General features: G+C 33.4%; 6 protein-coding genes and 1 long non-coding RNA gene across 9 annotated transcripts in view; 6 read left to right on the top strand and 1 right to left on the bottom strand.

Annotated features, from left to right (window-relative positions):
- The first annotated feature begins 13,269 nt into the window (after positions 1-13,269).
- On the top strand, positions 13,270-14,513 carry LOC140956101 (uncharacterized). Its single transcript, XR_012171124.1, has 3 exons — positions 13,270-13,379; positions 13,560-14,101; positions 14,196-14,513. It is a non-coding gene; the product is annotated as an uncharacterized lncRNA (long non-coding RNA).
- A 101-nt stretch (positions 14,514-14,614) lies between these two features.
- On the top strand, positions 14,615-16,599 carry LOC140956180 (uncharacterized). The gene is made up of 3 exons (XM_073412768.1): positions 14,615-14,746; positions 14,992-15,587; positions 15,807-16,599. Exons 2-3 carry the CDS (start codon positions 15,327-15,329, stop codon positions 16,455-16,457), a joined length of 912 nt encoding a protein of 303 aa, XP_073268869.1. The 5' UTR covers positions 14,615-14,746; positions 14,992-15,326; the 3' UTR covers positions 16,458-16,599.
- An 11,870-nt stretch (positions 16,600-28,469) lies between these two features.
- On the top strand, positions 28,470-33,670 carry LOC118054792 (uncharacterized). Its single transcript, XM_035066498.2, has 6 exons — positions 28,470-28,993; positions 30,301-30,820; positions 30,916-31,065; positions 31,189-31,362; positions 31,774-32,333; positions 32,699-33,670. Exons 1-6 carry the CDS (start codon positions 28,670-28,672, stop codon positions 33,329-33,331), a joined length of 2,361 nt encoding a protein of 786 aa, XP_034922389.1. The 5' UTR covers positions 28,470-28,669; the 3' UTR covers positions 33,332-33,670.
- A 3,589-nt stretch (positions 33,671-37,259) lies between these two features.
- Positions 37,260-41,180, bottom strand: LOC118054791 (uncharacterized protein ycf23). Its single transcript, XM_035066497.2, has 9 exons — positions 40,879-41,180; positions 40,495-40,560; positions 40,254-40,328; positions 39,546-39,608; positions 39,329-39,388; positions 38,939-39,028; positions 38,749-38,856; positions 38,083-38,205; positions 37,260-37,843 (listed from the first exon to the last, which is right to left on the bottom strand). Exons 1-9 carry the CDS (start codon positions 41,074-41,076, stop codon positions 37,712-37,714), a joined length of 915 nt encoding a protein of 304 aa, XP_034922388.1. The 5' UTR covers positions 41,077-41,180; the 3' UTR covers positions 37,260-37,711.
- Positions 41,181-48,399: 7,219 nt separating this feature from the next.
- On the top strand, positions 48,400-53,750 carry LOC118054790 (la-related protein 6A). The gene is made up of 11 exons (XM_035066495.2): positions 48,400-48,706; positions 48,901-48,982; positions 49,859-49,953; positions 50,062-50,133; positions 50,221-50,300; positions 50,393-50,477; positions 51,400-51,447; positions 51,539-51,604; positions 51,669-51,806; positions 52,277-52,370; positions 53,281-53,750. The coding sequence occupies exons 1-11, from the start codon at positions 48,518-48,520 to the stop codon at positions 53,415-53,417; spliced, it is 1,086 nt and encodes a 361-aa protein (XP_034922386.1). The 5' UTR covers positions 48,400-48,517; the 3' UTR covers positions 53,418-53,750.
- Positions 53,751-54,487: 737 nt separating this feature from the next.
- On the top strand, positions 54,488-60,635 carry LOC118054789 (phospho-N-acetylmuramoyl-pentapeptide-transferase homolog). 2 transcript variants are annotated; one of them, XM_035066494.2, is made up of 8 exons: positions 54,488-54,827; positions 54,977-55,045; positions 55,152-55,372; positions 56,066-56,516; positions 56,598-56,662; positions 57,420-57,613; positions 58,779-58,987; positions 60,022-60,244. In XM_035066494.2, the coding sequence occupies exons 1-8, from the start codon at positions 54,720-54,722 to the stop codon at positions 60,034-60,036; spliced, it is 1,332 nt and encodes a 443-aa protein (XP_034922385.1). In that variant the 5' UTR covers positions 54,488-54,719; the 3' UTR covers positions 60,037-60,244. The 2 variants fall into 2 exon arrangements, with proteins under 2 accessions (XP_034922385.1, XP_034922384.1); XM_035066493.2 differs by having other exon boundaries at positions 54,492-54,827; positions 60,102-60,635.
- An 8,026-nt stretch (positions 60,636-68,661) lies between these two features.
- The window catches only part of LOC118054787 (small ribosomal subunit protein uS11z), a 3,981-nt gene continuing 1,058 nt past the window's right edge, over positions 68,662-71,584 (top strand). For both annotated transcript variants that reach the window (XR_004688553.2, XM_035066492.2), the window contains exons 1-5: positions 68,662-68,856; positions 69,414-69,533; positions 69,625-69,670; positions 69,951-70,036; positions 70,995-71,124. Coding sequence is in view for 1 of the 2 variants with exons in the window: in XM_035066492.2 (XP_034922383.1) it covers positions 68,854-68,856; positions 69,414-69,533; positions 69,625-69,670; positions 69,951-70,036; positions 70,995-71,124 (385 nt within the window). In the remaining variant the exon portion in view is untranslated. The remainder of the gene's footprint in view (positions 68,857-69,413; positions 69,534-69,624; positions 69,671-69,950; positions 70,037-70,994; positions 71,125-71,584) is intronic.

The raw sequence follows: 71,584 nt of genomic DNA, 5'->3' as shown, positions 1-71,584 counted from the left end.
ACTTACATGTATATATGTGTATGCACACACACATATAAATTGAACTCTATATTTTGTTGCAGGCCCTCCTGTTAAACGTTACCACGAGGTAAAATCACAGGTAGAAGCTTGGTTCGAGGAAAGAAAGAGGTCGAGAGATCTTGAGAGCGGTCAAGGGAGGAACTCTGAAGATCTGGGGAGCGGCTCGGAGAAGAATCAAAGAGGCGGCAAACTCCAATATTTACGGGTCCCTGAAGGTATTTGGCACAATTGAGGCTCGTTCTTTTGGTTTCAAGCTGGGCCTGCACTTAAACTTCAGGAGGAGTTGCAATGGTTTGAGGTGAGACCTTTTCTTCCCTTTTTCTTTACCTCCTGATAAAAATTATTCATGGACTTGGTACAGGATTATCCATCTTGTGTATTAGAGCACCAAACCTATTAAAACATTTGTTTCAATCAAATTATCCAATCCAGTTAAGGTCATAGAAAATCCGTTAAACTGTAAAAAATCGATTTTAATGCTAACGAAACGTAAACGTGTCAACTAATTATATAAGACATATCAGGCTGATCTAGTTCTCCTTGTCACCCGAACCAATTACTTAAATATTATTAAAAATTATACGCAATTAAATAATACGTTGTTTAATTTACAAACTCTATTTATATAGCAATCATATTTATCTCCCGCTTACTCCAGCAAGTGCAAAAGGTAATTCCTTCTCATTATGTCACGCTTCGGAACAAAGAAGGCAAGACTGCAGACGAGCTCTTCAAAGAGAGTCACCTGGACCAACTGAAAAATGCACAAACATGGATAAAGGAAACGACCCAGTCTTGTTCCACAGTAGCTGCACTTGTTGCTACTGTTGTCTTTGCTGCTGTCTATACTGTGCCCGGAGGTTCTGATAAGAATGGCACGCCCAACTTCATCAACTCTCCCTATTTTCTGGTTTTCACTGTCTCGGATGTTCTTTCCTTAGCAAGCTCCTTGACTTCGCTTGTGGTATTTCTGTCTTTGTTGACCTCTCCATTTGAGCTACAAGAATTTCACATCTCTCTTCCTTGGAAACTTGTTGGCTTCACCTTCCTCTTCTTTGCTCTGATAACGACCATGCTATCTTTTGGGGCCACAATCTTGATACTCATGCAGTCAGAGAAAAAGTTGACAACACTACTCCTTTCCATTGCTGCATTCCTTCCGGTCTTAGTATTTGGAATAACGCAATTCCGTCTGTACGTCTCATTTATGGGCTCTACATACAACATTCTCAGGATAACCGGGAAAGCTCTGCCACGGTTTCTTGTCCCTTGCCTACCATGGCAGAAAAAGCTCCGTCGTGTTGATTAATATGGGAGATTTAACTGACATAGAGGTTATTCCATTTTCTTGATGGTTTGAACCTCTACCATAGATCATTAGATATTGTGTTTTATTGCATGTATGGTTGTGATTCAGTTTCGTGATATTGAAGTGGTTGTGCTGTTTTCAATGACGGCCTTGAAGCCAGTACGTATTATATATAGTTTGTCACAGGGTGGTGTTTGAATGGTATGATTACAGGCCTTCAAGCTTGCTTCAATCAGTTACATGCTAATAAAATTGGATGTAAATTATAAATGTTTAATGTGTGGTCAGTTCTGAAGTGCAGGAATAGTGGAGGCCTATTTTGTAAATTATAAATAGTAGAGGCCTATTTTGTAAATTATAAATATTTAGTGTGTGTTTGAATTAGAAAAAGAATTTTTCTTGTTTTGTAAACATAGCTCCCAATCACCCCCCCAAAAAAAAAAAAACTAGACTCAATAAGCAAATCTAGCCGCCAGCTGCCTTTTCTTCTTTCCTTCGGATCAGCACCAAACCGTAAAAACCCAAACCAACAACCCTCTCCATCATCTTCCCTAACGCGCAAGCACCGAGAGACCCACTCTCACTGATACAAAGCTTCGTCCCTCTCTTTAGACCAAAATAATTAACCCACCTCCCACTTCTACACCTCCAGTAACACCATCACCAACAACCCCACCCTCCAAGTCACCACCAAAAGCCTTCACCTCAGCCAGCCATAACAACCATTACACACCACTATTACACTTCACTTCCTCCATTCTTCCACGCCTCTCTCTCTCTCTCTCTCTCTCTCTCTCTCTCTTCAATCCACCCCAAAAGGAAAAAAATAAAAAATACAATACAAGAATCTAGGGAGATCAGGGCTGAAAGTGAGCCAGCTCTCATAAGGAGCTTGGGTAAGTTTTGGGAACCAGCTAAATGTCAAAGAAGCGAGATCACTGTTGCAATGTTGCAGAGACCATGGTGTCAATTTCTTTGATAACGCAGAGGCTAATGGAAGAGCCGAAGAAATCATGGGTCAAGCCATCTGTGTTTAGTAAGATCTTTTGGGGAGGTCCCGGTCCTAATGATAAAGGCTTGTCTAGGAAACATATTCTTGAGGGTACGAAGGTTTCTCTTAAGAGATTGGATATGGACTATGTTGATGTCATCTCTTGTCATCGCCCACTCCTATTGAAGAGACAGTGAGGGCAATGAATCACGTGATTGATAAAGGGTGGGCATTTTACTGGGGGACTAGTGAATGGTGAGCTCAACAAATCACTGAAGCTTGGGGCATTGAGGAGAAGTCGGACTTGATGGGACGAATTGGTGGTGGCGTACGGTACCCACGCGCCGCCATTATTTCAGCACTTTCAGAAGTTTTGAGCGTTGTTCCTTGGTTTTCAGTAATTTTTCTAGATTAATTTATGAATTTCAGAAGGTTTATTTTATAAATTATAAATGTTTAATGTGTGCGTGTTTGAATTAGAATTAGAATTTTTAGTGTTTTGTGGTGGTGACCTACCTTCTGTAAAGATAGCAGAATTACATAAAAGTAAAGCAGAGAAGTAGAGATAATTTCTAAAAAGTGAAGAGAGAAAAATTCTGTATAACAATACCAACAACATTTTAACCGCTTGATTCTTTAATCTCTAGACATGTGGCAAGACTAGGTCTTTGATATCTTTACACCTTTGCACTCTTCAGTTTGGCTAAAAGATGCTCCCCCCAAGGTTCAATTGTTTCTTTGGCTGCTTGTTCAAGATAAAGCATGCACTCATGATTTCTTTTTTCAGCGTGATTTGCTTTAACTTCAGCAAGCTCGAGGTTTGTTCTATAAAAGAAGTATTGAAACTTGAAGCCATCTTTTCATTCAATGTGTTTTTGCTTGGAAGTTATGGTTGAAATTTCTATCTTGGTGGGGTATTAGTGGCTGCTCCCCAAAAATTGTTGATGGTATGTGTTACCGATGGTCAACAATGGTGCAAGGCAAATTTCGGAAACATTCAGGGCAACTTTTAATGATGTAATCTTTAATGATGCCACTCCAGATCTTCAGGGTTGCTTCTACTTGATTCTTCACAGGCTTTCCTTATGGTTGAAGATTGATAGAACCACTTTTTCTTACACCGGGAATGAATCTAGGGATCAGCTCTGATGGGATCAAATTCTGGAATAACAGAATAAGTCACAGCTGACTTTTACCATTTTTCCCTTTGTTTGGTCTCACCGCAAGAATTCACAGTTTTACCGACAACAATATTCTGTCGGTGTGTGATTAGGAGTTCGTTGGTAAATTATTTACCGACTACATTACCGATAGAATACGTCCGTCGGCTTACTTTTTGTCGGTGATTCCACATTTCGTCGCTATATTGGTCGGAAAAACAAAAAAAACATTTACCGACGGTTTTACAGACGGAATTTGCGCGCTAAAAACAAAAGTTTCCCGCTTGAAAAATACCGACGGATTTTAATCCGTCGGTGGTATCACAAGTCACCGACGGTTACTTTCCGTCAGTAAATTGATCGGTGAATTATTGAAATACCGACCAAATATCCGTCCGTGAATTCGTCGGTATATCTGTTGGTGAGTCATAAAAATACCGACCGAAATTATCCGTCTGCAAATTTATCGGTGATGGTCTCGGCTACTGTCTAATGCCGACGGATTAATTTTGTCGGTAAATCCCTCTGTAATTTTTTTTAAGTATTTTTTTTAAATTATTTTGAATACATAATATAAAAATGATATAAATTAATGGTAATAAAAACCAATTATGCAAATAAAATTTATATTAAGCATCAAAAACAAAAAATGAAAGATAAATAATATTCATTACAAAATGAATGTGTGCCAAAAAAACATTAAATGAAATTTTAAATGTAAATAATGTTTATTAAAAATTAATATAAAGGAGGAGGAGGAGGCTGGCTGTTATGCGGCCAAAAAGGATTTGGTGCACATGTTCCACCTTGTGCCATGTTCATGACCATTTGACGAAGCTCTTTGTAGGCGACTATTTGTCGTTCAAACTCCGCTCTGTGTTGTTCAGACTCCGCTCTTTGTCGTTCGGACGCCACTCTTTATTGTTCTACGAGATGTGTGTACGCCTCTGATAGGTGGTCGTACTTTTCGGTGAGCAGAGTCGTGTGTTGCTGCAAGGCCACGAATTCCTTAGATTGGGAGCTCGATACTGATTGGGAGCTCTCGACGGTTGAAGCACTACGGGCCGACTGCAAGTTGTCAGCCGTAGTGTTGGAGAGCCCGTAAACCCGATTTTTATCGGGTCCACCTGACGATCTAGCCTCCATCCATAAATCCGGATCGAATTCCGGATGGGTCAAAGGATCGTCCCCGTATCTCTCCCTCAACCGATTATTATAGGTATCCTGAAAATAAAAAAAGTAATCATCATATTCAATTCAATAAACATAATAATAACTTACAAAATAAAATTGTTGAACAAACATACCACAAAATGTTGAGCACGGCTGTCAACGAACTGTTGCACCCCCTTTTGGCGGTCTTGACTCCGCACGTGCGTCTCCACAAACAGCTCCATAGGGCTCGGCTCACGTCCAAGAGATATATTTCATTTAAATTAATCTTACCATCCGTTTCGCATATGCAGCAAACAAAACGGAGCCATCGATGTGCATTGTGACCGAGCCATGAATTGGTCGATTCCGGTTGCTAGCACCGGACTGTGAGCTTCGTGTGAACCGCTCAGACGTCACGTGTTGAAGATAGTACAACCATATATCCTCCAGAATGTATATCGGTTTGAAATCCCTCCAAACTGCAACATCGTTCCAGCCTTAGAACCCCCTATCCTTCGCATTTTTTTTGCCTTTTTTTGGGCTTTGTACCAAAAATCACGCAACCTACTTCACGCAAGCAAAAATTACATTTCGAAACATAAATTTTTTTGTAAAAAAAAAAGTTGTATTGTTTTCAATATTACCTAGTTGCTGCGTGATTTTCCCACACCCTCCTCACAACAGTGTTATGTTCCTCATTCCAGCAGAATCGATTCTGTGTATAAAAAATAATTTTTTAAAATGTTAATAATTTATTTACACTTATATTAAGAATTTATTAGAAATAAGCTGAAAATTATATATTAACACGAAATTGAAATCCGAAAAACCATGCATTGATTTGAGGCATCTATTTAGGATGACTGAATATCTGACTCCATTGAAACAATGGAATCTCCATTGATGATTTAAACGCTGATGATATTACTCGGGCAGCCTCAATGTTTGTGAACCTAAAAAGTAATGAAATTAATTAAATAGCAACTTCATAAATTATGTTTTTAATTTGTTTTTTTTTTAAAACAAAAAAAAACTAAAACCTTAAAAAACTTACATTGAAAGATCATCCTTCCATTGTGCCTCGTACTTGCGGGTAAATTGATTCTGTTATGAAGGCACGCTGCTTCTGCGATGTGAAACAGCGCTGGAAGAGGCAGCATCAGTTGACGGCGCAAGTGGTGTAGGTGCCTCTTCTTGAGAGGCACCTAAGGAAATATCTTCCTCGCTACTAGACGAACTTGATGCGATCAGACGTGAAGCTCTGGTTTTCATTTTGTGCATCTAACCAATTTTATATAAATAATTATATAATTAAATTCAAATGTTAAAAAAAATTTGGCAGCACCTCCCCTATACTAAGATACTACCCAAATCCACAAACCTGCAAATATTAACAATAGTCACAACCAATTGACCTAATCTATACTAATTATTCCAACATATTCAATTACTAATCCTAAGGTAAATTCAACATTAACAATTACAATTCAACAAATTATTCAATAATTATGCTAATACAACAAAACAATAAATTCAAAATAAATAGAAACAATTAAACACAAATCATGCAATAATAGAGTAAAATTAATGATTCTTCCAACATATTCAATTACTAATTCTATGGTAAATTAAACATTAACAAATATTAATTCAACAAATTATTAAATAATTATGCCAATACAACAATAAAATATATTCAATAAATTTAAAAAAGAATTATAAACTAACAATTAAAAACAATGAAAATAATTAAACACAAATCATGGAATAATAGAGTAAAATTACTAATTATTCCAACATATGCAATTACTAATTCTAAGGTAAATTCAACATTAACAACAAATATTCAATAAATTAACTAATAACAATTATGCCAATACAACAATAAAAAATATTCAATAAATTTTTAAAAAAAACTATAGACTTTAGGGAAGAAATATACATATTTTAATAATGTGTTGAAACAAAAAATTTATCTACATTACAAAAAAAATCAACAAAACAAAAAACTTAAAAAACATAAAAATAATTTTAAATAAAATAAAATAAAATAGAAAAAAACACACCCTTTAATGTGATGAAGATTCACAACCAAGCTTGCTAGAGATTCAACAAAGCTTGAAGATTTGAGAGGAAAAAAATCGAAACCTTGAAGAATATTGAGTGAGAAACGGAGGAGAAGAAAAAATGAACTAAAGGGGCGGACTCAAGAACTTATAGTCCAGTTTTACCGATGGAAATATAAAATTATTATTATTTAAATTAAATCCATCAGTAATGTTTAAATTTCACACCGAATTTTTTAATTACCCTCCATATTTTTCGCGGTTCGTCGATGATTCCGTCAGTAAGCTGACATGGTCAGAGGTGCATTCAATTCACACCCTTTGGAATTCGCACATTTCGTCGGTATTTTTGTCAGTAAAATTTGGCCACCGACAAATTACCAACGGACGTATTCCATCGGTATTAACGTCGATAACTCCGTCGATATGGCCGTCAGTGATTGTGGCATTTTGTTGTAATTATTTTCGAACTCTCTGTGAGATGCAGACGGACGACGATTCGTCGGTATGGATGTCGGTGAATGTTCAATGTACAAGAGATGTTGTGTTTGTATTTTCTATTTATCTTCCTGCAAAAAAATCAATGTTAAATTGTCCATCGCACATAACAATAGCAACAGTGCTTAAACAATAAATATATATTTCGTGTTACAAAATATATCATCCATAATGTAAATTACATAAAGAAAAGGGTTTTACACAGGGCTTCATTTTGATAGTTAGTCAGAATTATCTTCTTCTTCGTCATCAATTCAATAGTCATCACCTTCATCACAATCTTCAATATGGATATCATCTTCTTCATCGACATTTCCTTGTCCGCTAGAGCTCAAAACAACGTTCAACTCCTCTACGTCAACATCAACAAGAATATCATCGAAAACACGAAAATTTGAATTTTCTTCCAATTCAATCAAAGGAGCAACTCGATATGGTTCAACCAACTCACTAACTTGAAAGACTTCATCCCACACACTTGTGTCTTCGTTCTCATCTTGAACAACCTCGACACGACCTCGTGGTTTCGTTTTTAAAATGGACAACCAATCAACTCTTGATCGATCCATTCTAAATGAAGGGGTGTATGTGTAATAAACTTGTTCACATTGCTTTGCGAAAACATAGACATCGTTTATGTTGCGGAGTCTAGCTTTTGAGTTGATTTCGACTAAACCATGGTGCGTATCAACTCTGATTCCTCTGTCCGTCATGTCATACCAATAGCATTTGAATAAAAAACACTTTATTATGCTCGCTATGATATTATAGTTTGACGACCTCTTCTAATCTACCATAGTAGTCAACTTCTAACTCACTACTTGTGGATCCTTTAACACAAACACCGCAGTTGTATGTCTTTCTTCCTTGCCCGTATTCTTCAGTATGGAAAACATATCCATTGACAAAATACCCGTTGTAGCACTTAACTTTTCTTTCAGGCCTAAGGCTTAGTGAAGACAATGACTTAGACGCACTCCTTCCCATTTGATAAACCTTGTATACATGTAATGTACATCAATAAACGGTAAATGAACGAGAATCTCGTAATGACATGCATACGTACAGTAATTTTGCAAGTTAGAATGAGTTTGTGATAGTGTTTACATGTGTTCTGAACCATGTGGCAAATTGTTCATGTTGTAATTGAAAGATCTGGAAGTCGGTTAGCTGCGAGTTATTGGAGAGCAAATATTGTCGATGTTGCCTGCAAGTGATAATGAGTGTATGATTTCACAATATATAATTAGCAATATATTACTGACAAAGTTTAATTTGTATTACACTTATATAAACTTACTGAATAAATGGTTTCAGCTCATCACAATTAAATAGAACATAGTTGTGTGCTTGTTTGAATTCTATTTCCGACAAATATCTTCCTCTTACGGCATTTTTAGGTGTGGGTCGTCCAGTATTGGAGAATATTGACAAGTTTCCACTGGACGACACTTCACTACCATCATCATGCCATGGAACGCAATTGATTCTTGTTCTCAAATAAGGTTCGAAATAGTACAAGATAAATGTTAAGATCTCTTCAACAATATAGACCTCAGATATTGAAGCCTCTACATGCGCCTTATTCTTAACCTTTTTCTTGAGATTAAACAAGTACCTGCATTGAATTACAATTCAAGTATTTCTAATTAAGAAAAACATATAAAATACTTTTAGATATGAATTCCATTGCAACTGTAATATCTAACCATTTGAATGGGTACATCCATCTATACTGGACCGGTCCTCCAGCTTTTACCTCGAACGGTAGATGTATAGGGAGATGCTTCATTGAGTCAAAAAATAAAGGAGGGAATATTATCTCAAGTTTGCATAGTGTCTCAATGATATTCGTTTGAAGCCTCTTAATGTGCTCAACATTCAACTTGCTAGAGCATATATCTCTGAAGAAATGATTGATCTCCGTTAGTGCATCCCATATTCCCTTTGGCAACAAATCACGAAAAGCTAATGGGATGAGTGTTTGCATAAACACGTGGCAATCATGACTCTTCATTCCATACAATCTGCAGTCCTCTATGTTAACAAGCCTTGATATGTTTGATGCATGTCCATCCGGAAAACGCAGACTCTTAAGCTATTTGTAGACTAGCAGTTGTGCGTTTTTCTCTAACACGAAGCTTGCCTTTGGTTTTGTGACCCGTGACTCCTGATAAACCAACTCCATATTTTTACGATTACAGTATAAAGCTATATCCATTCTAGCCTTGATGTTGTCCTTTGTCTTCCCCTTCACATCTATGACGGTGTTGAAAATATTCTCAAACACGTTCTTTTCGATGTGCATGACGTCAAGGTTATGGCGGAGAAGATTGTCTTCAATAAAGAAGCTCCCAAAAGATACTCGCTTTACCCAATTATGGGTCAAACCAAAATCAAGAAACTTTTGCTTACCTAATTGAAAGCCAAACACAATGTCATCGTACTCTGATACAACATGATGCAATTCTTCACTAGAAAGACGCGGGATGCACATCTTTTCAACTCTCGCCAATAAAGAAAATCTTTTCTGTTCTTTCTGAACCTGTGATTAAGTGGTAAGAAGCGACGATAATAGTAAAAAAAAGAAGCTTTACCTTCGTTTGCTAGCGTGAATGCCTTGTTGTTTTCCATGCAGTATGGACATGCGAGTTTCCCATGTGTGCTCCAACCAGAAAGCATTTTATAAGCTGGAAAATCATTGATAGTCCACATCAAAACCACCCTCATAAGAAAATTTTGTTTCCTCGATATATCATAAGTCAGAGCTCCGAAGGACCACAACTGTGCCAGCTCATCAATCAATGGTCAAAGACAAACATCTATATTCCGCCCCGGGCTGCTTGGACCGGGTATGATAGTAGATAAAAACATGAACTCCAGCCTCATACACATTCCCGGTGGCAAGTTATAAACTATGAGTATGACCGGCCAACAAGAATAGGGAGCAGCAAATGACCCAAATGGGTTGAATCCGTCTATACACAACCCAAGACGGACATTCCTTGATTCAACTGAAAAGTCAGGATGCACACTGTTAAAGCGTTTCCATGCTTCGCCGTCAGAAGGATGCACCATCACACCATCAACCACATCATGTGTTTGGTGCCATGTCATGTGCTCAGCAGTCCTTGGTGACATGAATAACCTCTGCAGTCTAGGTGTGATTGGGAAATATCTAAGTTTTTATACGCCACAAGAGTCTTTCCCTTGCCAGTTCTGGGTTTGTAACGAGAATGCCCGCATGTCATGCACTTGGTCATCTCAGCATTTTCAAGGTAGTATAACATGCAGAAGTTAGGGCACATGTCAATTTTCTGGTATCCTAAAACGAGGGGTTTCATCATGGACTTCGCAACATAGAAGTTCTCTTTCAGCCTGTTCCTTTCAGGTAAAATGCTTCTTGCCCAATCAATAATTTTGTCATACCCGGCCTCACTCAATTCGTGATCTGACTTGATGGTGAACACCTGTCCTACGACCGATAATTTACTATGGTTTGTGCAGCCATCCCATAATGGTTCGTCAGATTTTTTCAACAAATAAAAAAACCTAGCTGCCTCTGCATTAGATTCTTCTTCTACGATTGGACATTGACTGACATTACCTTGATTCATTCTCATTGCATCCATAACCATATTTCTGTAAGGATTAGTGTTGTCATTTGTCGCTTCATGCACGTTGCTAGCACTAGAAGTTGACCCAACCACCATTTCTCCCATTCTCCTATTACTAACAAATACCTCTCCATGTGCATACCAACACTGGTAATCCTCTATAAACCATTTGTGTAGAAGATGCATCATTACAACATCTGGATGCAGATACTTTTTATTTTTACATTTCCTGTATGGACACCTAATACCGCCTCCAGTAAAATTTATGGGAATAGATGTTGCGAAATTAATAAAACCCTGAACCCCATTACAATAATCCATCCTCCGCAATCCTTGGGGTGAATCTAGAGACATCCATGACTTCTATCGAACCTCTATAAAATTATGATGACATCATATATTAATTAACTAAGTTAGGTAAATAAACTTGCAAAAATATTACATTACCTAGAGATTATCCAACAAACCAATCACTCTGCAAGTTCTCATAAATATTAAATATTCATTATCATTTATCAACGTTCATACAAATTAATATATATAAATTAACAGAAATTACCACTCTGCAATACCATCGATAAAACTTAAAAAGGACCCATTAAGCAAATTATTAATTATTTCAAAACAGAACATGTAATTTGGTAATTCCAAAAAGTTTTAACAATTTACAAACAAATACAATCTTAAAAGATCTAAAACAAACCATAACATATATAAAATTATACATTCATATACTACAAGTTTGTTTGAGAAATAACAATCAAACACGTACATCTACTAACAAAAATACATTTACTAAAAAAATAATAAAATTGACATTTAAATGTTAAAATTTAAACAGATAGAATTACTTACAAAAATTGATAAAATACATCGGTAAATCAGAACACGGATGTTGTGACCACAAAACTTCAAGAAATACAACTTGTTGTGCTGAGATGAGGAAGAATTTTGTTTGGGTGTGAGGGGGGGCTGGTTATTTGCAGATGGGGAGAGTTAGGATTAGGAAGAAGAAGGAGAAATGGGGGAGGAGAGGGTCGTCAGAGGGGTCATACATTAACTTTTTCCGACGGATTCACCAACGGCATTCATCCGTCGGCTATTCTGACAAGAAAATAGACACATCACCGTACGGACCAGCTTTTCAAATCCCTCGGTGATTCCGTCGGTATTGTTGACGGTGAACCGGTCACGTCAGCCGTACGGGTCTGCCATTTCAAATTCATCGGTGAGTCCGTCGGTATTTTTGATGGTGAACCGGTCCAATCACCCGTACGGGTCACCCGTTTTGAATCCGTCGATGATTCTGTCGGAAATATCACCCGCCAAAACCTCCACATCAGCGACCCACCCTTTTTTTCTTTATTTCAAACTTTCCGTCCATAATTCGGTCGGTAATTTCAACCTTAAATTACCGATATAAATATTCCATCGGTGATTCCGTTGCTATAAAGCGAATTTTTGGTAGTCTCTGTTCCCTTTCTTTCGTTGCAGTAGCCGTTCTTTTATGGCTTCTTTTGTTCTTCTTTCTGTTGTTGTCTTTTTCCGACTTCTTTGGCTATCTTCCCAAAAGTTAATAAAATCTCGACTATTATCTAAAAAAAACCGGGAGGATATACTATAATAGCTAGTGCCAGCAAGTTGATCGTGATCTAGCAAAAGAAAAAACATACTCGAGATTTTATTGACACGTAAAAACAATGTTACAATGAGTTTATCTGAACACATTTTGTGACTATACATTTGGACTAATGTGTATTAATTTGGACATAACTTAACACATGAGAGAACTAAGGCAGTGGACCTGCCGTTTTATTCTAATATGTCTCTTTTACAAGGACAAGGACAAGGACTTGACAAATAGTTGATGCTCTCCAGCATTTAACTTTTACAAAGACCTTTTATTCTATGTATAGAAGAATCTACATAACTTTATTTTATTCTTATAAAAGTAATAAATAAGAATTCACCTTTATTATATATTCTTATAATAGTTTCATTTTTATATATTCTAAAAAGAATCAACTCAACCCAAAAGTTTAAGCTGTTAAATTAAGTGCTAAAATATTATTTATATTATTTCTCTAACATATCCTCTCAAGTGAAGGCTCGTGGGCTTGAAATTTGCACAGACCTATATTACCTTGTATTTTATTTTTTATCAAATAAATAAAGATGGTGAGATTCAAACTCATAACTACTTGGTTATCAAAACTTTGATATCATGTCAAAAAATCAATTCAATCTAAAAACTTAAACTGTTAGATGAGGTAATAAGATATGATTTATATTATTCTCTAACATATACTAAGATATAATTTATATTATTCTCTAACATATATTAAACAAGCAAAACACATATATTAATTTAAATTTATTTTTAACGAGGAATAGTACTGTAAAAGATTGTATATATAGGGTTCTCAAACGGCTTAATTATGAAAAACTGCGAGCTAAGTTGTTTCTTTGTAGTCATCTCTCTGAAAACAAGTTTTCTTGTTGACATTGATTTTACCAAGAGCTAGTTATTGCAGCATTCCCAATCATTTCCATTGCTAAAAGGTATGTAAGAGCATGATATACTTACAGTTATCTTTGAGTGTTTTCTTCCGAATCTTGTTTCCCATTATATTAATGATCGGTATTATGAGTAAATTCAAACCTGCTTAGGATTTCGCGTAACAATTTAATTAGCTTTGAGTTGAGATTGCTCATTAACAATAGTTACTTGCATAATTTCAGGTAGAGAGCAATTATGGGTTCTGAGGCAATACTGAAGGCACCCTATAGAGCAGCGATGAATGGAAAATGGGATGGCATGATTGACTACTATCAGAAACATTCCGAATATTTGCACTCTCCACTTACGGCCTCTAAGGATACTGCACTTCATATAGCTGTGTGCAGCAAACAAGAGCAACCACTTAAAGATTTACTTGAAATCATGACGAAAAGCGAATTACCTCTAACTGAGACCGAATTTCTCAAGAAAAAAAACAAATTTGGAAATACGGTTCTTCACGAAGCAACCATCTATGGCAATAATAAGGCTGTAAAACTCTTGGTAGAACGTTGTCCCGAGCTGCTTTCGGATCCAAATGAGTTCGGTGAAACCCCATTGTTTACAGCTGCCGGATTTGCAGAGACAGAAATAGTGGAGTTTTTAATCAGATCCAAACCAGAACAATGCGTGGATAATAATGGCCGCCTATTATCAATTCACATCAAGCGATCGGTAGATGGCCTGTCCATCCTTAGCGCTGCTATCATAGGGCAAAACTTTGGTAACAATTCCTCTCTATATTGAATTTTCAAATTTAAAAGTATGCATATATAAGATATTGTATAATTTTTGTCTTCCTAATTTCATAAATGCAGAAACAGCTTTACTGTTGCTAGAACTGGTTAAATCGCTCGCCAGCTTGAAGGACAGAAATCAAATTTCTACTCTTCAACTTCTAGCCGAAATGCCAGCTGCTTTTGAGAGTGAATTTCCCATGGGCATATTTGAAAGACTAATCTACTGTTGTATGCCTACTCCAACCACATTATTAGACCTTACAATATTGCCTACATATTCTTGTTTGAATACCATGGACACACACACATATATATACATGTATGTATATAATTTGAACTCTAAATTATGTTGCAGGCCTTCCTCTGCTCGTTTACCTAATGTAAATTAGGCTATTATCTTTGTAGCTTTTTTCTTAATAAAAACTTTTGATTATTACGAAAAAAAAAATGTTTGCAGGCCTTCCTGTTTCCACGTCACCGCGAGTAAAATCAAAGGAAAAAGTCGGAGCCGTGCGGGAAGGGGGTGGGAGATCTTGAGAGCGGTCTGGGGAGGAACTCAGGAGATCTGGGGAGTGTCTCGAAGAGGAATCAAAGAGGCGGCATACTCAAATATTTAAAGGTCCCTAAAGGTATTGGACACAAATGTGGCTCACTTTTATAGATGCATTTCTTCTTTTAAGTATTTTGGTGTTGTTTTGTTTTATATATGATAATTACTTTAGCTTATCTCTATTTTTTCACCTTTTTCTATCATTGACTTTTTTTTTTTTGTTCATCCTTCTACTGTCATCATTAACATTTCTTTCCATTTCATAAAAATGGCTAGCTCTCATCCATTTTTAATTTCATTCCCTTTCGCATGAGCATGATGTAGGATGTTGGCTAGAAGGAATCTGGAACCAGAAAAAAAAGCATGTATTTGCTTTGAGATTCGCCGAAAGCCTAGTAAAGAAAGATGACTCATATGAGTTAGAGGGCGAGGAAGGACGAGATGGAAAACAAACCGTTCTGCTCTCATCACAAATCATAACAGGAGACCTAAATAAAGAAGAAGAAGGGCAAACTTCTAAAATCACTAGCGAAGCAAAAGAGATAAAAAATGTCCAATGTCCAACAGCGCAAACTTCTTTAATAAAGTCATCATTAACTATTAAGGTGGAGAGCCCATTGTTTACTGCAACTAGAAGGGGAATAGAAAAGATTGTAGAGATGATAACAAAACTACATCCTCATTCTATTGAGAAGCTCAATAAGGAGGGTCAGAGCATTTTGGATATGGCCGTCATGTATCGCCAGAAAAAGATCTTCGATTTTCTGAAGCAACAGAAAATTCCATTGACTAGAATGCGTCGAGTTGTTGATAGTAAGGGCAACACATTGTTGCATCATGTTGCAGAGAAAAGGAAAAACAGTGGAGTAACCAAGCCTGGGCCTGCACTACAACTTCAGGAGGAGTTGCAATGGTTTGAGGTGAGCCCTTTTCATCCCTTTGTCTTTACTTGATACAAGTTATAAGAGCACCAATCCTATTAAAACATTTGTTTCAACTAAATAATCCAATCCAAGACTACTTAGGGCAAAATTTAAATATTATTCACAATTAAAAATTATCTGCTCTAGTAATAGCATTTCTGTAGTTCGTAGTTTTATTTAGCAATAACAATCATATTTATCTCCCAATTATTGCAGCAAGTGCAAAAGGTAATTCCTTCTAACTATGTCCCGCTTCTGAACGACGAGGGAAAGACTGCAAGAGAGTGCTTCGAAATAGCGAACGAGAAGCAACTGGAAAAGGCACAAATATGGATCAAGGAAACATCTCAGTCTTGTTCCACTGTAGCTGCACTTGTTGCAACTGTTGTCTTTGCTGCTGCCTATACTGTGCCCGGAGGTTCTGATGAAACTGGCAAGCCCAACTTCATCAACTCTCCCTATTTTGTGATTTTCACTGTCTCCGATGTTGTCTCCTTAGCAAGCTCTTTGACTTCCCTAGTGGTGTTTCTCTCTTTGTTGACCTCTCCGATTGAGCTACAAGATTTTCACATCTCTCTTCCTCGAAAACTTATTGTTGGCTTCACCTTCCTCTTCTTTTCTGTGATAACGACCATGCTATCCTTTGGGGCAACAATTTTGATACTCATTCAATCAGAGAGGAAGTTGACAACATTACTCCTTTCCATTGCTTCATTCCTTCCTGTCTTAGTATTTGGAATAATGCAATTCCGTCTGTACGTCTCATTTATGGGCTCTACATTAAACATTCTCAAGATAGCCTGGAAAGCTCATTCATCGTCTCTTGTCCCTTGCGTATGGGGAAAAAAGCTCCGTCGAGAAGATTGACACGGGATATATAACTGGCATGGATGTTCTTCCTCTTTCTTGTTTGTTTGAATCTCTACCATTGATCATTATATATTGAGTGTAATAGCATGTATCGTTGTTATCCAGTTTCGTGATATTTATGTGGTTTTGCTCCCTTCAATGATGGCCTTGAAGCCAGAATGTAATGTATATAGTGTGTCATGGGGTGGTATTTGACTAATATGATGCTAGCTTCAATCGGTTAAATGTTTGAAAATCTTTTTAACATAATAATAAACATGAAAGGGAAAACAAAAAACAATAAAAAAAATAGAACGGATATAACTTTGTTTTGTTACCGTAAAAATATAGAGATTGTGCATGATAGGCTACAAGTCACAAAGCCCAAAATCAATTTTGCTTTAAACAAGAATACACAATTATTTTTCTAGCAATAACTAAAAAGCATGTATTTTTCTAATAGATATGCTTCGAACATATCTAGATCAGTTAATTTGAAAAATTACAGATTGTATGAAATAAAAAGTCATGATTGTCATGTGTTTATGTAAAAAAAATCATTTCACTTGCATACAAGGATTTATTGCAAAAATATATATATTTATGAAATGCACTCATGGAAATCAATCACTTTTTTAAAGATATATGCTTTAGTGAGTTGCATGTCCAACACATAGAAAAACTTGAAATGAATATCGTCCAAAAAATCCATAAATTTGAGATGATTTTCCCTCTATTTTTTTGTGATTCAATGGAATATCTACCCATACATTTTCTATTTGAGGCAAATGTTAGAGGTCATGTTCATTATACATGGATATTTCCATTAGAGAGGTTAGTAATCACATATGCATCCTACATAAATTTCTATTGTCTTTTATTTTAAAAAAATTTAAAACATCCATTTATTCAATTTTTATTTAATTCAATGCATATACTTGTTCAGCCTAAAAAAAAAAGTATAAAACAAGGTGTATATTGAAACTTCAATATACGAGGCTTATATTGTTGAAAAGATCTCAGCATTTGCCTAATATCTCTCAACACGAACTAAAAAAAAATAAAAGTTTTGAGCAGTCAAATAAATATATGCCATAATTATATGGGGATCTACCACTAAAATATTATATAGATAGCATAATAGATATATTTATAGACCAGTAAGACATAGCTAGTTTCAAAAGAAAGTTTGGTTGCACTAGACAAAAGAAAAATAACATTAAAAGATTATAAATTTTTATCCGATTATAGGAGGCCTAACTTGCTATAACTAATTGAACTTTAAAAGACTCTAGAATTAGACCCGAAAGATGTTGTTTAAGTCTATTTTGTTATTTTTCCTTGATTTTTCTAGATTTTATGTTTTTTATAAAGTTTTTTGATAGTTTTTTTCTTTTTATTTAGGGATTATAATTTTCTTTTCTTACTAAGGTCGGTCTCATGTTTATTTAAAGACTTGTAATGCATAACTCATTAGCCTTTATATATTTTTATGAATAAAACTATGACTTAGAGTTCTAGTGGGATACCTCTATTTTGATCAATCTCTTTCTTTCTTGCTTTTTATTTTCTTATTAGAGTTTCTGTCTACATCAGTAGCATTTGGAGCAGCAATACTCCTTTATCCCAATTGGCATCTTAATTTGCACTCTATTATTTCACTCTTTATTCATTGCTGACAGGAAATTACAAGTGCTTGCTCGAGAATATTCCTCTCGCTAAACTCTATATTCCTGAAACTCTTCTGATTAAGTTTGGCTGCTTTATAATGCATCATTATCTTGTTATTCAAGCTGTGTCATCCATCACACAGCATAAAGTTGCATGCTGTGTGAATTTGTTTAAGAGGCCAAAGAATCCATCAAAGGTGGAATGAATTCAAACCGTACACGTATTATCAAGTCAATAATATTTTTACACTGCTCAACAGTTACTACTAATGATGTTGAATTTTTCTGCGTTTGAGCATGCATATATCTCCGTGGTACCACAGCTCTATGCTATAAAGCCTGATACGTGCTGGCCCTATTCTGAAGAACAAAAGGGTTGCATATCGTATAGAATTTAGTTAAATCAAGATGTAAAGCTAAGCGTGGAATGCACCATTTCAGTAATGAAATTAAAGAAAAAATTTGTAAAGCAAAGATTATTCCTAATTAGATGTAAAGTATGACGTGCAAAACGTGCTGCTTTTGGATGGGATTGCACTAATGAAAAAAAAAGATTGACAAAGATACTGCTAAAATTCCATCAAAGGCTTCCATATATATATATATATATATATATATATATATATATATATATATATATATAAAAGTATTCGATTAAGGGATAAAGCAGGTTTCTATCATCAAAGTGATGTTTCACAAAGACAATTACTCTTTGAAAAGTATGACCCAGCATTTACATTTATTGTGATAAAAAGCTATGTACTTTGTGTATTGGCCGATATAGACGAGATTATGTGTAGAAAATTTTTGGTTCTAAACCTGGCTTGGCAAGCTTTTATGAAAATGAAAGCAATTGATGTTAAATTCATGAATTTTATCTTAGGGTTTATGGTAGAAATTTGGGAGAAATATAAATTTATTGTGAATTGAACCGATTGAGTTAGATTAACTTGTCATGGGTGCTAAATTAGGAAGAAATAATGAAGAAAAGCATGGTGTCTATAAAGGTCATTGAATCGAACAAAAGGAAACCAATTTGCATGTAATGAAATTGTGTTTATTCAAGTGAAATTATGATAAATTAATGTATGTGTAAGAAAAATGAGTACATAAGGTGTTTTACATGAGAGAATTTGAAGAAAATTCATATCCTCTCTTGTTTTGTATAGTTCGACAAAATAAGAGTGTCGATACACGACGTCGGGCGACGGCTCCTTTTTTTTTGTTTATTTAACAAAAAAAAAATTTATTGGTTGGGAGAAATTAATTAGTTTTTATTGGAGTCGCCATCTAGTAATATGAGGGAACTAGAAATCCCAAATTAAACACTGGTCCCAGAGATTCGAGTACTGGGTTAGTTATGATTAAGGGAAGGTAGACACCACCCTTAAAACATCCTTTCAAAAGAAAAGTTACCCTTACTTGTGTGTTTTTTATTTGATTTAAATGCTATTATATTTCGAGCTTATTTGCAATTTTGTTTTTTTTAAATAGTTAACATCGGTCCCTAAAAATAGAAGACACGTTAAAAATGACATCAGTCCCTAAAAATAGAAGACTCGTCTAAAATATCGACATTTAACCCTAAAAAGGAGATTTACGTCTAAGTTATCAAAACAAAAAAAATAGACAAAATCCATATTTGGTATTAATCCTTGACATCGGTCCTTTTCTGTAAAAAGAGACGTGTCGACAAACAACGTTCGTAGGAGATGCGTTAAAAAAATGACATTAGTTCCTAAAAATAGAAAACTCGTCTAAAATATTGACGTTTAACCATAAAAATGAGAATTACGTCGGGGTTACCAAAAAATTATGGACATAATCCATATTTGTTATTTAAACTTTTGACATCAATCCTTTTCTGTAAAAAAGAGACGTGTCGACAAATAATATTCATTATAAAATTAAATTATTTTGATATCGTTGAGAAATGAGTATAATCATATTCGAGAATTGAGCTTTGGACCCACGAACGATAACATGATAAGATGGGTGTTGGACCCGCGTCGTTATTTCTTTTATACTTTTTTTTTGTTTGTTTGTTTTTTACAACATGCAAGAAAATTTAAAAATATTTACATATAAAAAAAAAGTTAGGAATCTCAAAAAATTTACTTGAGTGCCTCTGTATAGGTAAAAGACTGAAATACCCTCGGCTTTTCTCTAAAATTATGAAAATGCCACTGGCGACGCATGTGGCTCACGCGCGGTTACTGTTGGCTCATGCCATCAATTTTGTAAACGAATATTATTTGTCGACACCAAAGGTCGATCCCGGTAGATCTGAGTTCGAGGATTCTGATGGTGGTGGTCTTGACGGCCGTTGATGGCTGATGAGGGAAAATCACCGACTTAAGGCTTTGGTAGATGGCGACGATCACGGCTTTTTTCCGGCCAGATGAGGCGGAGAAAACGATGAAAACCACCGGGGTTTTTCCTTATAGCAGGGGAGAAACCTTTTTGTGGTGGTGCGGAGGCTGGAGACGGCCGGAAAGTGGAGATCGGATGAGAGAGAGGGCGTCGCCGGCAAGAGGAGAGAGAGAGTCCGAGATTACATTACGGTATGAACGCGTACATGGTACACCGGTACCACTAAACATTGTGCGCCGTTGTATCTCGGATGAAACGATCGGATGGTTGTGATTGGCTAGATCTAAGGTTAATCGGGCGATCTGGATGAGCGAAGCTTTGATCTAGTGTGCCGCGGTGCACCGAAACTCGGTACATCAGATGACGTGGCGCAACGGGATCAAATCTTGGATTATTTCAATGGCTTAGATGAGTCGGGATATATTTGGTATTTTTCAAATTGTTTTTTTAAAAAAAACAACATCCTACTCTTGTGAAGGAAAACTAAAAAAATATGCACATTATAACAATTCTTTCTCTTCTTCTCTCTTCTTTTTTTCTTTTTCTTTTTTTGTCCATTGCTCTCTGCTCTCGTGGCTATTTATAGCCAATGAGTAGCAAATTTAATTTTGAAGAAATAATTTGCACAGCTGCAACTAACATTACCTAACCTTACCTAATATAATAAATTTATGAATTATTAATTTTGTTTTATTATATATAATAATAAATATTTATATGGGTAAAACTAAAAAATTTAAATCAGTATTAGAAAAAGCCCGTTTCAACCGCTAACACAAAAAAACATTTGATGGGTATCAACCCGGTGAACCGGGTTTTGACTTTTGACCCAAAACAGCCTGAAAATTCATTTTTTACCCCGGTCGACATGGTTTGACCCATATTAACCCGGTGGACTCGGTTTTGACCGAAAATGATGGTTTTGACCCGAAAAGTCATGAAAACTCAATTCTTACCCTGGTCGACATGGTTTGACCCGTATTGACCCGGTGAAATCAGTTTTTGTGAAAAATGACGGTTTTGACCGAAAATGACAGTTTTGACCCGAAACGTCATGAAAACTTATTTTTTACCCTGGTCGACATGGTTTGACCCGTATTGACCCGGTGAAATCGGTTTTTATGGAAAATGACGGTTTTGACCCGAAACGTCATGAAAACTCATTTTTATTCTGATCAACATGGTTTGACCCGTATTGACCCGATGAAATCGGTTTTTGGTCGGAAATGACGGTTTTGACCCGAAACAGCCCGAAACTCATTTTTATTCTGATCGACATGGTTTGACCCGTATTGACCCGGTGAACTTGATTTTGGTTAGAAATGACGATTTTGACCCGAAACAGCTCGAAACTCATTTTTTACCCTAGTCGACATGGTTTGACCCGGTGGACTTGGTTTTGATGGAAAGATGCAGTTGACTCGAGAAAAATATTTTTTTGAATTTTAAATTTTTTTCTTAATTTATTTTTATTTTTATAAATAATAATAGAAATAAAATAACATTCAAGAAAATCTTGGTGAATCCAAAATTGGATTACAACAGTTACCCCCTCTTTACAATGCTTACGATGCAAAGGCATTGAAAAATTCATTTTCTTTTGACTTTGCATAGTAAGTTTTGTAAAGAAAAACGATGGCGGTGTTGAAAAAATACACAGATTTTTCAGTTGGTCTAATTCTTATGAGCAACCTGCCCAAGTGAAAAACATGAAAGTATTTTCAATATTGATTTTGTGAAATACATGAAAGTGATTTCAACAATGGTTTAGTGAACCGACCCGTCTGTGAAATACATGAAAGTGATTTCAACGTTGGTTTTATTTTCCAGGTGACTACCCCGATGATAAAATGCGAGAAAACTCGCAAGTGGTCTAATTGTTCCAGGCGACCTGCCCGATAATAAACTGCGAGGAAACTCGCAAGTGGTCTAATTGTTCTAGGCGACTTGCCCAATGATAAAATGTGAAGAAACTCGCAAATGGTCTAATTGTTCCAAGCGACCTGCCCGATAAAAAAATGCGAGGAAACTTGCAAGTGGCTAATTGTTCCAGGCAACCTACCCGATAGTGAAGAAGAAAGCAAAGAATTTTGCGAGTGGTCTAATTGTTCCAGGCGACCTGCCCGATGATAAAATGCTTGAAAGTGAATGAGCTTCAGGGTTGATGAAAACTTCTAAAGGAAGTCATACCTGTATGGTTGAGATTTGATTTGTAAATCGATCTCAAAGATGATGTAAGCTTCTCACGAAAGTCTTATATATACAGCTGAGATCTGATTTGCAAATCAATCTCAAAGACGACGCTCAAGAAAGTCTTATATGTATAGTTGAGATCTGATTTGCAAATCAATCTCAAAGACGATGCTCAAGAAAGTCTTATATCTAGGCGACCTGCCCGATGATAAAATGCTTGAAAGTGAATGAGCTTCAGGGTTGATGATAACTTCTAAAGGAAGTCATACCTGTATGGTTGAGATTTGATTTGTAAATCGATCTCAAAGATGATGTAAGCTTCTCACGAAAGTCTTATATATACAGCTGAGATCTGATTTGCAAATCAATCTCAAAGACGATGCTCAAGAAAGTCTTATATGTACGGCTGAGATCTGAGCTTCTATTCAAAATGATGGCAGGAGCAAATTCCCTATAAATCACGCAGTATTTGGCAAAAGACATCATCAACTTCTCGCATTTTCAATACTCTCAAAGTTCTTAACTTTTGAAGTTTTAACCATGTCTTCCTCTTCTTCCAATGCTAATCCAAACCTTGTTCCTGAGGCAGAGCCTGTAGTTTGGCGTACTACTTTTGAAGTGAATGGTCATCCAGTTACAATAGAGGATACTGTAATGGACAACGAAGATACTGCTGTAGCCGTGGCTAGAGACATGATCCTTCCTCGTGATGAAATAATGTTGGCAGCCAGGACCGATATTGAAGCAGTGAATCAGTCACTTGCTCTCAGTATCAGAGCTACTTCGTCTTTGGTGAACGTTGCGGAGCGTCTTCATGCCAGAAGACTTGAGTTGAATACTCAAATTCCTGAGCTCCATCGTCGGATTGAGAATTTAAGGAAAAGACTCTGTGACGAGAGACATCACAGAAACGACTTGGAGAGGAGAAACGAAGAGCTCATGTATTTAATAAACATGTTTCCTTAATTTATAATAATTTACATCATCATATTTTCATCCAGTTTTGGATATGTTGTAATTATTGAGTGATATGATGAATAGTTAGGATTCTTGTTGCGGACCATTTTCCTGAAACTCTATCTTCTTCATTCTTTAATTCTTTTCTGACTAAGTTTGGCTGCGTTATAATGCATCATTATCTTGTTATTCAAGCTGTGTCATCCATCACACAGCTTAAAGTTGCATGCTGTGTGAATTTGTTTAAGAGGGCAGAGAATCCATCAAAGGTGGAATGAAATTCAAACCGTACACGTATTATCAAGTCAATAATCTTTTTACTTCTGCTCAACAGTTACTACTAATGATGTTGAATTTTACAATCCAAAATAGCAACCCATCATACATGGAAACTATAACTGGATGCAAATCAGGGACAAATCAACCTTCATAATCAAGAAATCCTGTAACTATAGAAACAAATACAACTATGGAAAGTCAATAATTGCTCCTTTTTTATTATATAGTTACATCCTGCACAAATTAATTGTATTGTGCTCACGTTTTATTCCTTTATACCAACAAGAGAATTAATTCACCACCATCCTCTGCTGCATTGTTCTTCCTCTGTCATCTTTTTTTCTCTGATGCTACTAGATATAGACAGATGGTGGGTTCCCTCATCAAAATTTAATTTCATTCCCTTTCTCTGATGCTCTTTAAGACTCACACTATGCTCTTACTATTCAAGGGTTCTCGGAATCAATGTTACTTTCATTTTAACAAATCATTTATTTATTGCACTTAAATATAATTTTAAACCTTATCTTGATCTCTTACTCATTAAAATTCTGATATAATGTTAAAAAATTATTTTAACCCCCAAGATTTAAACTCTTAAAGAGATCCAAGAAATAGTATTATATTAGATCTCTATCAACATAAAATAACAAAGAATATATATATATTAGCTTTTGATCTCATGTTTCACGACAGGGTAGCTACCCTTTAGCTAGCCTCATAGCTGATTGGTGATCATTTCTATTGCACTCTATAGTCTAAGCAGAAGGAAATGATGTCCCTTTGGCTTGTTAGAAATAAAATTAAAGGACAATTTGTCATGAACCACAATTTTATTTTCTATGCTTCTTTAAAGTTTTAATGTGATAATTGTTCTTATGTATGAGAACAATTAAAGTAGGATTATTGCAAAAGGAAAAGGAACACAAAGAATAATTTACTTTCTTCTTTTTTGCTTTGTTTATTTTAGAAGCACGAAGGTAAATCTTGATTTCAAGCTGCAATGTTATGTTTTAACAAATGGAATACATTTTTCATACTGAACTAAGAAAAAACAATTTACATGAATGTAATCTAATTATATTTATTTCTGTAATGATCAATTAATCAAGTTTTTAATGTATAAAAATACAAAGTAATAATATATACTTCTGAAATCAGGTTAATTCAACTATTAATGTTGAAGAAAATATCTAAGAAGGAGCTCATATATCAGCAAGAATTCAATGAAAAGGAAAAATGTATTTTAAATGATCAATACCGAGTATTATTTAATTATTTAAAAATAAACAAAAAGGTAAGATGGGTGAAGATAGTATGGAATGCTAGACAGTTGGTTTATTTTTATTTTTATTTTTAAAAAAAAATCACCTAACAAATTAAACCATTCAAATTTTTAAATTAAAATAGTTTTTTGATATATATATATATATATGTTAGCTTTTGATCTCATGTTTCACGACAGGGTAGTTACCCTTTAGCTAGCCTCGTAGCTGGTTGGTGATCATTTCTATTGCACTCTATAGTCTAAGCAGAAGGAAATGATGTCCCTTTGGCTTGTTAGAAATAGAATTAAAGGACAATTTGTCATGAACCACAATTTTATATTCTATGCTTCTTTAAAGTTTTAGTGTGAAAATTGTTCTTACAAGAACAATTAAAGTAGGATTATTGCAAAAGGAAAAGGGAACACAAAGTATAATTTACTTTCTTTTTTGCTTTGTTTATTTTAGAAGCACGAAGGTAAATCTTTTAACAAATGGAATACATTTTTTACACTGAACTAAGAAAAAACAATTTACATGAATGTAATCTAATTATATTTATTTCTGTAATAATCAATTAATCAAGTTCTTAATGTATAAAAATACAAAGTAACAATATATACTTCTGAAATTGGGTTAATTCAATTATTAATGTTAAAGAAAATATCTAAGAAGGAGTTCATATATCAGCAAGAATTCAATGAAAAGGAAAAATGTATTTTAAATTATCAATACCGAGTATTATTTAATTATTTAAAAATAAACAAAAAGGTAAGATTGGTGAAGATAGTATGGAATGCTAGACAGTTGGTTTATTTTTATTTTATTTTATTTTATTGAAAATCACCCTAACAAATTAAACAATTCAAATTTTTAAATTAAAATAGTTTTTTGATATAGTATATATTAACCAAGTAGTAAGAAAACTAAATCTTATAAAATCATATTATTCTTAGAGCCTCTTACATGTTAGTGAACATATTTTATATTAAAAAATACAAAGATATAAACAAATATAAAAGATGTTGAATGGATTACATATTATAAAGCTTACAAATTGTTTGAAATCCTTGAAATTGAATTAAATTTCAAGGGTTAAATTATTTTTATATTTAGTATATTTATTTTTATTAACATCCTCTTACATGTTAGTATATATTTAGAGTATTATTTAATTATTTAAAAATAAATAAAAAGGTAAGATGGGTGAAGATAGTATGGAATGCTAGACAGTTGGTTTATTTTTATTTTTATTTTTAAAAAAAATCACCTAACAAATTAAACCATTCAAATTTTTAAATTAAAATAGTTTTTTGATATATATATTAGCTTTTGATCTCATGTTTCACGACGGGGTAGTTACCCTTTGGCTAGCCTCGTAGCTGGTTGGTGATCATTTCTATTGCACTCTTTAGTCTAAGCAGAAGGAAATGATGTCCCTTTAGCTTGTTAGAAATAGAATTAAAGGACAATTTGTCATGAACCACAATTTTATATTCTATGCTTCTTTAAAGTTTTAGTGTGATAATTGTTCTTATTTATGAGAACAATTAAAGTAGGATTATTGCAAAAGGAAAAGGGAACACAAAGAATAATTTACTTTCTTTTTTGCTTTGTTTATTTTAGAAGCACGAAGGTAAATCTTGATTTCAAGCTGCAATGTTATGTTTTAACAAATGGAATACATTTTTTATACTGAACTAAGAAAAAACAATTGATATGAATCTAATCTAATTATATTTATTTATGTAATGATCAATTAATCAAGTTCTTAATGTATAAAAATACAAAGTAATAATATATACTTCTGAAATCAGGTTAATTCAACTATTAATGTTGAAGAAAATATCTAAGAAGGAGCTCATATATCAGCAAGAATTCAATGAAAAGGAAAAGTGTATTTTAAATGATCAATACCGAGTATTATTTAATTACTTAAAAATAAACAAAATGGTTAGATGGGTGAAGATAGTATGGAATGCTAGACAGTTGGTTTTTTTTTTTTTTGAAAAATCACCTAACAAATTAAACAATTCAAATTTTTAAATTAAAATAGTTTTTTGATATAGTATATATTAACCAAGTAGTAAGAAAACTAAATCATATTAGTCTTAGAGCCTCTTATATGTTAGTGAATATATTTTATATTAAAAAATACAAAGATATAAACAAATATAAAAGATGTTGAATGGATTACATATTATAAAGCTTACAAATTGTTTGAAATCCTTGAAATTGAATTAAATTTCAAGGGTTAAATTATTTTTTTGTATTTAGAATTTTTTTAGGTTCTCTCAGTAATTCCGAATACAAAATATTATTCTAAAAAACACCACTCTTGATGCAATTCATGTTCCTTCTTGCTAACATGCATTTTCTATCTACCTTATCTAACATATTAATTCCATGATTTTCATCTGAATTCAACTTTAGGACATGTAGTTGCTCAAACAATAATAAATGGGATTCTTAGTTGTTTTCATTGTAAAAACAAAAAGGTTTCACATCTTTTTTTTTTATTATTTACATGGGTGTCCGGGCTAACTTGCGCGCACCACGACTAATCCCACAGCCCACTAAATATCCTGCAAACCCAGTGAGCATGTAAGACGTCGTGGGAATGACAAGCATGCACAGTGAGATTTGAACCCTAGTGCAGAGAAAGAGAACAAACCCCTTCCACCACTAGGCCAAGACCTCTTTATTTTATTGGAGAATAATCATATCTTTATTTTATTCTTATAAAAGAAATAAATAAGACTAGTTCACCTTTATTATATATTCTTATAATAGTTTCACTCTATAAACTAAACAAGAAAAACACGGATACTAGTTTACTTTTATTTTTATCAAGGAATAGTTCTTTATTGGGTTCTCAAACGGCTTAATTAAGAAAAACTGCAAGCTAGTTTGTTTCTTTGTAGTCATCTCTTGGAAACAAGTTTTCTTGTTGATTTTAATTTTACCAAGAGCTGGCTATAGCAGCATTCCAATCATTTTGTTAAAATTATGAATACACCTAAAGAAGATTATAGAGATCAATTCAAGAAAACACTGCAAACTATAATTTAGTGCTAAGTTAAGTTAGGAAAGGTATATAGAAATCAAACAAACACCAGGAATATTCTAGAAATGAAAGAATGCTTGTCACAATTCAAAGAACTTTGGAATATTCTAGTGTATTAGCTAAGATTTCAGCAAGTTCTATGGCTGGAAAGATTGTTCCATTTAGACTGGTTAAGAACGCTATAAATAGCCATGCAACCATCACTTGTAAGGTAAACTGAAAACTATGCTAAGCTTAAAACCTTTGTCCTAAAACTCTCCTCCTTGTGTAATATTTCCTATCAACCATTTCCAAATTACAACAAAAAACCTTAACTATCAAACCACTTTCATTTCAACCCCTAATAACTAAAACCTCCTGAATTACCACCATCCTCTAACAGTGGTATCAAAGCCCAATTGATCGTAAGTGGGCATTAGAGTCTATATGGCCACCGCAAATTCATCACAATCTATCTCTATGCCACTTCCCATTTTTTATGGTAGCGACTATGATTTGTGGGAAAAAAAAATGATGACACTCTTCAAGTCTCAAAATCTTACGGGCATTGTTAAGAAGGGACCTAACAAGCCAACAAATATCTCTATTCTAGAAGAAGCACAACAAAAGGAGTTAGAGGTGAAGGATGCTAGTGCCCTATATTTGATTCAACAGTCACTAGCGATTACAATTTTTCCTAGGATTAGTGAAGCTTCAACAGCAAAGCAAGCGTGGGATAAGTTAAAGGAGGAGTTTGGCGGCGATTCTAAGGTACGCACCATTAGACTCCAAATACCACGAAGAGAGTTGGAAAATATTAAAATGAAATATTCTGAGACCGTTAAGGATTATCATGGAAGAGTTAAAGTAGTGGTAAATCAAACGAGATCTGTAGGAGAAAATGTTACTGATCAAAGGATTGTTGAAAACTTTCTAGTTAGTCTTACAAGAAAATGACTATAGTTACTACTTACTACAATAAAATAATCAAAAGATTTAACAATCTTGTCAATAGCTGAACTAATGTGTTCTTTAAAAGCACATGAGAAAAGACTCAGTGCTACAAAGAAGACTCTATTGAGAGTGCTTTTCAGTCTAAGCTTAATGCAAGGTCTCATAAATCTAGATATATTACCGAGAAATTAATGGATCTACAACCATATTATGTAAGCGAACGATTTCTATGATAAAAATTCTTGTATTCTATAGCATAACTAAATACATATCAATCAAATATCATTTTCTATAAAAAAATAATGGGTAATTAAGAAATCGAGTTTGAATATTACAAGATTGAAAAACAATTGAAAAATATATTCACGAAGCAATTTCTTGAGTTAAGTTTAAGATGGAATGTCAATTAAGTACATTTAAATTATTAATACACTTAAAGAAAATTCTAGAAGTCAATTCTAGAAAATACTACAAACTATGTACAAGTTAGTGCTAAGTTAAATTAGAAAAGTTCTAGAAAAATCAAACAAACACTAGAAATGTTCTATGAAAGAAAGAATGGCCATCCAAAGAACTCTAGAATTTTCTAGTGAATTGGCTAAGATTCTTGGAAGTTCCATGGGTGGAAAGTTTGTCTAAATTGTTGCATTCAGGTTGGTTAAGAGGGGCTATAAATATCCATGCAACCATCACTTGTAAGGTAAGCCAAAAACCATGTTAAGCTCAAAACATGTTTTCCTAAATTTCTTCTCCTTGTATTATATCTCTTATCAACAAAGTTTTTGCATTGTGTGTACTTCGATCATTTCCAAACTATAAACTAAATTCTTCTTTTATAACTAAAAACCTTAACTATCAGACCATTTTCATTTCAATCCCTAATCACTAAAACCTCTAAACTACCTCCTAAACTACCATCATCTGCCAACACATTTCCATTACTAAAAGGTATGTACGTGCATGATATACTTGCAGTTCTCTTTGAGTGATAAATTTGTTTTCCATTATATTAATGATCGGTATTGTGAGTTAATATAAATTTGCTTAGGATTTCACTTAGCAGTATATTTAGCTTTTAGTTGAGATTGTACATTAACAATAGTTACTTACATGATTTTATGTAGATAGCATCTGAGATAGAAATGGAAGCACCTTATAGAGCAGCCATGAAAGGAGAATGGCAACGCATGATTGACTACTATCAGGAACATTTCGGAAAAATCCACTGTCCAGTTACGCCCTCTTATGATACTGTACTTCATCTAGCTGTCATCAGTAAAACAGAGCAACCACTTAAAGCTTTACTTGAAATCATGAAGGGAAGATCTTTACCTGAGGCATTTCTCAAGAGAAAAAACAAATTTGGAAATACGGCTCTTCACGAGGCAACCATCTATGGCAATTATGAGGCTGTAATGCTCTTGGTAGAAAGTTGTGCAGACCTCCTTAAGGAAACGAATAAATACGGTGAAACCCCATTGTTTACAGCTGCTGGATTTGCTGAGACAGGTATAGTGGAGTTTATAATCCGTTCCAAACCAGAACAATGCGTGGATGATAATGGCCGCCTATTAACAATTCACATCAAACGATCGGAAGATGACCAGTCCATCCTTAGCGCTGCTATCATAGGGCGAAAATTTGGTAACAATTTCTCTCTTTATTGAGTTCTCAAATTTAAAACGTATATATATATAAGATATTGTATAATTTTTGTCTTCCTAATTTCATAAATGCAGAAACAGCTTTACTGTTGCTAGAACTGGATAAATCGCTCGCCAGCTTGAAGGACAGAAATCAAATTTCTACTCTTCAACTTCTAGCGGAAATGCCAACTGCTTTTGAGAGTGGATCTCCCATGGGCATATGTGAAAGACTCATCTACTACTGTATGCCTACTCCAACCACATTATTAGACCTTACAATATTGCCTACATATTTCTTGTTTGTATGCCATGGACACACACACACACACTTATATGTAATAATTTCAACTCTAAATTATGTTGTAGGCCTTCCTGTTCCAAGTCCCTGCGAGGTAAAATCAAAGGTAGAAAGTTTTTGCCAGACAAGGAATACGGTGGGAGATCTTGAGAGCGGTCAGGGGAGGAACTCAGGAGATCTGGGGAGCAGCTCGGAGAGGAATCAAAGAGGCGGCCTCCTCAACTATTTAAAGATCCTTGAAGGTATTATTGAGAATTTTAAATTTCATGGCTTAGTTCGAATATAACTGAGTCGCAGTTTCTTTTTTTAGTGGTCACGGGCTACACAAGCAGAGTAGTTCTCACTTCTCCCCAATTTTTAACACCAATTGTCACTTAAAAAGGTGTATTAGTGAATTAATATAAAATTATTTTTAAGATAACAGTTTAAACTTTTGCTGACATAATCTTTATACTGAAAAAATGTGATTCGATGTTATAAAGTGGTTTTGGTTCACATCCTATTTTTAGATGCTTCCGCAAATAATCCTTGTGCTTCCACTAAATTTAGTTTTCACCTTTTACTGTCATTATTAACATTTCTTTCCATTTCATAATAATGTCTAGCTCTCATCTATGTTTAATTTCATTCCCTTTCTCACGAGCATGATGTAGGATGTTGGCTAGAAAGAATCTGGAACCAGAAAAGAAAGCATGTTTTTGCTCTTACATTCGCCGCAAACCTAATAGAGAAAGATGAGTCATTGAAAAGGGTCACCATAACAGACGAAGACCAAAATAAAGAAGAAGAAGATGAAGAAATGCGTGGGAAAAAAAATAAAAAAGAAGAAAAAACTTCTGCAAAAGACACTGAAAGACCACAAACTTCTTTATCGATATTGTCATCGTTAACTACTAAAAAGCAGATCCCATTGTTTACTGCAACTAGAAGGGGAATAGAAGAGATTGTGGTACTGATAATAGCACTACATCCTTATGCTATTGACCAGCGCGATGAAATGGATCGGACCATTTTGGATGTGGCCGTCATGTATCGCCAGAAAAAGATCTTCGATATTGTGAAGGAACAGAAAATACCAATGGCTAGAATGCGTCGATTTGTTGATAATAGCGGAAACACATTGTTGCACCATGTTGCAGACATGAAGAAAAACAGTGGAGTAACCAAGCCTGGGCCTGCACTCCAACTTCAGGAGGAGTTGAAATGGTTTGAGGTGAACCCTTTTCATCTCTTTATCTTTACTTGATACAAGTTATAAGAGCACCAATCCTATTAAAACATTTGTTTCAACCAAATTATCCAATCCAATTAAGGTTTTACAGAAACCGTTAAACTGTAAAAAGATTCCTTTTTAATGCTAATGATAGGTAGACATGCCACCTCTCCAAGACGCGAGTTATAAAACTCGAACTTAATTAAGACATCAGGCTGAACTAGTTCTCCTAACCAACTACTTAAGGAAAAACTTTAATATTATTCATAAATAAAAACTATCTGCGCTCTAGTAATTAATAACATTTCTGTAATTCGTAGTTTTATTTAGCAATAACAACCATATTTATCTCCCAATTATTGCAGCGAGTGCAAGAAGTAATTCCTTCTTATTATGTCCCGCTTTTGAACAAAGATGGAATGACTGCAAGAGAGTGCTTCGAAATAGCGCACGAGAAACAACTGGAAAAGGCACAAATATGGATCAAGGAAACATCTCAGTCTTGTTCCACTGTAGCTGCACTTGTTGCAACTGTTGTCTTTGCCGCTGCCTATACTGTGCCCGGAGGTTCTGATGAAACTGGCAAGCCCATCTTCATCAACTCTCCCTATTTTCTGATTTTCACTGTCTCTGATGTTGTCTCCTTAGCAAGCTCCTTGACTTCGCTTGTGGTGTTTCTCTCTTTGTTGACCTCTCCATTTGAGCTACAAGAATTCCACATCTCTCTTCCTCGAAAACTTATTGTTGGCTTCTCCTTCCTCTTCTTTTCTGTGTTAACGACCATGCTATCCTTTGGCGCAACAATTTTGATACTCATTCAGACAGAGAGGAGGTTGACAACATTACTCCTTTCCATTGCTTCATTCCTTCCTGTCTTGATATTTGGAATATTGCAATTCCGTCTGTATGTCACATTCATGGGCACTACATTAAACATCGTTAAACCAGAAAAGCTCATCCAACGTTTCTTGTCCCTTGCCCAGCATGGTGGAAAATAGCTCCGTCGAGAAGATTAATACTGGAGATTTAACTGGCACAGAGGTTTTTCCCTTTCCTTGCTTGTTTGAACCTCAACCACTGATCATTATATATTGAGTGTAATAGCGTGTATGGTTTTTCCTTTTCCTTTTTCGTGATATTTATGTGGTTTTCCTCTCTTCAATGATGGCCTTGAAGCCAGTATGTATTATACATAGTGTGTCATAGGTTGGTATATATTTGACTAGTATGATGTCAGGCCTTCAAGCTTGCTTCATTCGGTTTCTCGTAACAAGTTTGTGCTTATGATTAAATGTTGAGTTGATTCAAGTGAAATAAGTACAAAAAGGGTTTGATTTGATGGGTTTGCGTGCTATTTATGTTGTTTTTCGAAAGGCTTTTTGTTTGAGAAAGTACTAAATTGACGTTCTTAAGTATTTTTCAATGGTTTTTGACATCCTCATGTACATTATTATTCATACTAGTCGAACCATCAGTCCTGCTACCCCTACTTGTTCGGGACGTGGAGATATTCACGTGGGATTTTATAGACCTCTACATGCATAGATCTGCGCTCACGAGAGTTTATGTACATGAATGAGCACAACTTTCAATCTAAAAGTATAAGCTACTTATTTTTCTCATTTTTAACCCCTTCACTTGATTTGGACAAGGTTACTTATCGAATTAAACATTTTGTGATTCCTTGATTGCTCCGAAGGTTTGGATGATTTTGTTTTTGAAGCTGGAAAATTGAATTTGCATAAGATAGACTATTGGATAGCATTGCACTAATGAAACAATAAAAAGCAATCAAGAATTAATTCCATGCATCACACAACATGCTATTCCACCACATATACAACAAGGATAAGCAATGTTCCTAATTTCACTTTTGAAGAAGTTCAAATTAGCTTGTTACTGATCATAACTGTACATTGAAAGACAAGTTCATGATCATCCTGTTGTTAATCTTGCAAAGTAAAGAGTTAGTCAGATGCATCTTTATAGCTTCAAAAGGCAGATAAAGTTTTCACCATTCTCCTTTTTTTTTCATGATAAAAAGCTAGATACTTTGTCTGTGTAATTTCCAAGATTAACAACAAGATGATCATGTTATTAGTATTTAGAGATGCAGAGTTATGATTGATAGGGATTTATTGCCAAAAACAAATATGAGATGCGCTCATAAAAATTAAGTTATTTTTTTAAAGATATATGTCCCTATCAAGTTGCATAGCCAACATATAAAAAAGCTTGAAATGAATGTCGTTCAAAAATTTATAAATTTGAGATGATATTCCCTTTATTTTTTTGTGACTCAACGAAACATCTGCTCATACATTTTTCGTTTGAGGCAAATGTTAGAGGTCATGTACTTTATAGATGGATTTATCCATTAGAGAAGTTAGGAATTACATGATATAAATTTTTGTTGTCTTTTATTTATTTTTTTTAATTTAAAACATTCATTTATTTAATCTTTATTTAATCTCATGCAATTACTTATTCAATCTTAAGAAAAAAAGTAAAAAACATGATACATGTTGAAACTTCGATATACAAGGCTTATATTGTTGAAAAGATCATAACATTTGCCTAAAATCCCTTAGCACGAACTTTAAAAAAAAAAAGTGAAGATTTTGAACAGTCAAATGGAAGATTTGCCGTAATTATATAGCGATCAACCACTAGCATATTATGTACAAAGCCTAGCAGATATATTTATGAACCAGTACTAGACTAGAACGGTCGCACCAAACAAAAAAATTAGCATTAAAAATGCTATAATTTTTATCTAACCATTGGATCAGGTTTAAATATTTTTAGGAGATTTATGAGGCTTGGTTTTATAGGAGGCCCAACTTGCTATAACAAGCTGAAGTTTGAGTCTATTTTGTTATTTTTTCTTGATTGTTTTAGATTTTATGGTTTTTTTAATAGTTTTTTCCTTTTATTTAGGGATTATGATTTTCTTTTCTTAGTAAGGTCGGTCTCATGTTTATTTAAAGACTTTACAAGGCATAACTCATTAGCCTTTATTTTTCATAAATAAAACTATGACTTTTCTAGCTAGTGGGATAACCCTATTTTGACCAATCTCTTTCTTTCTTGCTTTTTATTTCCTTATTACATCAGTAGCATTTGGAGCAACAATACTCATGATGATATATAACTATGAAAGTTGGGCAGAATTTACATTATACATACATACACAGTCTCCTTTATCCCAGTTGGCATCTTTGCACCCTCTTAATATTAATTTGACTCTTTATTCATCACTGACAGAAAATTACAAGTGCTTGCTCGAGAACATTCCTCTCGCTAAACGTTTTCTAGCCATACCCTTGAAGATCTCTAAATCTTTTTCAAATGTTGCCAGGACTAAAGCCTGATACGTGCTGGCCCTATTCTGAAGAACAAAAGGGTTGCATATCGTATAGAATTTAATTAGTTAAATCAAGATGTAAAGCTAAGCGTGGAATGCACCATTTCAGTAAAGAAATTAAAAAAAAAAATTGTAAAGCAAAGATTATTCCTAATTAGATGTAAAGCATGACGTGCAAAACGTGCTGCTTTTGGATGGGATTGCACTAATGAAAAAAAGATTGACAAAGATACTGCTAAAATTCCATCAAAGGCTTCCATATAAAAAATAAAAAATAAAAAAAGTATTCGATTAAGGGATAAAGCAGGTTTCTATCATCAAAGTGATGTTTCACAAAGATAATTACTCTTTGAAAAGTATGACCCAGCATTTACATTTATTGTGCTAAAAAGCTAGGTACTTTGTGTATTGGCCGATATAGACAAGATTATGTGTAGAAAATTTTGGTTCTAAACCTAGCTTGGCAAGCTTTTATGAAAATGAAAGCAATTGATGTTAAATTCATGAATTTTGTCTTAGGGTTTATGGTAGAAATTTGAGAGAAGAATAAAGTTACTGTGAATTGAACCAATTGAGTTAGATTAGCTTGCAATTGAGTTAGATTAGCTTGTGATGGGTACTAAATTAGGAAGAAATAATGAAGAAAAGCATGGTGTCTATAAGGGTCATTGAGTCGTACAAAAGGAAACCAATTTGCATGTAATGAAATTGTGTTTATTCGAGTGAAATTATGACAGAGTAATGTATCTGTGAGAAAAATGAGTACATATGGTGTTCTATATGAGAGAATTTGAAGAAAATTCATATCCTCTCTTGTTTTGCATAGTTCGACAAAATGAGAGTACAAATGAATTTGGAGTTCTTGAATTAAAATAGTTTGAAATTATATAAATTGATGATAATGAAAACAAATGAAATGTGGTTAACAAATAACATTTATAAGAAAACAAATAAAATACAAATAAAATTATATTAAAGAAAGAGGGTTGAATTGGAATAGATGTGGATATATATAGATGTGCATGTTGTGGAATGAAACCTATATATTATGGTTAGTACATATTTAGGGGATGTTATACTTATGGGTTATATGTATAACTATTCTAAGGTTATTATTAGGGGACATGTTATGGAAGTGAATTTAATGTCATTATAATTTCATGATTTTAATTTAATCTTAGGAATGAATTGATTAAGTACCCATAAGGCATAAATGAATTTGTTTTGCCAAAACGACTCTTCATGGAATAGAAAGGAAGAAAGTGATATTTAAAGGAGAAAGAAAGACTATACCGGGTTATGTGATTTAGGGTATGATAATTAAAAAATTGATGAGTGGAGGGTGTGTTACTACCTTGCTTTTGTAATAGACTTTAAAAATTGACAGGGTAGAGTTGAAAAATATCCCTATTATGAGATAGTTTTTGGATGTGTTTATAACTAGAAACCACATAAAAACATGATTAATAAAATATATTATCTACTTAATTTAATTTATTTTAATTTATTAATTATTTAAAGATATATAAATTAAATAGATACTAGCCCCCTGGGTAGGATAAAAGGAAAAATAATCCATCACTCTCTCCCTTTGTTAATAATAATCGGCTAAACAGTCATGAGGGGAAAAAATAGAAAACTTTCTATTTTCTCTCTAAAATCTCCAAAATTCCTTCAACAAGCGAAAAACCCATGAATAGTTCTTGATGATTTGTGAAGAAAACACAAGATTGAAGAGAATTTGGAAAGGAAAAGGAGAGAAATGGCTATGGAAGGTGAAGAGTGAGAAAGAGGAGATTGAAGAGAAAGAAGAAGGAATGGTTGAAATCTTGCAAATTTCTTCTTGCTTGCCATCATATCTCATAGTCTTGAATGCTCCTTAACTTATAGATGCGGGAATTGTACGTTGTTTTATTATACTCGCATCTGTTTAATCGCTGGAACTTTTGATATTCTGCTCGTGCTTTCCTTGATCAACTAGTGTCTTCCAAAATCACAGGACATGTACTAATTACAATGCCACAGATTTTTCTTCAGATTTGGTAAGTCTATCAGCTGAACTGCCTAATGAATCTGCAATGCTTCTGACTTCTGCAATCATTGCCACCACATCATTTAGCCTGTTAATTGCGGAGCCGACTCCCTGTTTCAAAGGTGATGCTAATGTCAGCATTATTCTCAGGAGTAAAGAATTTGTTAACTGCAGCAATTGGGGACGAGCAAGCACATCGTGCTTGGTTTGCCCCATGGATGTATGGAGTGCATGCACAGCCCTGATTGCTGCGTTACAGCAGCTGGCTTTTCTTCAGGAATGATTCTATGTAGCACAACTTTGTAGAGTTTTGAATGATCAAATTCATGAAAGTTAATTAATTTTCATACCACACCAGCTGCCCCTGCTGTGATGGCCATTGGTGCTGTAACTGCACTAAGTCCAGATGAACACATAACTGGAATCTTCACAGCCCTTGAGATGGAATATGCTGCTGCTAAGCTTGGTGTTGCCTACAGTAAAATGCAAATTGGTAAGTTTAAAGAGAAAAAGAAATATCACAAATACACAATCAAAACTAGCTTTTTATGAATAATTAATTAAAAACTCACGCTAAAAAGTATTCTGAATGCATTAATATTTTTCAACAGCAGCAGTTTCAACTCATAATCAGATGTGTCAAATATACATTAAGGAATTACCAGATAATTAGAATGGCAACTCAAACATTTGGAAATTAATTTAGGACATGATCACAGCAAAAAAAGGAAGGAAGGATGAGCTGCAATTTTTAACAACCAAAAATGAGTTTTTTTTTACCAAATGTCTATTTTTCATGTAGAACATCAGGGCTTAATTCCCCTCTTTGATCCAATGTTTTGTTCTCTTTTTATGAGTCATTTCCCATCCTTTTTGGTTTTTTCTTTCAAATTAGCTTCGTCCGGAAATTGATTAAGTTGCTTAAGAAACCCACACTTCCCTATTTTCCTTTCCTACTCCGCAATTATTCTATGACCAAAAAGCTCCATAAATAGTGCAAGATTGTTTTGCATTACCTTCTCAATCAAACCTAGAACACCAGATTTTGAAGGATTAGAACACTTTCCTCCTTCAGTTTGTATAATGTCAACTCCTTCTTGTTCTAATAGCTCTGCAAGCTTGACCTGTTCTCCATATAAAAAAGAACATCAGTGCACAAAACATGACAGTGCTTTCTTTCCATAAAAGACAAGTGCTGCTTGTTACCTGATCAGGGAGACTTAGGGTGTGAGGAACAGTGACTGATAATGTCACGGATGGAAGAATCCTTTTAGTCTCCTTTGTCAGATTTAATATCTGCACAAGTTTCTTCTATAACTAAGAAAGCAGAAACAGAACTGTAGAAACCAGAAAGACTAATCTGGACAGTTGGAAAAAGTAATATTCGAGGCCCTTTTATTTTGGGGCATTAGTGACAGATGTTGGGAACAGGATGGACTATGCAGTGTAGATAATTGATGACAATGAGAACTGGAAAGTCCTGAAATTGGAAACAGTGTTTGCTCAAAGTACCGTGTAGAGTAAGGTTCAACCCCAGAAATCAACTATAACTGAAGAAAATACTTTCTCATGATCATATAAAGAGTTGATTGATACCTTCTCTGGAGAGAAAACCACTCCTTGATCATAAAACGAATCATAATTTCCAATTTCCACCTGTAAAAACCATCAGTCTTGTTAACATGGCAACACAATTGCTTTCTCATTTTGCATCTCAGCTTACATATGCCTCCTTAAGAAGCCATTGATGTCCAAGATCAGAGATTTGCGTAAAAAATAAAGTAAAAGCAAATGAGTTAATTTGTGATCAAACCATCTGTGCTCCTGCTTCAACAGCAGCTAGAAATGCTCTTGGTTCCACTGAAGAAACACAAACCTGCAAGTTTGGGAAATTCCAAATGAAATAAAGAAAAAGAAAATGGTATGTATGATTTTGAACATGTTTGGAGCTATATCCACATGCACGACTCTGAACATTTTTCAGCTCTATCAGGATCTTGCTATTAAAAATTAAGGTCTTTAAGTTCGATCATTGGGCAGCAATTGACGGCTTTGATAGCGCAAACAAATCACTGAAATATATCCTAACATCAGGATTTAAGGCCAGAATAGATGCCAAACAGTGGTTTGGTCTTACAAAATGCTTGTTTCTATGACATTTCCCCTTTCCATTTTTCTTTAGTTTATTGCTGACATTATGAAGGGAGGAACCCTGCACCAACCCGGAACTTCCAAATCTGGTGTTGAAGGGACCATTGCTTGTGACTTGAAAAGCATGTAAGCTTTAAGAAAGATATATTGTGGTAAAAACACCTAGAATGTCATCTAATCCATTTTTCAGTAAATTAAAACATGCAAATGTGATAAAATAGAAGAGATAAGCACGTGCATATGAAAGTCATTGAGACTCCCCAGTTAAAATAGTTTTCTAAAAATTATTAGAAAGTTTTATCTGATTATGTATATAATACGAAAAAAAGAAGAATCAAGCTATAGCAATTTAAAGAGTGAGAAATATTACAGGCAGGGAAGTTAGGATAATGGCAAGCTTCACTAATTCTGGGTCACAAGCTATATCCACATGAGTTGCTCCCCCCTGCACATTTAATGATATTGGATCACAATAAAACAATAATAAAAAAAAAACGCAGCAACTTATGTATCTGATAACAAAGAATCTCTTGTTATATATATAATGCAATAAATCATTCATATAATTATATTGCTACTAGGGAAACTTATAAATTTGGTGTGAGGCCAACCTTGTCCGCAGCAGTAACAACTGAAGCAACATTTTCTTTATTAAAATTCTGCAAACCTGAGATAATCTGTACAGGACACAACAAAAATACAGTTCTCAAATATAATTGAAAGGCCAAAAATTCAAAATGAATCCAGATGAAGGGTGTAAAATCCATGACATTCAAAGGCAAAGATTAAAAGAAGATGGGATTTTCTCAAAGCAAAGAAAACAGAATTTTGAACATCATGATTGTATATATGACATTGCTGAAACAAGAGAAATATCTGGTTATTAGGTATTTGGGTTTCCTGAGTAAAACGGGAACGTCCTCTTCAAAAAAGAATAACCAAGAAGCTACAAAAGAAATAAATGCAAGAAACAAAGCATTTGGGGTTAGCTATGCCTTGAGAGCTCTTCGCTCATGGAAGTCCTTCAACACAGTTTCTTTGGTAGTTGAGAGAAGAGCTCGAGTAGTCAAATAAGAAGCTCTTATTTTCGAAGGAGAACATGATGGTTTCAATCCCTGAAGAGGATTGTGATTTGCTTTCAAGAGAGAGTGGGAAGATGGTGAAATCGGCATGCAGACCGAGGAAGAGAACATTTTTCTCTCAACTATCCGGGTGAGGTAAGGTGGGAAATCGAAGGAAGAGATAAGAGATATTAGCAGCTTTAAACGTCTCAAGTGCAGATATTTTTGTTGGCTTCTTCTAAGCTGTAACCTTACAGATCATGTTCCAATTAGGGATAATCAATCAAATAGTTACACACATGATTTTATTCACCTAGATATATTTAATTTATTAATAAAAATTTATTTATTTTTAATATTTATTAAATGTTTTGATTAATAAATTGATTAAATTTTTGAAATAAAAAAATTTTTTATAAATAAAATTATAAAATTATTATAATTATAGTACATCACAGTATTCTTTATAAAATGTTTTTAACCAATACTCTATTAAAATTGAATATTAATTAAAGTGGTTAAGAATAATACATATTATGTTTTTTTCTTTATAAAATAAAATTGTTGTACTAATAAGTTGAGTTACGAAGAATATCTAGAACTAATATGTAAATACTTGTTAGATGACATGTACACTGAACTTTCTCACCAAATTTCATATGGAGAGATTATTAGTGTCTATAAAAAAACTCATATGATAACTGTGTAAGTGGTTTTTAAACTTGAAATCACTTAAGTTATCTTATATAGAAAAAAAATGTTATGATTTAATTATGTACACATTGTTCTAATCAGGGGTAACAAATGAATAGATATTAAATATAATATAAACTACATGCAAAATATTTAAGTAATTAAGAGATAATTCATCACTCGAGGTGAATTAAGAAAAATATTTCACTTGTTCTTAAATAGTATTGATTATAAATTTTTGCATAAGGTGGAATGAGATTTCAAAATAGTTTCAAAACTTATTCAAAGAATCAATTACTATGGTGTTAAGAGCAAATATAATTTAATAGAGTAAACACACTTCATGCTATAATGTCTAAATCATAACATTGTTGATGAAGTGATAATAATATTACATCGAGAAACCAGTCACTAAAAGGTTAAGTCAAACTACTTATGACTTTTCTAATATTAAGAGATCATAATAGATTATTAGACATTGTACTTGATCTTTAAATATAAATCAATTAATTATTGAATTGACAATAAATTATTTTATTTTATTTTATTTAGGATTATAATTTATATTTTGGTCAACTTATTAGAATCTAATAGGTCACATACATAAGAACCATTGGTCATAAATTTAAATGATAATTAATTAAATGTGACTTAATTGTAAATAAATTTTAGAAATTAAGAATTAGAATGTAATAAACACATGAAATTGTGATTCTAGACCTAAAAACAATCATGTAAGAATTTAATTGAATAAATTTCTAAATTAAACTAAAATAATATATGTGATTATTTAAATAGAAAATTGATATTTTACAATTCATAGAGTTTTTAAGTTTACCTATAAATAAAAAATTATGTCTCTTAATTCATGTGAAAAGAGTACAATATAGAAATACCTAAAATACTAAAAGAAGAAGATAGCACTGAAATGTATAGGAACCCTTCTTATCTAAAAAAATTTAAGAGATTTCTTATTACTATATTTGTATAAATTATTATTAAAAAAAAATATATTTGAACAATTTTCGATCGTTAACTCAACTTTAAAGTGTAAAAAAAAATATATCAAAAAATTATGAATACTTTAACTGGATTATTTATCTCATCGGAATAGTCAATTTTTCAAGTAGTGCCAGGCGTGAGAGGTTGCCAGCGCTTCATACCCAAGCTGCTGCTGAATCACTCAGGCAGGCGCTGCTGGAAGCCTATTTCACGTTAAGAGTGCGAGGGGCAATCCCTCGCACTCCTAGATGGCAGCTGTAGCGTCGGCTGTCACAGCTAAGAGTGTGATAGTAAATAATTTTTTGAAAAATCTCAAAATGATAAAAAATAAAAAAAATGAATTTTTCTTAAAAACAGACCTCAATGTCGCACTTAGCCACCTACGCGGGCGGGGGTAGGGGCATCGCCGACAAGCAAGAAGGAGAGTTTAAAGGCAGAATTATGTTCCCCTAGTTTTTTAGCTTTTTAGAAATTTAGTTTGTATGCTATTTAAAATAATTTTTTTAATTTATTTAATATTAAAAAAAACCTCATATAGATCATAAATTCAAATATTAAATATTAAAAAATAAAAAAAATATGAAGAACTCAAAAATTAATGACAACATAATCTTTTAAAAAATTAAAATATTTATTTAATTAAAATTAAAATTATATTTAATAAAATAAAAAATATATTTTAAAATCAAACTATTTTAATCAGCGTTATCTCAAAAATAACAGATAACAAATTATTATGCATTAACTGAAGACCAAGCAAAACCAAAAATTTTTCACTAATCTAGTTAATTTCATAAAATTCATTCAAATCACATACTACTTCAAATAAAATAACACCAACCCAAATATAATTCATGCAATAATATTTTTAAATATGTTCAAAAACTAATCACAACAAAAAATAAAAATTCATAATTCAACACAATCAAATTATTTCAAAATTCAAACACAAATCAAATCAAATTAAAAATGTCCCAACATTTCAAATATTATATAAAATAATTAGCATTTAATCCTAAAATTTTATAATTTTAATAATTTGTCAACAAAAATAATTTAATCGGAGAGACTGTTATAAACCAGAAACAATGTTAAGAGACTTTGGGAAGCGGAGGAGCAGTTGCGGCTAATGTATCCACCGGTGAAGACAATAAAAAGGATAGATTGGGGACTGCTTCTTCTCGCCTTTTGTTCTGTGTCACCGGTGAGGGCCACTCTCACCTCCAAAAGAGAAAAAAGCACACAAGCCAGTCAATTCATTTTATTTTCGTCTTTTAGGATATGTTCTCCGTTTCCTTTTCTTCTTCTCCTTCGTAGACGGTTAATAAGTCTATTATGAGCTAGGCGGCTAGCGGAGGTTGCTGGGAGGAGGTGATGGGCTGCGAGATCAGTGATGGATTGTTGTCAGGGGAGCTTCGATTAATCAAGAGCTGCTGGTGTGGAGGGTCACGATTGGTACTGTTGAGGGCTCGTGGAGAAGAGACGATAATGATTGATGATGGGTGGAGGAAAGGAAAGCAATGGCTCAGCTACTGCAATTACGGTGGTCTTTCACGGTCGTTTATGATGGTTATTGTTGCTGCTCTACCGCCGTGGCGGGGAAGGAAAGATGAGGGTCACGGGTTAAAGATGGTGGCTGGATGAAATGGGTTTAATGGAGGATATCGGGTTGATGAAGGAGATCTGTCATGGTGACTGAGTTATTGAGAAAAATAATTGGTGAATGGTAGGTGTTGCCGAGTGTGGGCTGGGGAATGGTTGCTACAAGGAGGAGCTGCTTTGGGAGACTCTGTTTTGCACGGAGAGGGAGATGAGAGCTATGAGTGGGAGGTGGTGTGTTTCTGTCTTTCTATGACTGGAAAAGGAGGAGAAAGGCTGGTGAACTGCGTGGGTGGGTTTTCTTATGGTGAAAGTGGTGAATCAGGAAGGAGACCACGGTGAGGAGATTGGTAATGGGTGGTTTTATTGGTTGCTGATAGCAAGCTTCCTTGTTTCCGGTCCCCGAGAAGGGCTTTTGAATTTTTTGATTTTTGAAAGAGCGGGATCTCTTCTGCAATGTCTAAGAGACAAACTTTTCTTTTGCTTTTTGAAAGAGTGTGGGTGGGTGCCTTTTGGATCTGACGGTTAGGTGGCCCTCTTGTGGGGGAAAAAGAGGTTAGGTGTTTTCATGGTGCATGGGGAGAGAGGGTGTGATTGGGTGTATGGTTTTTTGTGTGCACTAACTTTTTTTTTTTTTCCTTTCTAATGTTCTCTCTAAAATTCTTCCGTGTTTTTGTGTGATACATAACTTATTTATAGGAAGTACAATTTGTTCCTTTTCTTCTAATTACTTAGATCTCAAACAACTAAAAGATCATTTTAGTTCTTTATTTTTTATTTTTTGTTTTCCTGTCCAAATATTTTTTGTTTTTATTTTTTTTTTAATTTTTTTAAAATAACAATATCATCATCAACTCAATAAAATTAACTAATAATTTTGAAATGAGTGCGTTCAAAACCGAACATGTCGAAAGTAAATTTTTTTTTTTAATTTTTTTTTAAAATGACACTAAAAATACAAAAAAAAATGATTCAAATGCATAAAAATATATTTTTGAAACAAATAAGAAAAGGATGGCAAAATATCGAGTTGTAACAAATCTGAATATCGTGAATTAACCCATTAAACCTGCAACTCAATTAATAGACTCAATTGGATTCAATGATTTGTTTTATCAAACTTTTTTAAATCAGATATAAAATATCAAAAATAAATAAAATCCCAGCCTCATGGCATTAAAAAAACAAATGCGCAAACCTATTTAAACTATAAATACAGTCTTTACTGTTAATAAAGTCAAGTGAAACAATACTGCAAGTTCCATAACTCTTAGAAACATGAAAATAATAGTTATATTGTGAAACCCTGGAAATTTATAATTTAAATATACAGATGTGTAAACCTTCATGTAAACGTAAGACTGAAAGTGATATGATTTCAATGAGTGATAGAAACCAAGATTAGAAATAATAAATAAATAATGATATATAATGGAAGGGATGACCTTCATAAAATAAATTTTGGTTTAGAATTCATAAGGATAGAGAAACTAGTAACGTGTTTTGATAGATAAAATAATGAGAAAATTGACAAAATATTTTTTAAAAATAAGTGAGGTAATAAATAATACGTTATAATAAAGGATAATGCAATGAGAAGGGTAGGACTGAAGGTGCAAGCACCGATTAAAAATCAGTGACGTTATTTTAAAACGATAATAAGCCTAATAAATAAATAAAGGTGGAAATTTTGAAATGAATATATTAAAAAATAATAAAATGACCTTAAAGGTTTAGAAGGAAAATGGATATGATTTTATGTGAAGATTGATCAAGAAAATTTGGATCGTTGATGAAAAAATCATGAACTGATCTATTTTACATTAAGAAGTAGAACTCTCAATCCAATCATTAGATCAAGATGAAATTTTGCATGAAGTCTATTTAAATATTTTTCTACCTTGGTTAAATATCTCATCTCAATCGGAGTTTGGTAAAGACTAGCGATTTAAGTAGAAATAAACCATATAGTTTACATGAAAAATAAAATAAAATACATAAAGGTATAAATGAGGGACAAAATTGTAATTAGCGAAAAAGGTGCCTATAAAACTACAAAGATGCCAAAAGTTTTTTTAAAAAAAAAGGGTGAGAGAAAATTCAGATAGAGGGAGAAGTGCAAATTTTGGAGAAATTAATAATGCTCTAGTGGCCATATCTCTAGAATCCACCATTAGATGTTGGATCATGTTGATTTTTGGATGTATTGTTCTTCTCACACTACTCTATTAACTAACCAGAGGGATTAGAAGGACCATAATCTATTTGACATAAATCATCATCAGAACGTTCTTGGAAAACAAAAGGAAATACACCTGCAGGGTAGTTTGATTGCCGGCTAATTTCTCTCTCTTCCACCGTTGGATCATGCTCATTCTTTTATATATGGTGAAACTAGATGTTGCCTTTATTTTGTATGGTGGATATAAAAAATGCACTCTTTGGCAAGGTTTCGTGCATGTTGAACAGTAGCTTGTTCATTTTCTAGTTAGCTCGATTTTATTTAGATATATAGAGATCCAACCGTTGGATCATTCTGATTTTGAGATATATTGTGCACAGCTCTATGATATATAGTTTGACCGTTGAGTTTAAAACAATAATCAGAGGTTGAGGACTTATTGCTTTTTGAATTTATTACAAGTTTTGGCAAAATTTAGTAAGCTTGATTAAATACATTTTTTGATGAAATTACAATTGTGTAGATGTTAGGGTTTATGAAAGATATAATGATAAAATATGTTATTGCTATTGATATTGTTATAGATTAATTGTGTATTTGTTATCTGAGAGGAAGAATGATTATGGTGTATGAATAGGAAGGAACATTCCTATATAAACATGTTGATTGAATAAAAGACTAACTTGTTGGTTGTGTGGATATGAATAGGGTGGAACCATGAAGAAATTGAAATGAAAGAAATTTGAAAAAAAATAAAACATATTTAAGGCTGGTCATAAGCATATTTTTGAAAAATTGATTAGTTAATAATGAAGATTGTCATGGATTCCAATTAGTAGGGTGAAATTATTATTGTGATTTAAATGATGTCAAATGCACCTTGGAAAATGTTGTTTATGCATGAAAATAAGTTGGAAGTTGAAAAGGATTTTCAAGGGATGAAAATCCTTTGTCTAAAATTTTAACTAGAAAGGAGGGGTTATTGTGATTGTTGATTTTGAGCCCTAAAACAAAATAATTTGAAGTTGGTTTCTTCATAAAAGTTATATTTCTATGTTTTAGCCTTTTATAGAGATAAATCACGCTCAAAACTAAGTTTTACAGGTTTTAGTTATGATTAAAACACCAGATATTATTTTGGGTTGGTTAAGCTAAATTAATCAAAATTAAACAATTTTTAATCTTTGTTTGAAATCACTATGGAGTGTTGATTTTAATAATAAAATTATAAGAATGAATATAAACATAAAAATAAGTTAGAGTATGGGATCCTAAGAAAATTCTTTATGATTGGTTTGAGAATACTAGTTGAATGAGAATTAAATAAAAATGTGATGTTGGTTGTATTGTTGATAAAAAACTGAATCCCTAGTGGTATAGGGAAAGCTGTGGGGACTGGACAATTGCATGGAGCGGCAGCACGTGCACCTATTCTAGATAAGTGATTCATCACCTTATTTTGTAATTATTAATTTTTTCTTAAATATCTATGTTTTTTATTTAATTGATGTTAAAAAAATGAAGCAAATAAATACGTTGAGTGATTATTACAAATGAGAATTATTAGTAATTCATGAAAAATTACCAAAATTATTTACTAAAAAAATTGATCTGATATGTAACTTCGCACCACTCTATTCGAAAACCATAAGAAAATAATGATGGATAATAGATCATAATAAGAGCCACGTGGCAAAAATTTCAAAAAAAAAATTTCAATAAAGCATATTTAGATGCTCTTTAGGAACATGGGTCAAACAACATTTTATAAAAAAAAATTAATTTTTTTAAAAAATTATTTTTATTTTTTAAATTATTTTGATATACTTCATCCAAAAAAAATAAAATTTTAATATTATTTTTTATACAATTTAAAAACAATATTAAAATTAAAACTAACAATAAAAACTACAACAATACCGCACGATACCTTACTCGACAAAAATGTCCCTGCTGTTGCGTTACCCTATAAATGCTCCTATAAATGCTTTTAGGAGGAGAAGCCACTAGAGAGGAGGAGAAGGAAGAGCGGGATGGTTTAGTCTCGTTACGGCATTTGTTTCAACCATACGCCCTCCTTTTTCTTCCTCCTCCTCCATGGATGGTGAAGTGGCCCCCCCTGTTCCCACCGTGGAATCTCCTCTTGAACTCACCCCCGTTGGATCTCCTGAGGTCGGCGTCCACGCACTGCCGTCTGATGAAGATCATGATCATGATCGCGAACACGAGCAGTCATCTGGTCCTACCGTTCAAACTGTGGATCTCAAGCATAAAATCATTAAGCAGGCAAGCCCTCTCTTTCTATTTCTTATATATATATATATATATATTGTTTGCTGTTTAGCAATAATTTAATTTTGTATATTTATTTCTTTTGAATTTCTTTCAATTACAATTGTGGTTAAGAAGTCTTATATTGCATAATACTCAACTTGCAAATGAAGTTACTGAATTACAACTCCTAAATTATTTTTTTGCAGGTGGAATATTATTTTAGTGATGAGAATTTGCCGACCGACAAGTATATGATAAGTTGGATAAAGAAGAACAAAGAAGGCTTTGGTAAATAGTTTGTTTTTCCCTTTTTAATGTCTATAGCTTGTCAATTGATAAATTTGTTAACGGGTTAGAGAGAAACGGAGAACCTTCTGTAGCTGGTGAAGTAGAAAATATAGCTAATGAGTGAATTGAGTAGTGATTGCTAATATATCTTTAATTATTAATTAATAAATAATCTAAAGTGCTTATTTCAGTTCGAATATTATTTACTTGAATTGCCATCGGCTCACTTCTCTGGTCTGGTTCCACTGTTATAGTGCTCCCTGTTTATGTGGAAGACATAAAGAGTGACGAAGGGGTTTTTTTTAAGAATTGTATTGCTTACCTTTTATCTTGATTATGCCAAGAAATAAATAAATAAAATCATGCTAGGGTAGTGATATGACTATGCATGTAAATTTAGTGATAATGAAGTTGGACATCAATGTCTGCTTCCTATCTTCTAACTGCCTTCTGAAACTCTTTTGCCATTCAGTGCCATAATTTTTTCTTCTTTTTGGAATTGCGAATTTACCCTCTTGCTGCTTCGATACAAGACCATCTCCCTGTTTTATTTATATTTTTACTCGTATCATATAGTTGTTTCTCCATTTGCAAATTCTATCCTTCCTCTCCTTTTTATGCTGTAACTCCACAACAATTTTGATGATTTTGTTTGTACTTTTGAATTAACCATCTTCATACTTGTGGAATTGGGAGTCTGCTTGCACTACTTCATCAAAGTATGAAATGATCTGAGTTGGAGAATGGTTCCCCTTGGCTTTTGTAGACAATCTTGTTATGATTTATGCTTCTAAATATTGCTAATTGTTCATACATGTTACCGCGATGTTTTTCATGTAATAGTTATGCACATTCATGTTAAGTGTTTTCTTGCAGTTCCTATCACAGTTATTACTTCTTTTAGGAAGATGAAGAAGCTTACTCAAGACTCCACATTTATTGTGGCTGCGCTTAGGGAGTCTTCCATTCTTGTAAGCAGCTTCATCTTCTCCCTTTCTTTTATGTCATGCTTATGGAATTTGGATTTTGTGGACAGAAAAAAGTTTGCTTGTAACAAATTTATTTGCCTTAATCTACAGGTTGTAAATTCAGATGGAAAGATGGTGAAGCGCCTTGATCCTTTTCATTTTGCTGAGGTCAAGGATCCTAAGGTATTTTAATGAACTTGATCCCCCCCCCCCCCATCACTTGGACTGGCATTATAATAAAACTTTGAGCATCTAATTTGTGGACCTTAGCTTTGCACTGTTCTGGTTGAGAATCTTCCAGAGGATCACTCATTGAACAACCTCCAGAGAATATTTGGTGCTGCTGGAAAGTAATCTTTTTAATTCTAGTCTTTTATTTTGCTTTCTTATTGCCTGTTAGGTGGGTCTGTTCATTCTAAAAGTTGTTGTTTGCAACTTTCAGGATAAAGAATATTTCTATCCGTGATCCACTAGCTGTGGAAAAGTCTAAGAAAGGAAGTAAAACAGATATTTTGATCAGTAGCAAGGTATGGATTATGGAACTGTATTCATCTGAAGGATTATTGCATTGAACTCGTTCTTTATTACAAGAATGGTATATTATCATTGGCTAGTTCTTTAGCTGCTTCATCTTTACTCTTATTCATCATCTGCTTTAATCTTCATTTCCTCCTTTTACCTTTTTCTGCCTTTTGATTTCTATTGTGATTTGACAAAGAATGCAGCTTATCAATATGAAGTTTAGGAGATGAATTCTAGAATAGTGTATGAGCATTTTACTTATCTTATTGAGAGGTACACTAGGTAATATTCTAAAGTGAGCATTTATATTCTGCAAGAATAAGATTTGTATCTGGTTTAGGTGAGTGACCGTTGTTTGGAATGAGCTTCAATGGGCAGACTTGTAGTGCTTTGTTTTTGCCCATGGGAACATGTAGTTGGTGCCTTACATGAGACTGTTGGGTTCCAAAAACATAATATAAAATCTTAGCTCTAGTTGTGAGGACCTTACAGCAATGATTTTTGGATATGCAAGTGGTAGTTTCCGACTGTGAGATGTGTTAAGGTTTTTGTGTCTTCTCTGACCTTTTTGTTTGGTTCTTGTTAAATTCGGTCACTGCTGATACTTTTTTGTTGTAGCTATTGACTTTCTGAGGATAAAGTGTTTTCCTTTAGATTATCCTTTTTGAGTTTCAAAAGACAACTTCAAGTGAGCTTTAGCTACAATTATCCTTATGTTAGCTACAATCCCTGCATTTTACATCATGTTGCTGCTCATAAAGATTTTCTTTTTTCTTTTTTTCAAATCTATTTATGGACCGTCTTGTTTAGTTATCTAGTTTGGGACTAAGGCATGGTTGTGGTTGTTGTTGTTTTATGGACATTTTGTTTGCTCATATTAAACTAATTTTTTTTGCTATCAATCCCTTTTGTGGTTTCTGTGTGTAGGTGCATGCCTTTGTGGAGTATGATACTGTAGAGGCTGCTGAGAAAGCTGTGAGTGCTGTTGTATAAAATCTTTTGCTTTTTGCTTAAGGTGCTTGATTGTATAATTCTAATGCTCAGTACTTTCTGGTAATTGGATCAGGTGGCAACCTTAAATAACGAACAGGATTGGAGAAATGGCATGCGGGTCAGGCTTCTTAATCAAATGGTAAGTGATCTTGCTCCTCATTATTAACAACAACTGGTAGTATTGTTAAGCTTTCTTGCTCTAGGCCAAGCATGGGCAGAGAAGACAAGTCTGGAGGGAACCTGATTCTGAGAAGAATCGCAAAGGTCGTGGGACTAATCTAGCAGGAGATGCGGAGAAGCATGATTCCAGTGAGCATCATGACGATACACCTGTTGAAGAGGTTAGAGATGATTGCCTTCTTTTTTAGTCATTAATAATCTTTTTTCCTATAGAAGTCCTTGATAACTTGATGTGCTAGTTAAGTTATATTGTTGTTTGAACCAAACTATCAACCAGAGATTACAACTCTGCTTCTCAAGGATATTACACCTCTATTATAGTAAATGCAATAGAGATTTCATTTTCCCCTTAGAAGAGTATTTCTAGTGGATGTTGAAATTCCACAGAGAATTTAGATTGGGTTACCGTTTCTTCCTTCACCGATTGATTATATGAAAGCATTCCTATACAAAGGAAGTTTAAAATCTCCTTTAAGGATATCTATGAGAAGAATGAACATGAAAAATAACAAATATTGATAGAATGAATATGAATTGTGATGATAATTGTTTTCATAAGAAATGAAATTGAGAGAATTGGATGTCTAAGAAAATGTTGTCTTCGTGCCTGTTTCATCAAATATCATTTCAGGATGGGGAGCCTATATCCAAGGAGAAAAATGGCCAGCAAGGTGGAAATCGAGGGCGATCAAGAAAGAACAAATTTCGTGTTACAAATGGGATGGGTATTTTGACTGGTCACTTAGTTTTCTTTTTTTCCTTCTTTTTTATTACTAGTTACTTTGGCACATGCAATGTTCAAGTTTTTTTTTTTTTTTTAAAATAGTTAAACAACCAAATACAAGAATTCCACATTAGAAATATATTCATATGATTTAGAAAAGCTTAAAAGTGAAAAATATTAGTTTAGTAATTGATAAATTAATTAATAGTGTTTAAAATATTAGGTTATGTTAAAATAAAATGATTATATGTCATTCTCTTTCCTGAGCTACCGGCAATCTTTTTATTTCTTAACATTTTCTTTTTCATATTTCTTGCAAACCTATACACAGCTATTTTAACAAAAAAATTAAAAAATCTTTCCTAAATTAATTTAATTTTTTCTTCCCACATTTACAAAATTTTAGTTTGTGGAACACATCTATTCAACCAATAATAAAAAAAATTACATGTCTAACGTTTTGGGCCTTGCTTATTCAATGTATTAAGAGGGAGATTAAACTGTACTTGAATATAGATAAGTAAATGCTTATAAATTTCTGTGTTTAAATCTGGAAGTTTGTGAGGCAAAGGGTGGGAGAAAAAATTAGTTGGGGTTTTTTTGCTATGTCTCTAATGGAGTATAAAAGTATTCGAAAATAGATTAAAATGTTCAATTGAGAAGGCAACATGAGTTTTTTAACTTCTAAAAAATAAAAAGGAGAAGAAAGAGTTTGTTTATTTAACTTCCTCTACTCATTTCATGTGAAAATGTTATATATAGATGATTACTGCACAATTTTATTAGAAAACCTCTCATGTTCATTAAATTATAACAAGTTTAAGGATATTTTTGTCGAATCGAATATTTGGACAAAATTCTTGCATTTATACATTACAATGAACTGGCATCATTTGTATTGTTTTTACCAGGCCATGGAACTACATCCTATAATGCTGTTGAACTCTCGAAAGCGCCTCCTGGGCCAAAAATGCCTGATGGAACCAGGGGATTCACGGTGGGACGAGGCCGACCTCCCATACCTAATCAAAGCCAGGAAATTGTATGACAGTTACACTAGTGTAAAGTGTCTTATAACTAATGGTTTGCAGTAGCATGGGAGATGGAAGTGGTGTTTGAATTGCATGGAAGGATAACTATCCTAATCTCTCTGCTGGATTGTTGGTTGATCTTATGGGTGCCATTTTGATTACGAACTATCAAGTACAGGCTCATGTTTTGTGCTTGCGGATTGGTAGAAACGCAACCCTTTTGGAGTTGTAGCGCAACATGCATTTGACTCGTTGATTCATGTGTTCTCTAAATGTATTGTTCTGGAAAGCAATTGTTTGGAAACACAGGACCTGGTTTAATGTGGTATACCTCCTGTTCTGTGTTAAAATGCATTCCCTTGCTGACCGCTTAACCTCAATTGAGGCCAGCTAATTAAAGATTAGGGACTGGCAAATGAGGTTTGCAGAAAATCACAAGGTATAAGATTTTGAAACCAAAACATGGTTCTGCGCCGCATCCAATGGGTGAGCTCCCTTGGAAAAAAATTAAAATTAAAATATAACAATGTCAACCCATATCCATACTAGTTACAACTTGAAAATATTTCAATGAGATAATGAATTATACCATTGTTTAATTAATGTTATTGCGTGTTTGGGATGGAGATGCTTTCAAAGATACCCTTTTCATAAAATATCTAAACCTAGTAGTTAGCTTTAAACCTATTAGCTTTTTTTTCTTTCTTTTTAATCTTAACGTGTGTAATTATGTAAAATATAATTTTTTAAAAAAGACATTAAATCTTATAAAAGAGAAGTTAAGCTATAATAAGTCAATTTAATATATTATTATTTTAATATTAAAAAAATACGTTATTTTAATTTATTTTTAAATTAAAATCATAAATTTTTTGAATTGTTTTTAAAGATATTAAGTGAAATAACTTACATCAAAATAACTTACATATAATTTAATTTTAAACTCATTGTTTTTAAAATTAACTTTGTAGATAAATTTAATAATAATATAAACAAACTTTCTAATATTTTGTTTACATTAAAAAAAATATTTTCATCTGGCACTAAACTAGTGTGAGGAGGAGGGTGGTCTCAAACAGGACAAAACATACCTTGTCAGATGTTGCGGGAATTTCGAAGCAGAATTTATATCACGTCTCACCTTCCCTCTTCAGAAACAAACACAAACACAAACACGCCCAGCTTCTTCTTCTTCTTCTTCTTCTTCTTTTGATGGCCTCTCTTCTCTCACTAAACTCCTCCTCCTTCTCCTCTGCATCTAATCATCTGCTTTCATTTGCTGTGATTATTCCTGCTCTTCCTTTTCCTTTGGACTAGTCATGCTTTCTATAAACCACCACCATCACCTCTCTCGTATACGGCTTTCTCGACCACCAAAACATTTTTCTTCCTCTCCACTTTCTTCTAATTCATTCCACAACTTCAAGGTCTCAGTTTCTTCCTTTTATTTTTTCATTTTTTTATTCTCGATTTTTCTAAAAAATAAATTATTAATGCATAACAATTATTTAAACATCCATGCCGGCGATGAATTTGGAAACCAGATAATTGATTATTGACTGACTAATTTGTGCAGTTAAATGGATCCAGTGCTGGAGGACGACGATTGCGCCATAAGATTGTTCAAGTCAGGGCCTTTGATGAGGTATGTAATCTATCCAAATGTCCATTTCTCATTAGTTTTGCACATGATACATTACCTGCAAGCATCAGTTCTTGTGATTCTCAGTGCTTTCGATTTGGTTTTATAGGACTTGTCTGGTGTATCCTCCCCGCTTGATGACTGGGCTAACAATGATGGGGCTGCTGGCTACATGCTATTATCCAGTGACGGGGAAGACAGTGATGGAGAATATATTATAAATCCGGTGACGGATATGGAGTTGCCTACTGCTAAAGTATCAACTAATGATGCTCTTACACTTACAGCTCACAGGCTTGCAATGATTGGGAGGGCCCCCCGAAAACGTAGGCAAGTGTCCTGCATTGTTACGCAAAATGAAACTCTTATGGTTTATATGGATTTTAGAGAGTGAATTGGGCAGTGAAATAAAAAATTAAAAGGAAAACAAGATCGATGTAATTGTAGCCCTGGGTTAGCAAGGGTATTTAACTTCTTGTTAACCTTTGTCAGCTGTGCTAAAATGGGGTTAAGGTCATTATGGTGCCTAAAATGTTTGGTTGTTGCAGGTTGTCACTGACACTTTAATGCAAAATCAGTCTCGCACATGGATTGAAATAGCTTGATTGCTTTTGGATGTTTAAAGAAATTTCACTGCAATCAAGGCTTTATAGTCCTCGGACCTCTCATCCTATTTGATGTTTTTTTGCACTGTACCATATCTGGGCATCAAAACTCAGTGCAAAAATTCCTTAGTTGAATCTCATGCTTTTAATGTTATACCTTATAAAGGTCCATCCTAGGAAATTCTTCTAGTTGCAGCTGTAAAAGGGCATGTCTAGATTCCATTAGTGATGTTTAACTTTTTTTCCATTTGGTTTTTCGCTGGCCAAGTTTGGCTCTATTCTTGAGATTACATGTGCACTTAATTGGAAAGTTGAGAGTTTCCATGTTTGTAGGGGATGATACTTCAGTCGATTCTTTTTCATGAACTCTATATGCATTACTTTGGTTTGACTAGCTCTTTTCATACTGCAATTGCAGGAACAAACTCGGGACATTAATTAATTTGTGTCTGCTAGCCTTTTTGACGGTTCTTCTCTTATTTGTTGATTGGTGTGCATGGAAGATTGTCAGATTACCCCTAGAACCATTTTACTTGTGTCGTCCATTTTTTATATCAGCAGTTCTAGTCTCTTTTTTGGGTTATCTTTGTGTTCCACTACTTGGTGAGTTAAGAATTCATCAGAATATCTGGAAAGAAGGGCCCCTTCGGCGCTCCAAGAAAAGGGCAAGCCCCACAATGGGTGGACTATTTTTTGTACCAATTGGTGTAGGCGTTGCAAAATTTGTTGCTGGTTTCTCTTCTGTTGAAGTTTCTGGAACAGCAGTGGCAACTCTGGCATTTGCAACAATTGGCTTACTAGATGACATTGTAACCGTCATAAAAAATCGAAATAGTGGTTTGTCTCTGTGGGTGAAAATATTTTTGGAGGTAAAAGTTTTTTAGTTAATTGCTTCCAATATTAAATTTGATAACATTCTTGCAAGAGATAACTGCTCATGTATTTTTCAGGTAGCTGTTGGGACCTGCTTTTCATTTTGGTTGCATACTACGAGTATATCATCACCCTACAGCATGTATAAATTCTTATTACTAATTTGATCAACATTTTTATGATGGTAACTCACATATCTAATCTTTTGATGAAAAGTTTAAGGGAGGATGCCACTTTTTTTGTGATTAATTAAGACTTTATGCTGTAATTAGAGATTCTGTGATCAGATACTAATTGTAATGCTACCTGTTTTGAAATAGAAATATTGTTCCTGACTCAAATAAAATAAATGAATAAAGAGTAGTTAGTTCTTATGGTTTCATTCTGAGCAAATTATAGAGTTTCTAATGCCATTATAATATTCTATATTAGTACAGTAAGGAGCAACTTAATTACTTCCATTTTGTTTGCTATTCAAGAGTGAAAGGCCATTGGGCATTCAGTGCAGGGAATTTATAATTGTCTAGCAACGTAAATTTTGCTTGTTCCAAGTTGCTACATCTACTCTGCCACAAAATTGAAATTCTAGTTTGGTTTCAATTGAAGTTCTTTTAAAAGATTTGTAAAAACACATATAAAATTTATTTTTGAAATTTATCATGAATTTTCTAAAAGCATATATTGGAATCTTTTAGTTCTGTATCTTTGAAGTTTTTCGATAGTATTAACTACTGTGGAAAAACTTGGTTGAATTGATATGACATCTCATGTTAATCACTTAATGATATACTATGTGATAATGGTAGAATTTCAACATATTAATTATTAGTGTCAAGTTAGCTTGTTTGATATATTCTCAACATTTTTCTTTTCTCATCCATTGATGTCTTGTACTACAGGAAAATGCTGGTTGCCCTACCTGCACCACTGGGCCTCATATGCCTAGGAAAATATTATTCTTTATTTACATCATTTTGTTTTGTTTCCATGGGAAATGGCATTAACTTAACGGATGGTCTAGACGGCCTAGCTGCTGGAACGGCTGCATTGGCTTTTGTAGGAATGTCGATCGCAGTGTTGCCAATATGTCCTGGTTAGTATGGATGTTAATGAACTTAAGCTTCAGTATAATTGAAAATCCAGAAGGTTTGGGAAGTTTCCTTCAAAGATCTGGAAAGTGACATTTGATAAACGTTATACCTGTTAAGAAGTTAAAACAGGAAAGGGAAATTTGCTAAGCAATGGGAACTATAAACATTATGCCTGTTCTGGAATTCAGTTTCTTCCTTTTCTTCTTCTTTTCCTTTTATATGCTGTAAGCCCAAGCAATTGGATATAGAATCGCTGCAGAAAGCCCAAAGCATGCTGGATAGAATCCTAATCTAGTCAGCCTTTGATTTTGCATTTCCTGTTCAAGAATTTCTGATTTTTGTTGTAGGGGAAACCAGATTTATGGCTATTTTGTATGTTGAAGAATCAGTGAGACTGTTGATGAGAGATGAGTTTATGGGTTAGCCCACCATTAGTAATTAAAAATGCTAATTTTACCCAAGTCTAGTTGTAGAGTCAGTTCGCCAGAAAAGTTGGAGCATTGAATGAGTGAGTCTCACACTAATTCCGTAGGTAGATTCAGAAAAAAAATACATTATTCTTTGTAATTCGAAGTCAATTATGGCCCCGCCTGCATTTTGCAGAGGCAATTTACATTATTAGGGGGGCATGATAAATATCACATGTAAGCTGGAGGGAATCTTTGTAATCGCCTAATTTTGTTCAACCCTTGCATCTTATCATGAGAAGACGAACAGCGTCAAGTTAGTGTCTTATGAAGCAATCACTTAACATATTTGTGTGAATTCATTTGATACCATAGCGAGAAAATTAGCTCCTCAACTCATAGTTATATATAGAAGCAGATTTATTCTTTATATTTTAATAACTTCTGCAAAATGCTATTGCATGCCAACACCAATATTACATCAGATCATTTAGAGCTAAATGAACAAGTCAATATGCTTGTTAACTTTTGTACCATATTTTTAAACCTTTTCCATTCGAGCCCCTTGAGGAATTTGACAAAGTGGATGGCTTATGACATCCATCATGAGCAATGATGTGCTACCTAGGTGTGCAATTGAATGTTGGGAAGAAGTATGATCTTGAAAATGTTCTGTTGTAACTATTAATTCATTGTTTTGAGATCTTACCCTTTTCTGTAGACTTATTTGTATTAATTCTTGTTTTACATTCCAAATCAGAACTTGCTGTATTTGGGGCATCGATGGCAGGGGCCTGTTTTGGTTTTCTGTTGCACAACCGGTACAGGGCTTCTGTATTTATGGGGGATACTGGATCCTTGGCATTGGGTGGAGCATTAGCTGCAATGGCTGCTTGTAGTGGAATGTTCCTTCCATTATTTATCTCATCTGGGATCTTTTTCTTGGATGCATCATCAGTGATTATGCAGGTATACATACATGTTGACACTGATTTATATAATCTATCGATGATAGAAAATTGTCCCTTTACCATGACAACACAAGAAAGTTCTAATCAAGAAATGTAGGCAAATCTGGTGTTCTGAGTTTGACAATGTTGTCTTTTCCTCGTTTCAAACAAAATACACTTTGTTTGTTCTTGGTAAGAATGTTTGTCATTGATGTCAATTTCTTGTATCCTCTCCTACAGTGTATTTTTTACCTTATAACTTATGCCTGCTTATATCTGATCTTATAAAACACGTAAATGATTCTGTAAAGTTGGTAGTGGAATATCAATCAGGCTTCAGGAACTATAAAAAGTAGATAGAAACACGATTTTGCTGCAAGTTTGAGATGGATCGACAGAAGACCTCATTCTTAGAGTAAATAGTTTTTTAGATCCTATATTTCCACTTTGTTTTTTTGGTCTTGCAAGGGAAGGAGTAGGGTAAGGTCTGAGGTCTTGAACCCTAGCCACTTGCAGCAGGTGGTCACTACCAATCCTCCCAATTGGTGATTGGTATCATACTAGCTTGGTAGATTTCTAGTGGAACATTTTCAGAGGCATACTTCTGGATCAGTACTTTCTTGTCAAATTAAAAACCAAGTCATAGAGCTCTTGTGTTCTGCTGTGTTGATAAACCAAAAATCATGCTATGTTAAACTTTTAATTCTGTCTTAATTAGTTGTATTTTATTTTTGTCCAAGCCACATATATTTGTGATGGTATTGCCTTTTAAGTTCTTTTGATAATGTTTCCATGGATTATAATTCTCTGGGAAGTTTTTTTTCCTGTTCATTGCCAACTTTGATGTAGTTCTTCTTTAGCAACTTCCAGTATTTTGCTGATGCACCTGGACCTTGTATTCTTTGCTGTCATCTATTAGATTCAATGCAAGAGAAGTAAAAGAGCTTAAATGGATAGGTTGCAGTATACTTCATTGTAAATTTTCCTCCTATTTTTGTTTTCACATGATGCTGCTGCTACAACGAAGAAATTCTGTTTTTGATTTGTGTGCAGCTGCCGGACCTATGAAATGAACAGTGATGATTTTGTTAATTTGAAAGTGATTATCGCAGTCTAACCATTACCTACATTAGGTGCTGTACTTCAAGACAACCAAACGCATGAGAGGAGATGGGCACCGTTTGTTCAGGATGGCTCCTGTTCATCATCACCTCGAGTTATGTGGGCTAAAGGAACCGGTCATTGTTGCTGGGGCTTATGTTATATCCGGAGTGTTGGCTCTGTTTGCTGGGTATGTAGGTCTAATATCTGCATAGTTTCTGAAGCATTTCTGCTCATTTCTTCTTATCACTTTTGCAGTTAGTGCGCTAGGTTTTAATTTTCCAAATGCTTTTGGAGTTCTTCACTTCAAACGGACTTTTTGTAAATTTGATTTAGAGAATCAGGTAGAGATGTAGTAGAGGCACATTGAGTCAGGATTGGACATTTCTCTTTAACTGGAGGGTGTTAGTCCAGACCATATCTTTGGGGGCCAATACGTGTAATATTTTTTGTTTCTTCCTTCTAACGCCTGTCACTTCAGCGGCAGCGGGCGGTTTGATTTGTTTGTTTGTTAACAGAAATCATTAAGCTTCTTTCGATGTTGGGAAAGAATCCATATTTTCTCCTGCACTATGTTTAGATAAGCTGTACATAAGCATCCTTGTGGAGGGTGGCGATCCCCATGTAGTGGAGGATGTGAAAATGGTGGTCCATTGGTAATCCCAAATTTGCGAGTCAATCTGCAGCAGCTTTTCTAAAAACATATGATCATCCAATTAATAGTTCGGTGCTGTTATTCGCAATTATAAGTAACTTTAAGATGAAGAGAAAAATCTCAACTTGTGTCGATTCTGTGATCTAGTTGGGGAATTTTCTAAAGACAAATGATTTGGATTCGTGCTTGGCGCCTTGTACCCTGTAATTGCAGGTAGATTACGAGCTATAAGACCAAAATAAAAGTAAATGAGAGAGAGAGAGAGAGAGAGAGATGGGAGCTGATAATAATGCAACAGTGATATTGAGTCTTGAGATGGGTGTATGGAAAATAAATGGGTTGATTTTACAACTTGGAAAGTATATAATGTGATTGTTTTTTAAAAGTTTTTTTTTAATATATATATATATATATTATTTTATTTATTTTTAATATTAAAAAATTCATTTTAAAAAAAAAAATATTCTTGCACTGCAAAAATAAACAGCGCATTTAACCAATTATCTGCATTTCTAGGATCCACATGTTATCACTTTATCGTTCAACGTGTCAGTATTTTGTAGGAACATTTTGTAAATTATTTTTCTTGTTTATATATCATTTAAAAAAATTAGAAAGTAGGGAACAATAGAGATAGCAAGGATACACTCGAAGAGAGGAGAGATTTGATTTGCTTTGAAAATTTTCTAAATGCTGTTTTTTTTATTTATTTTGGTTTTATATATATATTTGATTTGTCCCTAAAATTTAAAGAAATAAGTTAATTAATTTATTATGTACTAATTCAAGTGTTTTTTGGCATTTATCTAAGTTGCACACCAGATGAATAGGAAATGGCTTTGCCTAGCATAAGGATGTATTATCTTGTATTGTGGTAGGACTCCTGTCCATATCTTGTTTTTTAGATGTATTATCCTGGTTGCCTTGGTTGGCTCTAAGCATAGTTGGCTAAAATAAGGCTCCCTTATTACTTCAGTTAGTTTTGTTTGTTTGTTGGAAAATAATTTTTTTAAAAAATTAATTCCTGAAAAATCAATTATTTTTTGATGTATGGTAGTATCATGAAAAATAAATTAAAAAATATTTTTCAATGTTTAGCTATATCAATGAAAATGAGCTGAAAAATAAATTGTTAATATATTTTTTAATTTTATTAAAATAACAAGGAAAAAATCTTACAAATTAAAAAGTTGAATGAAAAAAAAATCTAGTTTCATAAATTATCTCAAATAAAATAAATAACAATTAAAATAATAGAGTTCAAATCTGACAGATAAAAAGGTTGAAAGATGATGAAATTAAAAAAAAATTAAAATTTTATAAATTATTTTAAATAAAATAAATCACAATAAAAAAATGAGAACCATATCTGATAAATAAAAAATTTTAATTAAAAAAATGATAAGAGAAAAAAATAATAATCATAAAATAATGATCAAAGTTGATATAAAAATCAAATTAAATTAAATTCTAAGGGATGAAATTAAAAAAAAAAATCAAAACAAAATATATAGCAATCAAAAGTTTGAGGACCAAATTTGATATAATCAGTAAATAACATGATATTTCTAAATTTTTCACAACTTTTAGAAAGTGTTTTCCGTTCAAAATAAAAGGAAAACACTTTTCTAGAAACCAAGATAAATTTTTCTTTGGTTGGAAATTGTTTTCTGTCAACCAACTTTTCTAATTACAAACAAATATAAAAAAAAGTTTGAAAAATGGTTTCTAGAAAAACCACTTTTTGTGAAACAAACGGAGCATTAGCCTTTTCTAGAAAGTTAAAGGAGTTTAGCCCAAAATGATTCATGTTCTTTTATCTGTTCAAATTTGACCATCCATATATAGATGATGTGATGCGATTCTAGTGGTTAAGAATAATCTCATTCCATTATAAGTACCAACCTCAAAACATTATGAGGAGATCTTTTGATTTTTTTTAATTTTTTATTGATTTTATGATTTTTTTTGCTAATTAAAACTCTCTCTAAGGTCTCACAACAAACAACTTTCAAGGTTTAGGGCCTATTTGAGAGTATGGTCACGGTTGCTTTTCATGCTGAAATGCATTAAAATGATGTTTTTTATTTTTTTTAAATCAACACATCAAAACGATCCAAAACATGTAAAAAAGTAATTTTTAGCAAAATTGTTTTTTGAATTTTTTTGGAAATACGAGTTGGCTCGTGTTTCCAAACACTCTCTTAATCTATTTGAACCTTTACTAGTCACTCGATCTTCCACTTACTTACACTTTCTTAACATTGCCTGCTCTTTCTTCTATGCCTCTCTCTATTTGCAAATTTATTAGTTGGTGGATTATTGCTCTATATGTCATAACACTAGTTCTTAATATCTCGATCGATCATTTGACCTATTCTTAACAATCCTTACACATATTTTGAGGATTTCATTGAAGAATTAGTGATTGTGAAAAAACAATACTCCTTTCCTCGGCCACCAAGAAAAATGATAATTCTAATTCCATACAATGTTACCTTGCTTGATCCTAATAAGAATGTAGACAACACTAACCTTGTCAATGTTAAGGGTAATAATAATGAATAAATTTTCTAAAATTAAAGTAGTAGCTTGCCAACACTTTAAGAGATGGCCTGCCTTGACCTCTTGCTTATGTTTATTCCATAACAACCTTATATCCAAGTTTTTAGGTCATGATTAATATCCTACAAATCTTTCAAGAGATTCATGCTAATCTACAATAAGGTCAACAATAAGCCTTGAAGGTCCCCAATAATAAAAATCCTATATTCATCCAAGCTCTCAGTAGAATTACTCAATTACTTCTTATGGCAAAACTATCTGAAACCATTATCCTTCAAATAATGATGCCTATTAAGGATGACTTGTACCACTTGTTCAAAAAATTAATAAGGGAAACATCTAACCATTAAACACCCACCATACAGTTATGTATGAACACAAAATAAATCATCACAAGTATTTTCAGTGATCAACATCACTATCTCACTAAAGACATTTTAAAATGTTTATTAAGTACAAGATAGCAAAATCTACTAGCAAATTTATCTCCAAAAAACTAAGTTAACTCTAAATATAAGATTTTTAATAGAAAATAAAAGGATGTCACATGGTATCTTTTAGAGGTTATAGAGACACTAGGCGTTTATGACCTAGACGATGATTTGAACCTGAAAGAATTTTTCAAGTCTCTAACTAAGAAAACATACACCTAGTATGTGAATGACACATATCTTTATGCATATATAGGCAATGTGCAGGCTATTTGTTTAGAAGTATTTCTTAAGCTATTAGATGATGGAAATCTTTAAATTGGAGTGAGAATGTCAAGTATATAAAAAGGGTTTGCCGAAATATCTCGAATGGTTAGAGACCATCCCTAAATGTCTAGGAAATCTTAAAAGAAAAAAAGGCCATTAAGTTGTGAATCCAAGGCATGTATAGAGGATACAAGATACACCTTGAGAATTTAAGTATAACTTATAGATCAAAATGGTTTTTTTTTTCTTGGATCCTCATTTAAAGAAACTAAAGGTTGCGTGATAACCTATTATTCTTGAGCTCAACTAAGCGTTGAGCCTAAGCAATACGAGTTTAGAGAACTGTCAAACCCATCATTCCTGAGTTTAGATATTTTCTCTCTTTGATATAAGAGGATTGAAATATATAAAAAATGAAAACTTTTAGTCCTCCACTTAATAAAAAGGTAAGAAAGATGGGGTATAAAGACCCATTAGATCATCAGAAGGTACTTGCTGAATCTTTATTCTACATGACATATTTATTTCAAAGTCTCTCTAAAATATCAATATATTTTTTCTCAAAAGATACGTAAGCATTAGACAGTCCTGAAATCAATAAAATAGGACTTCTTACAAGTATCAAGCACCAACTATCATTTACTCTATCAAGGGGGAATGAGTCAGATTGCTAGAATCAAGAGATTAACTAATTATCCTAACATATAAATTGATGCCAAAATCAACTGCAAGGATATAATAGCAAATAAATAAAATTCATGGATCGAAATAAAAAGTAGTCAATGTAGAATTAGCAATGCCATCCAAAATGATTTTGTGAGAAGGAAACAATGCTTACATAGGAAAAGAACATTATGTTTTAGTGTTTTTTTTTTTTAAAAAAAATTGCAATTGCACTTTTTTGTGCTTTCTCTGCTATAAAATATTTTACTCCTTTTATTCATTAAACTTTAAATTGGCTGTAAAATCTTTTATTTGACTTATTTTTTTATTAGTAAATAAACATAAAAAAACAAGTAACACTTAACAATCATACCTAATAATATTAGACTAGTCCTCACTCAAGGTGTGGATCATTTTGTTATAAGCTTGGTCAAATATCGATCAAACTCATAAAAAACCATAGTTGTTAGGAGATCTAACCCAAAAAAAGACTCGATTACTAAGTTGTCAAGTCAATTAATAGGTTATCAAATCAATCTAGGTGAATTATTTTTATCAAAATGATGTTATTTTGTTTCTTTTTGAAAAAAAAAAAACTCTTAGTGTTAACTTGATCGAATTTAGACCAAGTTTACGACAGGTCAACCGAGTCAGTAAACCTTTGTCCGACAACCCAGCATTTTTTACAACAGAAGCAAAGAAATATTTTTACTATTTAAAAGTTTATAAAAAGTCAAAATAACCCTTAGTCAATAGTTCTAAAGTTTGTGGACTTCAGGTGTAAAAACGTATTTTTATTATGCAAGAAAACTGAGAAAAACTTAGATACCCCCGAACAATCTTTTAATAATCAATGAGCCATTAAAAAAGATTGAAGCACCCCACAACCAAGGCTCCTATTGTTTTCACTCAAGGGCAAAATAATAATTTTACTATAGCAATCCATAATAATAAATGTCTACTGCTATAGTGAAATGACCACGCCCTATATATTTGGTTAAATATAAAAACTAAAACTTAAGGAAAAAACACTATGGACTTGTATTGTGCACCTAGACTCGGTGTACAATTCATTACAATAGTAAAATGACGTTTTCACCATTCCTAAAAAAGCCCAATTGCTTTTGTGTTAAGGGTGTTTTGGTCTTTTCATACGATGCATTGATTATTAAAAGATTGTTTGGGGGTATAATTATATTTTCCATGTTTTTAAGCACAGTAAAATGACCTAATTGTCCTAAGAATCATTAGTTTATAAAACTAATAAAATAAGGTAGACATATCTTTTCTTTTAACCATGTATAATAAATTGACAAATATGCCTTTGGGGTAAAATAAATGGAATCATAGGTTCATGTGCCTTTTGATCTTTTCCTTCATTTTTTTTTTGTAATTATCAAGGTATTAAAAGGTATTCTTGTCTTTTGACATCGATTAAATATTAATTAATTTGAAAAAGTTGGTGGTGCGTGCAACATACGCGTTGTTGTGTGGGAGGCACTTGCACAATTTAGGTAACATGAGTAGCACCTTTTGATGGAAGAAAATGCTCTTTTGTTGTGCCGTTAGATGTGTCGCTGCATCCTTTTCTTCCTGATGTTACAATGCGGCAGTTTATTGCCGATCGACCTTTCTTTCTCTTTTGTTCTCTCTCCTACCCTAAAAAATACAAGCTAGTCCTTTTTGTTCTTGATATTTCAACTTCAACCTTATTCTTTTGTTTTTTATTTTTTTTCTTGACCCTTTTGTTAAAGTTTTATTTATTTTCAATTTAATCCTCGAATTCTAATTTTTGATATATAGTTTTTTATTTAATTTGGTCCTTATTCTTTCAATTTGTATTTTTTTTTCTTTGGTTCTTTTGTAAAAGTTTTGATGGTTTTTAATTTCATCTTTCAATCCAAATTTATGGTGCATTTTTTTTAATTTGGTCCTCATTCTTTTGATTTTTTTTGTTATTTTTTTTTCAATTTAACCTTCTAATGAAAAATTTGTTCTTACCCCTCTAATTTATTTTTTATTTTTATTTTCACTCTTATTCCTTTAATTGTTATTTTTTATTTTAGATCCTTTTATGTACTTGATTTTTTCCTTATTTTATCCTTTAACATTTGATTTGCCAATAATTGTTTTTTATGGTTTTTTTTATTGTTTTTTTTATATTTATATATGGTACTTTCGGTCTAATGACTTAAGCCATGAGTTTGAAAAGTTAAATGTAGGTCAACATCCTCTTTTTATGACTTATTTTCTTTTTGGATTTTATTGTTCGACATTATTTTGTTAATAAAAAAAATTGGTTTTTTGTTTTCTTCAACTTCTTTTCTATTGGATTATTCTAATTTTATAACCTGAACACGAGTATTGTGAGTTACTCGAGTTAGATCACCCTTATTATCCAAGTTAAATATCTATCACATTACCTTGGGTTGACATGAGCCAAGTTTTTTTTTTTAATCTTTTTTTATCCAATTATGTACCTTCAAAAGTTTTTTTTTTCTTAATTATTGTGGTTCTTTGTCAATAGAAATTTTATCTTTTTATCTGTCATCATTATCATTTTTTTGAATATATAATTAAAAGAAAACAAATTTATAAGACATGCGTCTTGTATTTAAAACATTATTTTATATGCAAAGAAAACATTGATCCATGGTGTGGTGCGACATCATATTCACAAAGCTTTTTTTTTTTTTCTAACTTCTATGTAGGGATGAGCATTTTCAGTTCGGTTCAGTTTTGGATCAAAATAAATAACCAAACCGAAATTAATTTTTTCAAGTTTTTGAACCAAACCGAATCAAAAACCTGTTCGAACCGACCATGTTTTGTTTGGTTTTTTCCCTTCCAAACCAGTTTAAATCGAAATTATTTCAATTGAGCTTTTTTCTGGATTTTTTCACTAGCCATATTTTTCAGAGATTCTATTTTCTTCTTGTTTTTGTTTTTTTTTTTTTTTGTGTTTTTTCATTAGCTATTTTTTTTTCAGGGATTGTATTTTCATCTTGTTTCTATTTTCACAGCTCTATGCCTATTTTATGAGAAATATTGGCTTTCTCAACAAGCATGGCTCTTTCTTAAACCGATTAGACATGTATGATATCTAGAAATTCAACCCCCAGTTTTCTTTTTGTTAGATCCTTGTCCAAAAATTAAACTTTGTGAGAAAGAAAAGAAGTCATTTGAATGGAAAAACAAAAAACAAAGGGAAGATCAAAATATATCTATTATTGAAATGTAAAACCATCAAAACATTATTATTTGAACAAGAGAAAACAAATTACAAATAGTTTACATGGATCCTCACCATTCATTGATTGCTTGATGTATTTATACTCAGTCTCTTCAATAAATAACCAAACCTAATTTTCAATTGTTGTCCTCACAAGACCAATATCAAGAAGAGCACAAAAAAACCTTTTACTAGTTCAACATAAAAATCTTTTTCGGTTACATGTGCATGAAAAATTATATAACAATTACAAGATTATGTGAGAAATAGAAAGAAGAAGGATAAAAAAATTAAAAGCAAAAGTAAAGAGAGGCATGCCTTTGATAGAAGGATTGAGGAGCATGAAGTAGAGCTTAACAATTGTGAACTGTGGATTATAGAGGAAAATTAGAGAGAAGAGAGACATAGAGAGCAAAGGGAGAGGCAACGACTGATTTTGTTTTTAGAAAATACTAATTTAGGTTTAGGGTTAAAACAAAAAATCTATTTATACTTGTTTTTTTTAGTGCTAACTTGGTTGAATCGGTTTGATTCAATCAATTTTAAACTTTGAAAACCGAAAGAACCGAACCAAATAATTTTTTAATTGATTGATTGATTTTTTTTTAATTTAATATTTTTAGTTTATTTATTTATTTAATTAGTAATTCAGTGTTTTTCTCACCTCTATTATATTTCTATATTTTTAAGGGATTATTTTTGTACCTTTTCTAATAAAATAAGAAAAATAGAGAGCAGCATGACAACATAAGAAATAAGACGATTCATAGGTACCCCTTCTACTATCAACCTAAAATTATAGGGCTTCAATGGAAACTCCCATACTTAAAACAGTCTCACGCAGTAGTCATACCCTAACCCGTCCACTTCTCATATAATCGCAGCCGATTCACTTTAGGTGCTTTCTTTTCGCATTTCACCGAACACACAGCCTTCGCAGAAACCAATCTCAATCTCACTTCTTCGCAGCCATGGTAAGCCGATCCTTCTTTTTTGTTGCTTCGTTTTATGATGTTCAGATAGTACTGTTCTTGTTAACCATTGATCCACACATTGATTTTGAAAAGATCAGGGTATTTAGTTATCTTGATTTGAGAGATTTATTTTGTTGTGGAACTCAAATTTTACGATACCCCTTTTGTTGTAGAATCACTGTCAAGTAGCATGTACATATTGATTTTGTTTGCTTTTAGGAGTTTAAAGATTGAACCTTGGCGAGGGAGAATTTGAACGACAAACGGTTTTTTTTTTTACTTAAAACTTATCCTGGGAAGAAAAAAATTGAGAAAAATGTATGATGTTGGTTAATTAACAGCCTGTTTTATTAAGTGGGTTTTCAGAGTTGAATATATTTCGGCATGTTGTGTTATTCTAAAGAAGTTTGCAGTTATGTTTTTTTTTTTTTGCATTATGGTCTGATGTTTGAACATTACAGTATGTTAATTGCTGTGGTTTGTTTAGACCGACAGTGAAGAGGTCTTGAATTCTAATGTACTTGGCTTTTTATGTTATGGTATGAGGGATTTTGTAGTCAAAGAGAAGGACTAGAGAACCAAAGGAAGAAAATGTGACCCTTGGACCAACCGTGAGGGAAGGGGAGCATGCTTTTGGGGTTGCTCACATCTTCGCATCTTTTAATGACACATTCATTGTGAGTAACAGAGGTTTCTTGATGCTTTGTCGAGTGGCATTACTTGATGTTCAGTTTTGTTATTTACTTTGATTGATTGTTTCAACTGCAGCATGTGACTGATCTCTCTGGAAGAGAAACCCTTGTCCGCATAACTGGTAAGTGATGCTTTTTTCTTATATTAATTATCAGGAGTTCCACCTAAATGAGATGCTGTATATTGTGCAAGTGTAGGGTAGTTAAAATTGATGTAGTTATATGTAAGTGACACTTGTAGCTTGATTTGCTACTTTTATGTTTTCTTTTGTACGGAGTAGTGGCTTTGTGTATATTTGATAAGCATGGCTTTATTCCTGATAGGTTTTGAGAAATACTTGCATGCACATGAAGCAGCATACTCTAATTATATGCATAACAAAGTTAATCATTTTGTTACAGGTGGAATGAAGGTGAAAGCTGATAGAGATGAGTCTTCACCATATGCTGCCATGCTTGCTGCGCAGGATGTTTCACAGAGATGCAAGGTCTTAATCTTTTGTAAAAAATGTTATTCTTATAATGTATTCATTATAGGTTAGAGAGATTGCTTTCATTTTTGGTAAATTGACTCCTGTAGCCAAAACCAAGCTTGGTGCTTCACCTATTGCTTATGTGATGGTAAGCTATTAGTGAGAATGCTGATTAGCTACAGTAGCGGCAGAGAAAGAAGCCCTTTGGGAGCTTAGCTACTTGCGCAATGAGAGAGGTTTGCCTCTCTTACCGTTGTTTAGCTGCAGGGAAAAGAGACTCATAGCCTCAGAAATAAGGCATAAGGAGAGGTTAAGAAAAGGTTCTTATCGAGAGAGCCTCTCCTTAACCTTGATATCAGCCTTGAGGTTCTCTTTACCACGCTTTATTACCATACTTAATTCAAGAAATCCTTCATCAGTGGTTGTGAATGACCGATTTTTCTCATTGAATATGAATTAAGCCACTATGCGCTAACTAGAAAGATCATAAGAGAAGATGCCATCGAATCGGAAGCCATACAATCTTGCAGTGCCCTAACTTTGAGGTGACTTTTAGTGCCTAGGAAACTGCCTCACCAGTGCCAAGAGGCACTCGAGGCTAGTATCTTATTGGTTTAGCAGTGCCCTTGCTGTATATTACATGAGTGGCCCAGAATTTGAGATGCCCTTTGTAATTGCTTGAGTAATTACAGTATATATCCAGTCTTAACATAAAGCTGGGAAGCACTTCACTTTGTTCTCATTTAAATATCAAATACATGATCTCATTCTGGAGCCTGCCTTCAATCACTTAAGTGGTGATTTATGGAAAACCTTTTGGCTTTATTTCCTTTTGAGATATTCAAATCTGACATTATCTTTGTTAACTTGCACAATCAAACAATTTTATTTAGCATTAGAATTTTTTAAATAGTGAAGCACCATAAATAGAACTGCAAAATTACCTATCCAGTTTTTCATTCCTATCATGCAGGAACTTGGTATCACTGCCCTTCATATTAAGCTTCGTGCTACTGGTGGGAACAAGACAAAGACACCTGGTCCAGGTGCACAGTCTGCCCTGCGTGCCCTTGCCCGTTCTGGAATGAAAATTGGCCGCATAGGCAAGTCCATTTTCCTGCGTTTGACTTTGAATTGTGCAAGATTATCTATAAATGTATCAATCAGTTTTGTTCCTCTTTGGTTGTTTTTGTTGCAAATCTTGGGTTTATTGGTCCATCCACCTAGATTGTGTTGGAGGTTGTGCTTATTGGCAAATGACTTTCTGTGATAAATTTCTCTGGTGGATTTTGGCCCTTGTGCATGTCTCCTATACCAATGTTTTACATTTCAATTTAGAAGCTGCTTGCTTTAAATGAAGGCTTCTTTACTATAAGATTTCCTGTTCTCCTTCAGATTCCCCCTCAATTAACCTTTAGTTAATTGAACTTGTGGTTTTTATTGTTTTTATATTTCTAGAGTGAACTAGTTGCTTAGAGTAGCAATTTGTGTTTTACTTGGGTTTTGTTTTCGCATGTTAATTTTGCAGATATGTTAGCCATGGGATATACAAGTACTAATATT

The sequence above is a fragment of the Populus alba genome, chromosome 11, assembly GCF_005239225.2.
Source record: "Populus alba chromosome 11, ASM523922v2, whole genome shotgun sequence".
NCBI classification, from domain to species: domain Eukaryota; kingdom Viridiplantae; phylum Streptophyta; class Magnoliopsida; order Malpighiales; family Salicaceae; genus Populus; species Populus alba.
The sequence above is the reverse complement of the archived record's forward strand: the minus strand, read 5'-3'. Positions and strand labels throughout refer to the sequence as shown.

Bases quoted from the DNA above. Each gene is read 5' to 3' on its own strand.
- LOC140956180 (XM_073412768.1), top strand. From the start codon at position 15,327: ATGATAACAAAACTACATCCTCATTCTATTGAGAAGCTCAATAAGGAG. The intron at 15,588-15,806 runs GTGAGCCCTTTT...CAATTATTGCAG, and splicing joins AGGAGTTGCAATGGTTTGAG to CAAGTGCAAAAGGTAATTCC.
- LOC118054792 (XM_035066498.2), top strand. From the start codon at position 28,670: ATGGCCACCGCAAATTCATCACAATCTATCTCTATGCCACTTCCCATT. The intron at 28,994-30,300 runs GTACGCACCATT...GATTTTATGTAG, and splicing joins AGTTTGGCGGCGATTCTAAG to ATAGCATCTGAGATAGAAAT. The intron at 31,363-31,773 runs GTATTATTGAGA...AGCATGATGTAG, and splicing joins CTATTTAAAGATCCTTGAAG to GATGTTGGCTAGAAAGAATC.
- LOC118054791 (XM_035066497.2), bottom strand. From the start codon at position 41,076: ATGTTCTCTTCCTCGGTCTGCATGCCGATTTCACCATCTTCCCACTCT. The intron at 40,329-40,494 runs GTTGGCCTCACA...TTAAATGTGCAG, and splicing joins TTGTTACTGCTGCGGACAAG to GGGGGAGCAACTCATGTGGA. The intron at 37,844-38,082 runs GTATGAAAATTA...CCTTTGAAACAG, and splicing joins CAGCAGGGGCAGCTGGTGTG to GGAGTCGGCTCCGCAATTAA.
- LOC118054790 (XM_035066495.2), top strand. From the start codon at position 48,518: ATGGATGGTGAAGTGGCCCCCCCTGTTCCCACCGTGGAATCTCCTCTT. The intron at 48,983-49,858 runs GTAAATAGTTTG...GTTTTCTTGCAG, and splicing joins GAAGAACAAAGAAGGCTTTG to TTCCTATCACAGTTATTACT. The intron at 51,448-51,538 runs GTGAGTGCTGTT...TAATTGGATCAG, and splicing joins TAGAGGCTGCTGAGAAAGCT to GTGGCAACCTTAAATAACGA.
- LOC118054789 (XM_035066493.2), top strand. From the start codon at position 54,720: ATGCTTTCTATAAACCACCACCATCACCTCTCTCGTATACGGCTTTCT. The intron at 55,046-55,151 runs GTATGTAATCTA...TTGGTTTTATAG, and splicing joins AAGTCAGGGCCTTTGATGAG to GACTTGTCTGGTGTATCCTC. The intron at 57,614-58,778 runs GTTAGTATGGAT...ATTCCAAATCAG, and splicing joins AGTGTTGCCAATATGTCCTG to AACTTGCTGTATTTGGGGCA.